We start from the raw sequence: 72,089 nt of genomic DNA on the forward strand, positions 1-72,089 counted from the left end.
AATATGTTACTTGTACAGTACTATACTATGTTACTGGTCAACACTCTGAGAAAACTAGTGACATGGTTGAACTATATCATGCCTCCTCCTGCATTAATCCAAGAAGCATGTGAATTAATGGGAGAAGGGACTCCATAGTCTATAACTAAACAACATGTGGAAGACTCTGAGAATCATGACCTGCTATTTTATCTACAACTATTTGATACAATCTCTTCTCCAGTTTGGCAAGAGACTGGGGAATCTAATAATGATAATGTGTATTGCTGGAGATAGATCATTATTAGTGTCAGTAGAATACTCTTTGGGACAGATTCTGATTTCATTTACACTGGTGTAAATCAAAAATAATTCCACCAAAATCAGTGAAATCTGGATTTACACCAATGTAAATGAGGTCATAGTCTGGCCATTTGTCTGAACTAATTGTGGTTAATTCTTTCAGTTCTCAGAGTTATTCAGCATAACATGATCTAATGTCTTACTGGAAAGCAGACATCATAATAGAGGAACCTTTTGTTTTGCTCTTCTGATCATATACTTTTTTCTTTTATTCTTATCTATGGTAGTTTATGGGGTTTTGTTTACTGCATGCTGTGGTAGTAGAACTGAATGCAGATAAGCCATTCTTGGTCCAACATTAGCAACAATTTTTTTGTGTAATTAATACATGGAATTGTAATATAAATTAACACCCCTGATATTCCTAACTAGAAGATAAAATGGCGAATCATAGTACTAATTTATTACCAAATTGTAAGAATAACAACAAAACTTCAAGGACTTTACAATTCCCTTATAAATTAATCTTAATTTTAATCCAGTAGAGGCAGTGATGATGGTTGGACCAGGAGTAATGGGAATTTAAATGGGAGGGGAGAAGGGGATCACGGCTTGTGAGGGGGATGGTAGCAAATATCAGCGAAAAAAGGTCACAGACTCCTGACTAGTTAAAGATAAAAAGTGAGCTTTTGAGGCTTTGTTGTTCTTTGACACTTTAGTCACTGGAGAGCAGTTGTCAGTTCTTCAGTGTGTCCTCTTTTCTTACAAATATCACCTCCAGGTTACCTAGATGTACCTTGGGTCAATTTTATTTCATCCAGGTTCCAGTTTCCTTCAGATTCTTGGACAGCAGAGCAGTATTATCTGCTCTGGATAAGATAAAGATGTAAATTTGGGTATAATCAGTATGCTGCGGAAGTGTCGGTCTCCCTTAGTGGTCTTACATGTTGAATAAGAAAGATGAGGGGATTGAGGCCTCAGAGATGAAAAACAACTGCCCATCATGATCTTCTGGGGTCTGTCAGAGAGTATTGAGTGAAGCCAATGTAATGCTTTTTTATTCATCCCGTATGGTCCCAGAGATAGACCAACAGCACTTCATGATCAGTGGTACCAAAGGTCATTGATAAGGGAAGCAATATTAATATCTGTGGTCAGTAATGGATGTGATACCTCTGATCATGGCCATATGGTTAACTGTAAGTGCAACCAAAACTGTCTCCTTTCCTCATCCAGTTCTAAAGCCTGACTGGAAAGGGTCTGCAATATGGGTAGAGAGAGATCAAATGCTCCAGGTTTGGGATCACCATCACCTGCAGGATGATCTTGAAAGGAGAAGTAAGAGACATGGTGGTAATTTTTGGTTATTAGCACCAAGTGACACCTTCTTTACCATTTGTTGGTCTTTTACATAGCTCACAGTAGCTGATACAATGTCCTCACTGATGTTGACAGACAAAGTGGACTGAAGTGTTCCTCACTAGAACACTTAGTCATGACATGTCATTAATCATAAAGGGCATAAATGATTAGATGAACTTTCCTTGGTGTTCTCAGAACCTCTGCTTGAGTTATTGGCAACTCTGAATTAGGGGAGTGTGTGGTTACTCTCAAGTTATTAAAATGGGAGTTGTTATGTAAATAAGATGATGTTAGGCTACTATGGGAGCAACAATGCTAAAGCCTATGTGTTAAACCTCTGGTTATGCCCAATGGAAAGTAGATATTTTTTCAGAGTATGAATAGAGTCAGATTGAGCTCAGTGCTTGTGTGGTGACTAAACAAATGGCCGTATCTACTGACAAATCTGACTGCTCATTAAAGATTACAAAAAGATGGTGTGATCACTGCTTTCAACTCTAATTTGCAAGAAAGACATCTAAAATTTAGTTAATTTTCTCACTGCAGACAGTAAATTAGTCTGTGACTGGACAAAGACAGATTAATTAGGCATCCTACTGATATTATCTGGAACACCTCACTGGTCAGTATTTAAGAAGGCATTACAGTGTAGGAGAAGGAGGTTCTCTTAGCCTCCTTCAAAACAGTGCTATAGGAATATATGTAATCAATTGGCTGTGGCATAAAGAATTCCAAGGGAGATTTCTGCCACTGGAACTATGGTCTGACTTCTGCCACTGCTATTGATGTGTTTCTTCAGTCTTTGAAGAGCCATGCTTACTGGGGAGGGCAGTGAAGTGGGGAGCAGAATCCAATGTGTCAGTAATTATAGACAGCTTTTGTTGTAATGCTTTATCAACCTGTCAACACACTCATCCTTGGAAACAGTAGCATTCTTTATCAGATTATCATGGCATCCCTAAGTCTCTAGCTTTTTGATTGTTTTTAAGTTATCTGAATGAAAAGTCTGTATCAGACACAATTTTGCAATTGTATAATAAAACATAACTTAATTTCCAGGAATGTTTTGAGTTAAGACATGTGAAACTTTAGTAATGAAATCCTAAATTCAGGACAGGTTTGTCATGGTTCCTGAAATTTTCAGCAAACTTGAGCTACATTTTGAGCAAACTTGGCAAAGGTCCATTAAATCTGGGCTGACTGGTCATTTTAGGTGGAAACCATGTGAAACAGTGAGGAGGGGTTGTGGGTATGAGGGTTTTTTTGGTAGGGGGGAGGGATTCATGGTTTCAACTACCGATGGATGGTTCTGAAACAAATCCTGGTTCTTCTTGGCCCTGGACCTAGGAGAAGTTGTGATGTGGATCCAGATGTACTTGCTTGAATGGGAAAGACATATTTGGCACCGCTGAGAATCAAGCTATTTATTTCAGTTCCTACACATGGTTTTGGGGTCTAACTATTGATATCTGCATTCGAAAGTAACTTGCCCAACTCCGTGCAAAGATTTAGTGACAGAACAACTAGTAAACAAACCTTTTCAATAGGACTAGTTCACAGGACCTTGTCCTGGTCCTTGTCAATGCAGGGGATTTGGCCAGATTATCAGAGAAATCTTTTTACTATAGACTATTCTGTAATTCAAAATTTACTATCTAGCTATCCTTTTCTGAGTTACAGGGTATGGAACACCCTGAGCTTGATATGGAGAAAAATCCTCAAAAATATATACAAGCATTTCTCCATGGCCTGTAAGATAAATTATTTGAAGCAAAAATGTAGGGACCTCAAAAGAAAGATGCCATAGTTGATCCAGAAGTTTAGAAAAAGAATATTCCAAAACACTTCTAATAAGTAGTGTCATAAAGTGTGTCTGAGTCATGGACTTTATTACATTGTGATAATTGATTTGACACATGTGTGTGAAGTACTGGAAATAAGATACTAATTTACCATGTGCACACAGGGCCTCATGCTCCATAAGCAAAGGTGACTATACTGATGGGGGACAGAAATGTGTGAAGGAGGCATAAAAGAGAGAATGGATCTGTGAGCTTCTAGCTTGGAGGATGACATATGCAGTTTGGATAATTTTTTTCTATTGCTCCTCATCTCATATAATAATTGTTTTGCTGTTTCAATTCTTTTACCTGGTTTTACTGACAAATGTAAGGCGTGGGGCCATATAATGGATAACAAAGATAAAAATATTGAACAGTGCCTTGTTGAACTAAGCACCCTCCATCTTCTGCACTAAATCATGTCCTATGGGGAAAATAGTATGTGATCATACAATTATCATACTGCATAAGTACAAAGGATCAGAGTGAAGCCTGTCTAGATTTCTAGGGTGAAATCATCACCCCAAGGAATGAATAGCAAAATTCCAAGTAACTTCAGTGAGGCCAGGATTTTTCAGCATTTTAATCTTTATCCTCTTTTCACAAAGAGACATATTTTTTGCTGATGTAAATGAGTGAAACTCCAGTGAGGATGATGGAATTGTGACCATTTATATCAGCAGAAAATTTCCTCCACAGTATTTTGTGTGAAATTATTATTGAAAATTCTTTTAATAAACGCTAAATTTTTCTTCTTTTATCTTGATGCTTATATTGTGTTGTTGATTAACTGAAGGTAGAATTATAATTTTGCATTGATGGACAGATCAGCAGGATTGCCTGGGGCAGAAAGTCAGTGCAGAATTTTGCTTAGTATATGTAGGTCATTTTTTGTAAACAGATGTTATTTATACAAAGTCCAGAAATATACCGTCCCAAGTCAGCTTATTTTGACTCTACATAATGTTCAAAACCCATAAAAAGAACAGAATATAAAAATTGCTTATTGGCCTTTAGTAGTACGTGCTTCTGGAAGAGTTTAAGTATGGTATTATTTCTAGACAAAAAAGCAATATTTTCTGGGTTTCTTTCCTCACTTTGTCTTGCTGCTTTAACACATTACATGCTATAATGTAATCTATGAGATAGAAACAATACCAAGAGTCCTAATTAAATTAAAAGTAATTACCCGTTCTATAGATAGGGCTTTCAATTGAACAGCTGCAACTTGATATTTTGTCATCCTCAGTTTATCTACATACATGTGCATGATTCTTTGTATCAGTTATTAATGATGTCTTCTCAGTGGTCAAGAAGAGTGGAGGGGAATGGGACAAGAGAAAAAGAAAGAAAGAGAGAAAGGTATTATTGGAGACACACGGTTACGGAGTGCATTTGCTACTGCAGCTCTTCACTAGAAAACAGGTACCTCATTCACCTATATGACAGAATGATCTGAAAGAAATATTAGGCCACTCCCATTTGATAGAACATGCTCATTTTTATTGACTGAAAGCAGAATTTTAAAACACAAAACAATAACCTCACAAGTTAAGCACAAAAGGCTTGATTTTCATTTTCACTAAGGCCCCTCTACACTGCTCTAGCAGTAGAAAGTGCCTTAAAGTGGATGTCAATATAATTTATTAGCTTAATGTTTCAATATAATTTAAGCCCACTTCGATGATCTTCTACACTGCCAGAGTGGTGTAAAGAGGCTGTCGGTAAATGGAATCAGATCTAAAAGGTATTTTTTGTAGTCTGACAGATTTTCAATGTTCAGAGAGAAAAGGTTGTGGCTTCTAAAAGGAATTTTATTTGAGAGCAAAGAGGGAGTTGCATTACATAAAGATGTTGCACTACAGTATTACTTAGGCTTACTTGATCTCTCTTGCAGCTTGGTGGTTCTTCTATAATGGTTGGATACAACACCATTCTCCAGTCAAAATATGTTATGCAGCTGTTTAAGAGCATTTACAGGGTGATGTCCCTCTGACAGACTGTTATCTTGCTGTTGTAAGTCTGCTACAAATATGAGCAATTATTCCTAAAGCAGTCAAATTAAATTTTCATAACTATGAAACTGCATTTTACCTTGGGCACTACCTGCTTCCCATTTCTTCATTCTCCTTTCCTTAATCCTCCATATTAAATCTAAACAAATCAATGTTTACTAACATTAATATTTTAGCATACTGTTCTTGTTCTGCCTTCTGACATCCTCTGCCTTTACTGGGAGCACAATGTAAATATTCCATCATCCAGGGAGTACATAGCTCACATGCTGTCTGTAAGACTCCTTCAGAAACCAAACCAAACCTTCAATCTGCGCTTTTGTTTTGCATTCTTGTTAACCAGTTTATTTTTTTCATTCACACACATAGATTTGTTGCATGTATTTTTCTGTACTTTAAGTTGCCAACTTTGCAGCTTGATTGATAAAAAAAAAATATGAGTTTCCGCCATTGTATATCAAGAATAAAAGATCAAAAATTCTGCTCAGCATTCTGGGTGAACCTGGTCAGCAAACCAGGTTCAACTACCTTTAAGAATATACTTAGCCATTCCTCTGTTCCTGTGTTCATCAGGATAAGAAAACTGTATGTCTCTGACGTGCCTGTCCCTGCACTTGGAAACTGATCATAGAATCGTAGAATATCAGGGTTGGAAGGGACCTCATGAGGTCATCTAGTCCAACCCACTGCTTAAAGCAGGACCACTCCCAACTAAATCATGGGCAAGACTTCATGAAATCACACAGATGGCACTATCTCCTTTCTTTCTGCTACACACAAACACATACACATAAGTTTTATAGACACCGCCAACCTTAAGCGTATTCTCACCAGCAACCACACACTGCACCATAGTAACTCTAACTCAGAAACCAATCCATGCAACAAATCTCGAAGCCAATTCTGCTCACATATCTACACCAGCAAAACCATCACAGGACCTAACCAGATCAGCCACAACATCACTGGTTCATTCGCCTGCACGTCCACCAATGTAATATACGCCATCATGTGCCAGCAATGCCCTTCTGCTATGTACATTGGCCAAACTGGTCAGTCCCTACGTAAAACGATAAATGGACACAAGTCAGACATTTGGAATGGCAATATACAAAATCCTGTAGGAGAACACTTCAACCTCCCTGGACACACAATAGCAGATTTAAAGGTAGCCATCCTGCAGCAAAAAAACTTCAGGACCAGACTTCAAAGAGAAACTGCTGAGCTTCAGTTCATTTACAAATTTGATACCATCAGGTCAGGATTAAACAAAGACTATGAATGGCTAGCCAACTACAAAAGCAGTTTCTCCTCCCTTGGTGTTCACACCTCAACTGCTAGAAGAAGGCCTCATCCTCCCTGATTGAACTAACCTCCTTATTTCTAGACTGATTCTTGCCTGCATATTTATACCTGCCTCTGGGAATTTCCACTACATTCATCTGATGCAGTGGGTATTCACCCACAAAAGCTTATGCTCCAATACATCTGTTAGTCTATAAAGTGCCACAGGACTCTCTGTCGCTTTTTACAGATCCAGACTAACATGGCTACCCCTCTGATAAGTGAATCTTATGATGCTTGTTCTCATCACAACAAACACCTGCTTCCCACCCCAGAGCTTCATCCTATTCTTATTAGAAATCTACTTAATATCCAATTATAGTATTTGGCTGACCACTCAGTATCTGAAATCGGTATTTGTTTGAAGCTAATACAAAGCTAATAATAGATAGGAACACAAATCAATTAAAAAAGTACTTGCCCTAAGATGGTGCTCTTTTGCCTTGTCTCTTTTCTTCATTCCCATTCTTTCCCCACATTTTGAGATTTTTCTGCCGATGTATCTAATCTCTCTTGGCATTATTTCTCTGTTCCCCCTGAAGTTTGCAACTCTTTTCAATTTAGTATCTGCAGATATAATTATAGTCTGGTTCCTTTCACTTCTATCTCTTTAATAAAGATGTTTAACAAGACTGGACCTAAAATACCTTCTTCGAATATCCACCACATACCTTCTCCAATTTCTACAATGTGGCCATGTTCCCTCTTATATGGACAACTTTTTTCTGGAAAATATCGATACCCTCTCTTTAATTAGGCAGTGGGAGCTGCTGGATAGTGATGCAAATTCTTCAAGGACTAAATATAATCTCTCCCACCACCTTGAGTTTTCAGCTCTTACCAGAGTGCAGAGTGAAAAAGCAAACTGAGGACTTATAACTCACATTCTGGCATAGTGCTGCTGCTAGATTGCTGGCTTTATTCCTCTTGTTAAAAATGCGAAGACATGGAGAAAGGATAGAAAGAGAATTACCCTTATTCTAAGGGTTTATAATACAAGCACAGTTTTGCCCCTACCTAGGACTATAAACTTGAAAGTAGAGTTCAGCAGGCTGTGTCCATCAGAAATGGTGAAAAAAGACAGATAATATGGAAGCTGATAATTACCAAACTAACATCAGCAACCACATTTCCTCTGCCTTTTTATTATTAGAAAAAGTTAAATCCTGATATCTAGTTTGTTCATTGTGTTTTCTGGCACACACTCTATGTTTGTGTGCCTGCTGGGCTGGAATCCTGATGCTGGAAAAAATAAAATAGAGCATGCTGCAATTTCTAGCGGTCTACTTGGCTCTTCTCTGCACCTAGCTTCAAAGATTTTTTAAAATATATTTTTTCTGCACCACGGCTCAGATTTGCTAAATCCAGAAATTGAAACATTCTAGGAACCAAATCATTTGGGGGCAAATCAAAGCTCTTGGAATGTTGCCCTAGGATTTTGAAGATAGTGGTTAATACTAAAAAATGTTCAATATTTTTAAGGAAATCCCAATTACTGCGGGCTGCACCATTTAAATCTTTGATACAGGAGAATGAATGCAGCATGTCTAGCAGAGGAGATGCCATGGGTATGCATGCATGCGTTGTAGAGACAGGCATCACAATGATGAATTAAAGGGAAATCCCTATGATACTTTACATCTATTGTACGTATATATTTGCATGATGGAGGCAGTGCTTGGTGTTAAGTTTGCATATAGTATATCACTTAAAGCAGGGTTCAAATCTCTTATTAGGTATAAAAACAAATACTTATCATAAAGCATTTTATTTAATTTACTCTTAGAGTAAGGTTTTCATTTTCTAAATTAAAAAACAGAGTTTAGGGCTTAAAGGGTTAAATTGACTCTTTTAAAAAACAAAAATAGTGTTCCTGTCTTAGTTTTACTAGATTCTTCTAATTTTTGAATGGCTTTGTAATGACGTTTTAAATTTTAGATTGACTAGGTGTGAGACCAGAAGGATAGGCAAAGATGATTTTAAGCCATCTTTATATTTTTCCATTCCTGGGGCCACCAGTTGTTGGGTGTCAGCCTGGTTCCTGGCATAAAATGTGTAGCCTGAAGGTTGCTCTCTTTTATGCTGGTTGCTGATGGTCCACAGAATCAGAACTGAGCAACTTTTGCTGCTAACAACTAATGGGAGATTGTCCTTCAGCTCAGGAAGTAGGTATAGTGAGAGTGTTTGTGCCAATCAAAACAAGAGCCATGATTTTCAACAGCAGGGTGCAACACATTCTTTTTCCACAGGCTTTGTTTCCCAGTCCATTGAAATTAGCTCAGCTCCTCTCCCGACGAGTAAAACCTTGAAAGTAAAACTCAATAGGGTAAGAAACAAAAATAAAGAAAACAATGGGTTACTTACCCACAAGTAGAGCTGGTCAAAAAATTTCTAACAAAACACTTTCCTGTCTGAAAATTGGATATAATCGAAACAGAAATTTTCCAGGAGAAAAGATTGATTTTGGGGGGACTTTCTATTGGGAAAATCAAAACAAAACATTTTGTTTTGGGCCAGCATTAATCTCTGAGTCTGCCTGAGCCACCGTAGTACTTCATGGGAGTTGTAGTAGGACTTGTCTTCTATGGGCCCTACTCCCCATCCAGACTGTGATGGAGTTGCTATGGTGCATCATGGGTGCCCAGCATTCTTTAAACATAGTTTTTTTGTTGTTTAATGTAATATCTATAAAATAACATAATGATGAATTTCTAAAACTATTGGATAGAATTTTCTTGCACTTGTTTCATACCAAGCTATATTTGTCACACGATACTATGATGGCGTATGCCCTTCATTTGTTTTTCTATAGCATTAGTCAGTACTGGTTTTGTTGATAATGATTCAAAGGAGGTGAGGAGGAGATTCCTCCATAAAATGAGATGGGCATATAAAATGGGGGATTTAAAAGCATTCAGTATTGGGCTAACTCTGCTGTCTTCAATAGGAGCAGAGTTAGGCCAATGCTGGAAGCTTTTGAAAATCCCACCCATAATGTACAGAGACACTAGTGCTCTATTACATATGTGTTCCACAGCAAGGGTATTATTAACTCATGTATGTGCCTCCTCACACCTCTGGTTGCCTCAGTGACATTGCTTATGGGTTTTAACATTACTGCTATTCTGCTATTGCCTCAGAGTATGTAGGATGTACTAATGATGTAAACCCACTCATATAGCTGCTTCTTCGTTGGTGATGTCATTGCAGTAAATTCTGTCCTCCTACTCTTGTCTTCCTATGACTTTGGAGTGGTCTGATGCTATCCAATGTTTTTACGATGTGTGCTCAAGGCTCTAATGAAGTCCTGAAGACTATATTTGCAAAAGTGACTAGTGATTTTGAACGCCTCAGTTTTGGATAACAAACTTGAGATATCTTAAATGGCCCTGATTTTTGGAATGTGTGGAGCACCTGCCCTCTGAAACTTAGATTCCTTTATGTTGTCTCATACTGGGTACCCAAAAACTGAGGGACTCCAAATTGCTAGTCACGTTTGAAGATGTAAGCTCGGATGAATTATTTGGCTTTTGTTCCTTCTAAACATTTTAGTTATATGAAGTGTTCCAGGCAGACTCTTTACTTCATTTCTAATTTCAGCCAAGCCATCAGGAATAGTTCCTTCTCTAGTACTCCAGCTTATACAGTATTCATTTGTGAATACATCCATCTTTGCACTTCCTGCACCACGATTCTAAAATCTAATTCATAAGGAGATTAGAAAGAGTCCTTTGGTATATTTGCCTCACAAATAAAAGAACACATGTTAATGAGGACTAAAACGTGCATGATTTTTATTCCCAGAATAATAAAATATGGAGATATACCTATCTTTTAGAACTGGAAGAAACCCTGAAAGGTCATCGAGTCTAGCCCCCTGCCTTCACTAGCAGGACCAAGTATTGATTTTGCCCCAGATCCCTAAGTAGCCCCCTCAAGGATTGAACTCACAACCCTGAGTTTAGCAGGCCAATGCAAATGATATGCAACTGTGCTCTACATCCCTGCCCAGATTGTTGATTGAATAGTTCACATAGACCTCAGCATTCTCTTTATCAAGTCTGTGACACTTTAAGAAGCAGGAGAAGAAGAGTTATTGGTAGAAAATGGAAAAAAATAACACTTCTATCTTAAATAGTTAATATTTTGACTGTAACCTTTTTAAAAAATTAAGGTTAAAATGTGAAAGTTATAAAACTTATATTAGAAATAAATATCATAGAAATAACAATAGATGACCACAAAATGAATACAAGCCTAAATTTACTTTTGAGGCTCAGTTAGGTTCACAAGCTGCCTGAGTTATCAATTACTGTATATGTTCTTGATGAGAGAAAAACTGAATAGATATTTAATGTAGGTACACTTTACCTGATTATCATCTGACATGAAGAGCTATAAGGTTCTGCAGAAATCCCCCAAAGATGTGCCTGGTGTTCTAAAATAAAATATATTTTTCCAGGCTTATATTATGTTTGTTTATATTCTCAAAACTTTCAAGTGTGGGTAATTGTTTCTAATGATTAAATCACAAATTGACAGTAAAATCAGATGTCAGTAGAATAAATATTTTAATTGCATGGGTCTATTGCTTTTTGTAATAGAATATTCAGACCATCTTCATTTTGAATAAAGATGGAGTTAAGACATGAGATGCCAATACCTTATGAGGCAAAAATAGTGTAACAGAGTTACTGTCCTGACTGAGTCTGAGTGTGGCACTGGCACATCCACATACAACCCCAGACAGGAAAGACCACTGACACAGGAAGTAACCCAAGAAGAATGTTGAGTGAAGGGGTGTTTCCTTCACCTGGGAAAAGGTGCAGAGTCAGCAGCACCAGCAGGAGGAGAGGAGCTGCCTCTGTATCCTCTTCCAGTAATAAACATATGTTCTGTTGTTGTGCACCTCATGCCTGGGTCATCATACCAGGGAGTCTGCAGCCCTGTGTTAATCCACAAGGACCACAAGGTCATGTAGCAATAATTAGTACAGTGGTCCTCAAACTTTTTAACTTGCACCCCCACTTACCCCTAATGTAATTTGCCTACGCTCCCCCTTAGGGTTCTCAACTTTCTAATCGCACAAAACCGAACACCTCTGCCTTGCCCCATCCCTTATCTGAGGCCCCACTCCTGCTCACTCCCTCCCCTTCCCTCCATTGCTTGCTCTCCCCCACCTTCACTCACTTTCATCAGGCTGGGGCAGGGGATTGGAGTGTGGGAGGGGAGTGCAGGGTGCGGGCTCGGGGAGGGAGTCCAGGTCAGAACTAAAACAGTGGCTGGGCCCAGGAGCCACAGCCAGGCCGGGGGGGCCGCAGCTGGGGGTGTGGCTGCTGCCGTGGGCTGGGAGCCAGAGGCAGGGCCAGAGCAGAGCTGGGAGCAGAATGTGGCACTTTCTCTCCACCCCCACGTGGGTGCTGCCGCTCTCCGCCGAATGTTCCTCCATGCCCCAGTAGGGGAGTGTGCCACACAGTTTGGGGGCCACTGAATGAATTAGTGGGAGAGAACCTCATGTCTTGCTCCTCAAATCTGGGAATGTGATGGCTACTGGAGACAAGGTGAAAGAAAGAGGAGACAGAGAAAAGACAATAAATGAGTGGTAAAAGAAAGAGAAGGCAGGTGAATACTGTAGGGAAGAAGGTAAGAGAAAATCTAGAAAAGCCTGGAAGATGACTGAAGAAAGTCAGAAGAGAGTGTGATAAAGAAATGGCAGAAGCAGCCCCTTACATAGGTGCATTTAATTTGGGACTGCTTGAGTCCCTACTGTCTCTAATTGAATTCTTGCCAGAACTTTTATCCAATATGCCTTGTAAGGAAAGTTCCTCTAAATTTGGCAAAGAGAAGCTGTCAGAGCTCCAGGGCTGGCTCCAGGCACCAGCTTCTCAAGCAGGTGCTTGGGGCGGCCGCTCCGGAGAGGGGCGGCACATCCAGGTATTTGGCGGACGGTCCCTCACTCCACCTGGGAGCAAAGGACCTCCTGCCGAACTGCCGCCGCAGATCGCGATCACGGCTTTTTTGTTGTTGTTGTTGTTTTGGCTACTTGGGGCGGCCAAAACCCTGGAGCAGGCCCTGCAGAGCTCTACAGCCATTTTCAAAATGGCTATTGCTTGCTGTATCTCATTCTCTTCCTACTGGTATGTATTGTTAATTTCTATTATTTCCATCTCTGATTCCTGAAGAGATGGCCTGTTTGTTGAGGAGAGAGATAGGAAGTGAAGAGAGAAAGGAACTTCCAGCATAAGCTTTTTTAATTATCTGATCCTCCAGTATTTAATAATGCAGGTTCAGGGCTCCAGGCTGTGCAGTGTAGACATAGCCTCAGACAACTAATTTTTCTTGTGTACTGTTCATTTTGGCCATATTTTGATGATCCTCTAATTCCCCTTGTTACCAGTGTCCACAAATCCATGAAACATTTCATGCAAGACTGTTACCTCTTTGCCCCCAAAATGTTGCTCTGCAGACTCCATGAGCAAGTATCACCTACATGATTTTAGTCAGAATCTTTGTTTGTTTCAATCTAATTACTGTTGAAATGATATGGCTGAGCTGACTGCAAACATTAGATCCTCCATTAATAATCAATATGTGGTTTGCCAGATTTGTGTTTCTTTGTGCTATTTTAATGGGATCTGAAAGTTTATCCAGCCTCGAGATTATTTTAGTAAAGACTTTTTGACTAACTCCACCTGTGTGAGCAACAACCACCTTCCTGTTGCCCAGAAAGCATTTGCAGGAGATTCCCTTCTGTACCTCAGAATGAGCAGTCCAGTCATATCTCTAAAGGTGCTTTCATGATGAGTGGGGAATCTGTCTGTACAATCTTTTCAATTCTGGTTGATGTTACAAAATTATTATGAGAATTGCTGAATCATGAGTGCCTCTCTGCACATGTATCTGACATATCCTACCAGCTGGAAAGCAGTTGGTCCACCAGACCAAAGACAATGAGGAATACTTAACATTAAAAACAATGCTTTGAATAGACAATTGAGATGCTGAAGGAGTTTGCTCAAGCTGGGAAAAGATACTTCGTCCCCTGCTCTGGAGGGAGGGGGAAGTTGAAGCGTGGAAAGTTACCAAAAGACTGAGCAAAGAAAGCCAGGTGACCAACCAGGAGTTAAATAAGAAAACACACAGGGACAGGAAGGGTTGGACAGGAGAGAAGGCAAGCTGGGAAAGGAGACTCCATGAGGGACAAGCAAATTCAATATGAAGGGGCCTGCATGAGGCAAGGGACCCTACCTGCCTTCCTGATCCTAAATGGGCCCCCAAGGACTCCCAAGGGAGGGGTGAAATAATAAGGGATATTGTAATTAGGGTATTGTAATCATTGTAACTAAATGATCTGTGCTCTCTTGTGCATTATATGATTAAGTATAAAATAAATTTGTGTTAGACTCTGAACAAAGAATCTCCAGGTGTTAAATGCTTCACAGCTGTGATATGCTTCCCGAGAGAATTGAACTGTAAGCCAGGACGCTCACTGCTTGGGCTGAAGTTCTGGGAGAGGGTGTGCTTAAGCAACAGGGAAGTCTGAAAGGTCAGCATGGAGCCCAGAGAGGCAAGTTAGCTAGAGAGTGGGTTCCAGCTCTAAGAATAAGGGGCTAGACAGCAGGTCTGTGCCCTGAGATTGTGCATAGGGACCCCACGATTGGGACAGTGGCTGGACACGCTAGGCCCCAGAGGCTTAAAACACCAAGGGACCCAGAGGCTTGGATTCTCTTTACAGCATCTGTTGGGCAGCCTACAAGTGGCACCCAACTGGATCTGTGACAGTTTATTATGAAGATTATAATTTCTGTGTAATCTCTAACATCTTTGATGGAGATAGGGATAATATAGGTGTGATCCAGAACACAGATATCCATGAATGCAACTAAACATCTCATGACTCTTGGTCAGCTGTGCTGATGTTGGAAAACAATCCAATGTCCCTTGAAAATAGTGTGAGATACGTGTTGATGGGCAGGCTTATCAGACTATGCAGACCAGGCATGGATGGGATTGAAGAAGCTGAGATTTCAGTTTCTGCAGATGGAGTAAACAATGGAGTATTGTAGATAAATGATGAGGCAGCATCACTGCAGGAGTAAATGAAAATGGGACATAACACAAGAAGATAATTCACATGCTGAAGCAGGAGCAGAAGTCAATAAGGACAGCTTACCTGGTCCTTTGGATGCTGATTCTGTAGTGTTTGTTGACAGGGCAGGCTTGTCAGACAATCTGTTTAAGACAAGCAATATTGAACTCCATAATCATTTGTTAGGGAGGTGATGGTTTTGCTGCAGGCAATGTGAACTGAAGAAATATAATTTTAAAAGCTATTAAACTTATCTAATTTTCCATTAAAAAGGTTTCCAAACAATGTCCCTTCTAGAACGAAAACTGCTGGAAAACAGGTCTCCTCTTTTAAAATAACTACAGAGATGGCTGGACTATAGGACCCTGTGTGGATATGGAAAGCTATTCATTCATTCATCTTCTCAGCCAGAGGGACCATTCTTAGAGCATAAAAAGGGTGAAGAATTTGTCCAGACAGCAGAGTTAACAGTAGGGTTCTCCCTAAAGGATCCTACTGCTAACTTGAACAGCTGAGAGAAGAATGCTAGCTCAGGCTGCGGTTTGTTGTTGTGATTTTGCTTTCAGATGAAAGGAAAACACTGAGAATGGGAAGAAATGAGAGAGGTCTGGACAATAACCAGCATTTATACTTAGTTCAGTGGGATGAGACTCCAGCTGCTTACAGACACAAACCCATTTTCAATTTTCTTTTAAAAAATGTTGTTGCCAAACAATATCTCTCTTTTTTATAATAAAAATTCAAGCTGGAAAACTACAAAAGTTTCTTTTTAGAAACCAACAGAGCCAAACTAACTTGGGGAAAGTGAAAGCAATTCCCTATAAGGAAAGGGAGGGTTTGTTTTTCCTTGGAACCTTTTCCAATTTTTCAGAATGAAAAAGAGGAGGAGGATTACAGTGTCCAAGCCCAGTAGAATCGGAGAAGGGATTAGCAAGGCAAGGCAAGGCTTGTGCCTTGTTACTTCTCGCCACACCCTCCCGCTCCTTTCTTCCTTCTGTTGGCTCTTGTCTCCATCTATCTCCCTTGGTCTGTTTTTCCTTCCTATCTTCTCTACCCCCACCTTAGCCCACCCCAAATCCTTTCCTCTTGTCTTTGTCCAATCCATTTTGTCCTTGCATGGAGTCCACTCCCCTCCTGCTATTTGAGATTTCTCCATGTAACCCTGTAACCTGATCTCCACTGCAGCTGACTTATCCCTGACTCCAGCAGAATGTTTCTTCTCCCCCAGGCACTTTAATCCCTTCTGGATCCTTCCCCAGTCCTGCTTTTTTCTAGCCCAAGGTTCTATCCACCATTATGTTAGGGGATCAATTTAATTCAACAAAAAGAGATGTCAAACCAATTGATTAATAAAGTTGATTAAGCCTAAGGTTATTTGTCAAAGATTAATACAGCATAATACAAAAAGGAAGGCCAATACATTACTAGTCATTCTGGGAGGCACCTGTTGAGCCGTCTCAAAATCTGAGCTTCACTTTACCTCTATCTATACTAGAGTTATTTACAATAGAAGAGGGTTTCACCATTTGTTTTCATTACATATAAATGATATGTTAGGTTTAAAGTATCTTCTTTCACATGTTTTAGAAAACTTTTTGCTAGATTGGCACAGACAGTGCAGTAAACAGGACAGAGATTGTAATTAGTTTATTATCTTGTTTTGACCATAGCATTCCAAAAATCAGCAAAACTTCAAAGACATCCCGCATCAGCTATAGCTTGGTAGAGAGAGCATGTTAGCTAAGCATCAAAAAAAAATATGCCTCAGAATGATGGCATCGCTGCTTGTCTCAAATATTTACAACATAAAGGACAATCCTCAGCTATCTACTCCAACCCATCACCAAACTCATCTATTTCATCCTCACCCATAACAATTTTACATTCAACAACAAAATCTTTGTCCAAATTTTGGGAACAGCTATGCACACCACGATGGCTCCCCAATATGCCATCATCTTCATGAGCCCCCTTAAAAAAGAATTTCTGGACAAGTGAACCATGAAATGAATGAAATACCTGAGATACATATATGATATTTTTATCCTCTGGACAGTTGACCTAAAGTCCCTCAAAGATTTCCACCACAACTTCAACAATCATCATCCAGCCATATCTCTCCTTAGAGAGCTCCCTGTAGCAGGCTGGTCACCCTAGTCCTGCCTGGAGGGTTAAAAAGAGCCCTGGAAGGGCTGTGTCTGGGGAAAGGCTGATTGGGGAAGCAGCCTCAGCTGGGGCCATACCCCAATCAGGCCGCAGCTGGCCCTATAAAGGGGCTGCTAGGCTAAAGTTAAGAGAGTCTCTCTCTAGCTGTTGAGAGGGATGGGCCTGGCTGCTGGGAGCTGAGCAGGGTACCTAGACTGGAGCAGGGCTGAGGGGAAGGCCAGAGGAGCTGGGGAGCTCCAGCCTAGAAAACCCCCAGGCTGCGGGCCTTGTTAAAGGCCAGAGAAGGTACTGGGGTTGCAGAGGGCAGCCTAAGGGTAGGCAGAGGTAGCAGGTCCAAACCCTCCTTGCCAATGATGAGTGGCAATTATACTGCAGTCCACCCCAGTGAGCGGGGGCTAGATGGTGACTAGCAGTAGCCAAAGACTGAGGTGAGGTGGGGAAAAGGGGTTCTCTGAGGAGGGGAGATCCTGTGAGACTGCGGGGTACTCTGGGGGCATTATAAACCTTACAGAGTGTCTTATCTGGCTCCATATGTATTTGGAAGACAGAAGATCTGCAGTAGCCAAGCATAGAATACCTAAAACCTGGTGTACTGATTGTCTAAGCAGGGTCTGAATGAGCTCTTCCCTGACATCTAGTGATCAGCCAGGGAAGAAGACTTCAGGAACTGACCTTGTTTGCATAGACATACCTACTCCGCCTACGTGCACAGTGTGATGGAGCTGCCTTGCCCAAATGATCACTTTTGGCTGGTGTTGGATTGCAAATCAGCTTGGTATTGGGTGCATGGGTAATAAAGTGTTGTTACCCTTGTTGTATGAGTAAAGGGCAGCAGAACTGTGTTTGGCATGCCTTGATTGATTGCACTCATCATCAACTGAACTGCACTCGCTAAGCATGGGTAGGGGTGCCAAAGGCTAGTGGAGATGAGAGGGGGTGTGGTCTCTGTCCAAAGAGTCTAGACACCCTTTGACTCTTCCCATCCCTAATGGCAGAGCTGATTAGACTTAATGGGGTGTCTTTGTTTTGTTACTGATCACAAAAGCTGAAATTACTGATAACCAGGTCTAAGTACTAAACCTTAGGCCTCCTGTGGGTGTAATGTCTCCAGTGAAAGAGACTGACTAGCTTGCCCTGGTAGTGAGGCTCTCCCACTAACTACTGAATTCACTGAGAGCTGTGTTTGAGTGGTGGGACCTCAAGACATCGCCATGGTTGTAGTGGAACGACACAGCAGCTGATGGTGCAGTGGCAGAGTGGATGACAGGATGGTGGTGGCAACAGGCAGTAACACAGAGTGAATGGTGCAACAATCGCTGAGGCATTGCTCGATGCCTCTCCCACTGTAGTGGGGCGGTCACCTATCTCCGGTTAGGAAGGGGTTAAAAGCAGCCAAGAGCATAGGCACTGACTTCTGCTCCTGCTGGTGGGTGCTCGACCCCCCTCTCCTCCCAGCCCTGCCCCCACTCTACCCCTGTCCCAAGGCCCTGCCACCTCCCTGCCCCTATTCTAACTCCTTCCCCAAATCCCTGCCCCAGCCCACCTCCTCCCTGCCTTCTCCCCTGAGCACACCACATTCCCGTTCCTCCCCCTCCCTCCTAGCACACCGCCAAACAGCTGTTTGGCAGCAGCTGGGCAGAAAGCGCTGGGAGGTAGGTGAAGGAGTGGGGACGCGGCACGCTCAGAGGGGGGAGGAGGGACGGGGTGGGGAAAGCTTGGCTGCCAGTGGGTGCAGAGCACCCACTATTTTTTTCTTCCGACTGGGCGGTTACAAGTCTGGTTGGTGGCGCGCCAGGGCTAAGGCAGGCTCCCTGCCTGCCCTAGCTCCACGCAGCTCCCGGAAGCAGCCACCAGGTCCCTGCAGCCCCTAGATGCCTGGCAGCCAAGGAGGCGCCTCACGCTGCCCCTGCACCGAGGGCCGGCTCCGCAGCTTCCATTGGCCAGGAACTGCAACCAATGGGAGCTGCAGGGGTGGCACCTGTGGGCATGAGGGCAGTGTGTGGAGCCTCCCTGGCTGCCCATGCATCTAGGATCTGCAGGGATGTGGTGGCTGCTTCCTGGGAGCCATGGTAAGCACCAGTGGAACCCTGCACCGTGAGTCCCCAACCCCAGCCTGGAGTCCCCTCTTGGAGCCTGCACCTCCCCCAACACCCTGCCCCAGCCCGTAGACCCCTCCTTCATGCCAAATCCCTCATCACCAGCCCCACCCCAGAGCCCACATTTCCTTCCACACGCCTGGAGCCTTTTCCTGCACCCCAAACCCTTCATCCCAGCCCCACCCCAGAGTCTGCACCCCCAACCCAGAGCCCATATCCTTCCAGCCTCCTGCCCCAGCCTGGTGAAAGTGAGGGTGGGGGGGATGGAGCGAGTGGGGATGGGACCTCAGAGAAGGGGTGGGGCTGGAGCAGGGCCTCAGGGAGGGGCGCGACAGGGGTGTTCGGTTTTGTGAGATTAGAAAGTTGCCAACCCTAAATTACAATTGTATTTCTCAAGCCTTGTTATATTGTCCTGTGATAGACATATAAAGAGTCATGAAAAGGTTCCAGTACTTATCCATACTACAGTTTTAGAGATATACAAATCAGCATGAATTTAAAGCATTCTAAATATAATGTGCTATACTTATTTCCTATTAACTACTTTTTTATTCTGGTTGCATAACATCTTGTTTTTAATCACACTTATAGCTACAACATACAAATCCCATGATTTGATTAATACATTCAGCTTGTGAGCTGAATGCAATCTATTTTCTGGAGTTAGCAATTAAACAATTTACCTTCCTGGTTAGTAATTCTGTTTGTGAGAGCTGCTTTTCTGTTATATTCTGTTTATAAGCATCAGCTTCACAAACCTTGATAAAGTCCATACTTTATCTGATAACTGTCCCAACAACAGTTAGCTAAAATTTAGTGTTTTTTTCCATATTGTCTTTGGCCTGGCCTTGATTTACTTCGGTCAACAATCACTTGGGGTTAAAAAAAATAAATAAAGAGTTGGACTGAGAAAGAAGAGGAACCAAATAGCAGATTTCAGAAAGATTTTTTTTTTAAATACCAACAAAAAAGGGTTTTGGTGGAAGGTAACCCCCAGTATAACATAAATATAACATAAATCCAGTCCCAGGCTTGGCTGTACCAAACTTCCTTTCTACATACTGTTCAGCCTAAATCATGCAGCTCCCAGAGCCACCCTCTATACCCAAGGTGAAGTTAATTAGCCTCAACTGTGGTAATGAGTCAGCAGAAATCTATTAATTCCACACAGGGTTTCAACACCTGCTCACAGAGTGAGCTAATAGAAGGACTGAGCCCCACCCTGTAATAGCAGTGAAACTAATTTTATTGTAATAATAGGAAAACACATGCACTTACAATTTTTGTAGAAAATAAATATAGAACTGGCACTTAAACATTGAGTGATTAATGTTTTAAGGTGCGTTAAGCCTTTGTGAAAACCTGTTTTGATGAACATTTTGTATATTTACTCTTGCTTCAGGAAAAATGTGATTTAGTTTCTTCTTTTGAGATATTCTCTGATTTTTATGATCATCCTAATTACAGTATGTACAAAAGAATTTCACATATGTTTACAAAACAAACACAGTACTTCTGTAATTACAAAGTCTGCCATTAAATTAGTGTTTCATGTGTTTGTGTTTTAATTATTAACTGTGGCAGAATGTAACCAAACCAGAAAACATGTAATTTCTGTGATAATAACACGATTAGCAGCATATCTTTCTATAAACAAAATGTGCTTTTCATTTGCATTCTCCCCTTGTCTTAGCTGCATTTGGTCCAATGCATAGCATTCTGGTGTGCTTCCTTTTTTCTAGTCTAGAAGAATCTGTGGCATTTTATTGTATGGATTTTTTTATCTTAAAATTGATTATTGGCAAGGTGACTTTTTGTATGATATCATGATTTACACACACACACATACACACGCACAAATCACTTCCCTCACATACTCTCCCTTAACTACTATAACCTCAGTTTTTCTTCTTTCCTGTATGATCTGCCCAGAATGCTGCTGCCAAAGCTCATCTTTCTTTGCCACTACTTAAATAATGACTTTCCCCACTTGTCAAATCTCTGCACTAGTTTCCCCACTTCGGCCTACAATTTTGGCATCTCCTCATAACTTCATAGTACACTTTAGTCTTGATCCTTCATGCTATACAATTGTTTTTATTTTCTCCCCTCCCATGGCCTTTCCAAGCTTCTCTCACTTTTTTTTAATCTCAGAATTTACCATCTCTTTTCATGCTTACCCTGAACAACCTCCTCCTTAATATGCCCAATGTTCTAAACATCCTCCAGATCAAAGGCACAATCCTGCAAATCTTTATTCATTTGGGTAGTTCTGATATAACAGTCCCATTTATTTCAATTTAGGGACCTGGTGACCCTATTTTATTCATACATTATCACTTTAATTGGGCTATTTGTGTGAGTAAGGATTTGCAGAATCAGACCTTTAATTTACTAAAAGTTGCATCGGAAAGGGGAAGGATAGTTCTGGGGTTAAGGTGCAGACTCTTGGCTCTGTTAGAGATCTATCATGTAACCTAGGAAAATCATGTAACCTCTGTGCTTCAGCTTCTCCACCTGTGAAATGGGGATAATATTTCACGTCTTATGCTGCACAGCATTCTGAGGTACACATTTGTCAAATGCTTTGAAATCTTCAAATGGGAGGGTTATAGAAGTGCAAATGGTTGTTTAATAGATAGCATTTGAATGCTGCAGATGGCAAAGTCTTTGGATTTCACGTAGGATGCTCACTGGCAAGTCTGAAAGTGCTGACCTACTAGGTCTGTCTAGGTGCTTATGCCATGCTCATTGCTGTGAGATCTGAGCTGCTCACATAGTCCTGATTCTGAAATGAGCCCTGTAAAGGCAGACCCTTACACCAGTGGAGAGCTCACTGGAGTCTATGGGGTTCTATAAAAGAGTGGTCAGCCTATGCAGAGCTTATTGAAGGATGAGGGCCATAAAAATACAGAAGTCTAACACATAGTCTTAACCATGTTGGTTTGTTCCCCCTGCTCCTACAGGTTATGTTGAGGAGGGAATGGCTGTTTGTATTTTGTGAAAAGCAAAGGTGAAGAAATGAGTTTAATATTTTATCTTGAGGTTTGTGGGTTTTTTTTTTTTTTTTTTTGGAAGTGAGTTCCTCCAATGTAAAATCTAATTTGTAGCAGAATTTATTTTGTAAATCCACCTACAAAAGTTAGGAATTCTACAGTCCTCTTTGCATCCGAAGAAGTGGGCTGTAGTCCACGAAAGCTTATGCTCTAATAAATTTGTTAGTCTCTAAGGTGCCACAAGTACTCCTGTTCTTTTTAGTCCTCTTTGAGTGATTCTCCATGTGGATTACACTTCTGGTGAGCATGTGCCTCATGTGCAAGATCAGATTATTTTGTCCAGCAGTGACCACTGGGGCTGCATCCTAGATGCCCTGGTGCATAAAAGAGCGGACTCAGCCATCCCTCACTTCCTTCTTACTGCCCAAGGCTGCGAGATGAAGCCCTTGCCATGTCCAATTACTCTACACAGATTTACTGTGCAACTTAAATCTCTTTTGTATATATACCTAATTAGTATATTCATGCAGATAATACAGTTGTTAATTACTGTATTTTTTCTGATTTTTTTATTCCCATTGTCTGTTTAAAATCAAACAAATAAAACCTTGTTACCACGATTTCACCTCTATGGTTGAACAGACATAGCCAGGCTTTATCTTCTATGGGTGAAGCAAAGTCCCCAGACTTCAAACCTTCCCCCTTTTGTGATGCAGCTATTCCATGGAATGATGGGCATTCTAGGTGCTTTTTTTGCCTTGAGAAAGGTCAGATTTCTGGTAGGTGCTCAATTTGTCATTCCATTTTAAAGGGAGCGCAAAAGGTGAGAGAGCCCACTTAATCATGATTTTTTTTTCTCCTGAAATGCTTGACGGGAGCCTCCTCAGATCTGGCAGGGGGAAAAAAAGCCCAACAGGCTTCTTCTTTGTAGCAGCCTGCATTGAACTTGGAGGAAGTAGCACGGGTTGCAGGAGGGAAGAGTTTGCTGGAGACCCCAGGAAGTCAGTGTGTGTTCAGCTGCCTAGAATACTAGCAGCAGTTGCTGCATCTCTGTAAATAGTTCTCTTAATAAAGGGAGGGGGCTCTGGGCTGGAGCAGGGGGTTGGAGTGCAGTGAGGGTGAGGGCTCCATCTGGGAGTACAGACTGTGGTGTGGGGATGAGGGGTTTGGAGTGTAGGAGGGTGCTCCGGGCTGGGACAGAGGGGTTCGGAGGGTGGGAGTGGGATCAGGGCTGGGGCAGGGGCAAGGGGTTGGGGCACAGGAGGGGGTCAGGAGTGCAGGCTCCGGGCGGCACTTACTTTAAAAACCTTGGGAAGCATAGGATAAAATTCAGTCCCAACGTAATAGGCATAATCCCCCAATGGGAACCTCATCCATTTATTCCATGGCTGAATTTGGCCCAAAGAGCTTATCACTATTCTCCTTAAATATTCATTTTACAAAGAAAGGGTTTATATAACCTGTCGACTTACATTATAGCTAATGTAAAAAGTTTGTGACTGCAACCCTAAATGTTTTATCACCTGTCAGATATTTAAATGATAATAAAAAGTAACATCCTTTAAATTAATTAGACATGATTAGGACTTCAAGCCCACAGGCCACTTCATTATGCAAAAATTATAAGTTAGCTATTTAAATTACCATTAAATTGATTCTTATGTTAATTGATACTACACTTATAACCCTTGCTTTTAATTTCTATAGGATCTTAGGAGATATTATTAAGCTTTAATACATGTAGCTGAAAAGTATTAAGCAACTGGCTTTAGTGGAGCTTGGATTTCACCCCTGGTTCCTGCCCAAGGAGCATAGGGATAAATTTTCAAATGCATTTAGGCATCTGTTATGGAATGCACCCCTGTATTCACACCCTACACACTATTGTAATAATCTTTGTCCAAGGTATGCCTTGTGAGGTATCATTTGAAAATTCATAACTTGCTGATCAGTAATATCATGATAAAATGCATGTAGCAACATTATGTGTAAAGTTATGAACATAAGGTGAAATCATGACTGAGGTGTGACTGGGGGAGTGGCTAAAACAGTTTCTCAAAGACAAAGGGGAAACTGATGCCCCAGCCAGGTGTCAACAAAGCTGATGGCCATCACCTATCAAGTTGCCATCCTTTGGCAAGAAAGGGGGGCAGGGACAAAGAGGTCTGCATCTTAGAAAAGAAACAGCATGAAGTCTCCTTCATCCACCAGACACCCTGACTCTTGGTTCTCAGCTGGAAATGCTTTTAAAAGAAGGACTGAAACTATAAAAAGGAGGGGCAAACACCCCAAGACACCCAACATAAGAATGTCCATACTGGATTAGACCAAAGGTCCATCTAGCCCAGTATCCAGTCTTCCAACAGTGGCCAATGCCACTGTCCTCTCTCTCCCTGTCCATCTCACTCTTTGCACCTGAGTGAACAAAAGAAACAGCTGTTGGACTCTGGGAGAGGGTCCTGACCTGAAGTTTTTGGTCAATAATGCTGTTGGAAGCATGTGGTGAGAAACGTTGCTTGAATCTAATATAGTTTGTTAAACTATTTTCTAATGCTAAACTTAGCTTTATTTTTCTTGTAACCATTTCTGACCTATGCTTATTCTCACTTAAAATTTCTCTCTTTGTAATTAAGTTTTTATTGTTTTATCTAATCCAGTGTGTTTAAATTAGTGTCTGGGTAACTCAATGTAAGGTAATAAATTGGTGTATTATTCCTTTAAAGGAATAAGAGACTTAATCTATTTCTACTGTCCAGGAGAGGGCTGGGCAATACATGACATATATTTCTGGGGGGAAATTCGGGACTGGGAGTGTGTTGGTGTCACCCTGGAAAATAACCAAGGCTGGTGAGAGCCAGGGTGTGACTGGCAGTCTGCAGTTACACACACATCTGGGAGTGAGCTGCATGCTAGCAAGCTCTTTGTAAATGGTCCAGGCTAGTAGCTACAACAGTAAGGCATTATCAGGTTGAAGAGCAGGGGTGACACTGTCCCTCAATGGTCTGGATTGCACCCCAGTATGTCATAGCACCTAAAGATGAAGGTAGGTGACTCCTGGGATTTTCAAAATTGACTAACCTACTTAGCTGCTTTTGAAAATCCCACTATCTTCATCTTCAAGCACTTAAGTACCTTTAAAAATCTGGCCTTACAGCCTAAATAATTATCCCAAATTAGTCAAACGAAGATGCTGGATTTTATGAGATGAGCACCTGACAAAATTTAGATTATCAATGCTATGTATAGATCACATAGGCTTCTGAACACACCTGAGTAAACAAAGATTCTGGACAAAGCCACTTTATAAGACTTGAATGTTTGACTTACAAGTGAGAAGGCTAATATCAGTTCTCTGAGGCATTCAGTTCCCCTTTGTGTAAAAGTCTGCAGAACCCCACAAATAATCTTCTGAGGCACCACAGGATCACACAGTCCATTCTGCAGAGAGGAAACATTTTTCAGCGGACAGCAGGACATCTGGAATATTTACAGGAAATTTAGCAAAGAGTCCTGTGGCACCTTATAGACTAACAGACGTATTGGAGCATGAGCTTTCGTGGGTGAATACCCACTTCGTCGGATGCATCTTTTATTAACTTGGCCACCACTCAACATTGCTATATTGAAATAGAAACGAAAGAATATTTTCATTTAAAAAATCCCAAACAAACACTGATCTTCTGTTCAGAAGGTATCAAGAGTAATCTATTTAACAGTTTAGCAACAGCATTCAGATTGCCCCGTGGACATACTCTATTCCATTACTGACAGAGAACTTTAATAGAGAAAAAAGGCTTCTTAAGTTAGCCTTAACAAAGTATCTTTTTTAACTAGATTGCTTTAGACCATGTCATACTGAAGTGTTATGTCTTAAGGATTTCTCCAAATGAATAAAGTATGACTAAATGAATTAATGTACAATAAATAACTGGTTATTGAAAGAACTCATCTATGAAGGATACACAAAGTAATGGCTCGATACATCTCTGAAATGAGAATCAGGATCTATTATTGCACGGGAATACTCCATGTAAATGTATACAGTGAATAAGGATGTGCTGCTGCAATGATACTGTTCAGTATTTGCCTTTATGTCTCTTACAGTTCTTTTTGTATCTACAGGCTGAAAATTCATTGTAAATTATAGCGGCACCCAGTGGCACCACAATAATTAGGTTGTATAATCACTTGCATTATGAACCTTTATTTCTGAGTTTTAAAGCTCAGCTGTAAAATGTGTTATAGTTTGAAACTTGGCATTCAGAGCTTCAAGGGTTTAGCTTGGGAGTGATGTTGGGGGTTTTTTAAAACAAATTTTCAAAGATAGTGGTTCAGTTGCTATTTTTTAGTTGAAGATATTTTTTGTACTTGCATAACTTAAAAATTGCTTCAGAGTGAGCAAGGAAATTTGGCAAGCAATTAGTTCATAATACAGTTTAACTACTTTTGGCATTTACTTATATATATATATATATAATTTATTTATTTATTTATTTTTTCCAATAGCCAAGATATTTAAATTTGAAAAAAGGGTACTTAACACAGGTGTAGTAAATACTTTTCAAGTGGATTCTTTCTTACCATAATCTGGTATAAAACTGTTGTTGTTAATAAACAATGTGCTTTTAAAGACAGATTGCTCAAATGTGCTTATACCTCCCCAAATATGTTCATTATTTTCACAGGTGGTTGTCAGAGCTCTTACATCTCTCATCCAGATATTAAAACTCTCCAATACAAAGTTAAGTCTAGTCTATACTGGGGATTTGCCATTAGTGGTCAGCCACTGATACAGCTGCATTGGCATAACTCCCACCCCCAGTCTAGATAAACAAATCTGGTATTTGCAATGATGGAGCACAATACTGTTGCTAAGCTCCATCAATGCAAATAGTGGCTTTGCCCGTCTACGCTAAGATTTGCAACAGTGCATCTACACTGATGGCTGTAATCGGGGCATATCCCCAGTCTAACAAGGCCTTTGAAAAATCACTCCATTGATGTTAGTGGAGTTACACCAGGGATGAATTTCGTTTATTACATCTAATTGCTCAGAAAGAATTATTAAGGTTTAGGGCAGATTGTGTCTTCAAGGCACAGGTTCATGCTGGATGCACAATGTGAGCGCACACATTTCTGCTTCATCTTTTAGGACAGTACAACATGCTCTCCCTGTATGTCCAGCTAGTTTGAGGGTGGTTGGTGTTGCAGGCTCCTTGTTCACTTTCCACTTTGTGAAGTCTTGCCCTGACTGAGCACATCTACAGTACAAAATATTACTGTATTCGAACAAGGATTTAAGCATGACTAGCTAACATGATACTGAACGTGATTTGCCTTGCTCTGTGCTGACCAGGCAGTTGTGGTCAGCATCATATTAGCTGACTCTACTTCTCAGAATAGCATTTAACACAATACAGTTTTGTAATGTAGATGAGCCATTATGTCAATGGTTATATGCGTCTCTGACGCTTTTAAAACTACTATTAAAATTAAATGGTAGAAAGGTGATAAAGAATGGTAAATAGAAATTAACTCCTACAATACCCGTCTTTGTTTTGTGTCTGATTGTGACTGGGGAAGATCCTCAGCTGGCATAAATTGTCGTAGTTCCATTGAATTTGGGGGAGTTATGACAGTTTACACCAGTTGAGGACATGACCCTCAGAGTGTTACAAGAAAGGGAAGCTACGGGTAAAGCTGATATGATGGGGCACATTTTCAAATATAGCTACTTTAAGTTGTTTCACGGCAAGTGCTGGGAGGGAGGGGGGAGGAGCGGGAACGTGGCGTGCTCAAGGGAGGAGCTGGGGAAGAGGCAGGGCTCGGGCAGGGATTTGGGGAAGGGGTCCAATAGGGGAAAGGGGAGGGTGGAGTTGAAATGTGGGTGGGAAAGGGGTGGAGTCGGGGCAGGGCTGGGGGGGTGGGACTCGAGCACCCACCGGCGCCGGGAAAATTTGGCGCCTATGCCACCTGCCTCCAGGCAGACAACAAGCACAAATTGCGCAATTGGCTGCTGAGAACTAGCTGTAATGGGAGCAAGAGCAGATGTGCACCGAGAACACAACACTTCAGGCACGACTCATGGTGTCTGCCCTGGAGCAGGGTCCCTCAATACCCTTGTCGGAACAATTGTCAGCAGTTCTAGGGGTTTATGAATCAGTGCCGCCTCCAGTTCTTACTCTGTCCCCAGGCCTATGCTTCTGACCAGGTCAATGTAGGCCTGGTAATTGGTCTATTGTCTGGGGAAGCTTTGGAGTGGGCTTCCACTTTGCTGGAAGGCAATAGCCTGGTATTGTCAAACTGTAACACTTTTCTTCAATCGATATTGTTAATTTATATTATGACTCTCATTGTGCCCACTTAGCAGAAGTGACTTTAAGGAAGCTTCAGCAGAGGCAGGGCACCATCACCTTTTATGCAGCAAACTTCCACTGGCCTATCACAGATGCTGAATGGAATGAGGCAGCACAATTATACCCATTCTGATGTAGCCTGCAGGAGGAAATTAAGAATGAGCTGGCCTGGGTAGAGAATACTGCAAGTCCTGGACGCTCATCAACTTTGATATCTGAATTAATGACCAATTGTGAGAATGCAGAGGCAAAAAGGGGATCCTTCCAGCCACCTTTTCCCATGCAGTCCATCAAAGCACGCCCTGCTTACTGAACCAATGCAAGTAGACCTAGCCTTTAGACAGCTTGCCCCCAAAGAGAAGGAATGGTGTATAAAATGCCACTTATGTTTTTATTAGGACAAATCCAGCCATAGGCTGACATACCTGCCTTCCACCACTCTCTCATAGCTGTAAGGTCTGCCTTTGTCACACCACTTGTCCCATACAAACCCAGAAGAACTCAGGAAACAAGCTGGCCCAGGTGCAGTTTTTTTTCTCTTAATTAATTGGCCTCTCAGAGTTGGTAAGACAACTCCCACCTGTTTATGCTCTCTGTATGTGTGTATATATATCTCCTCAATATTTATTCCACTCTATATGCATCCGAAGAAGTGGGCTGTGGTCCACGAAAGCTTATGCTCTAATAAATTTGATAGTGTCTAAGGTGCCACAAGTACTCCCGTTCTTCCTGTAAATACCAAGAGTTTGCTGATGTGTTTGAAAATAAAAATGCAAATATCCTCCCCCCCCCACCACAGGGAGTATATCATTGCCCAATACATTTGCAACCAGGACCGAAGGTTCCATTTGAGTGGATCGACACTATGTCAAAGCCCAAATTGTCAGCATTATGAGATTATCTCCCAAGAAAATCTAGCTAAAGAGTTACTTTGTAAATCAACATCATCAGCTGGAGAACTGGTCCTCTTCTATAAGAAGAAAGATGGCAGCTTCCAATTCTGTGTAAATTACCAAGCCTTGAATCAAATCACAATCAGGAATCAATACTCTCCACCCCTAATGCTTCAGATGTTGGATCATGTGGGGATTACTTGAATATTTACTAAAGGTAGACCTTCAGAGAGTTTACAATCTCATGCATATTAGAGTGGATGATGAATGGAAAACAGTGTTTAACACCTGTTATGGCCATATAGAGAATTTAGTCATGCCGTTCAGCCTAACGAATGCCCCAGCCACTTTCCAACATTTCCTCAATGGTACGTTCTGGATATATTAGACAAATATGTTGTAGTCTATCTTGATGATAACCTCATTTTTTCCAACAACCCAGAAGAGCAAACAGTTGCCACGTCAGGACAGACCTAGAGAAACTATGATAACATGGCCTTTATGCTAAATTAGAAAAAATGTGCCTTTGATTAAACCACTATGGAGTTCCTGGGTTTTATCCTGTCTCCCGAGGGAATTAAGATGGATCTGCACAAGATCCAGGCTGTTCACAATTGGGCCACGTCCCAAAATACCTGTGACCTGAAATGCTTTCTTAGCTTTTCCAACTTTTATTATCCGTTCATCCCAAATTTCCATTGGCCTGCTGAGGCCCAAACTGCTTTTGAACAATTAAAGCTAGCCTTTATGCTGTTCCTGGTTCCTGCTTTCATGACCTGCTCCTGGTTCTTGCCCCGATCTCTGGCTCTGACCCTGTTTCTGACGCTTGGCTCAACTCCTGATGCTGACTCCAGCTCCATCCACTAGATCCATCCCCCTACGTCTTGTCCCCAACAGTGGAGAAGTAGAAGTGTTCTCTTTTTATGTATTTATTGAGTTCCTAAGTGTCCTTACACAACTGTAATTCCCCTTTTTTTTGTCTCTGCAATTACTAAGGAGTGAACTCAATCTGTTGGTTGTTCTGTTCTCCAAATGATACCATTTGCTGTCATGTTTTGCAGCTCTTCTTCTAGCCTTTTTCTTAAATGGTTGTGGAACTTTTTATGTGGCACGTACCACAGTTTCTGCATCTTTTCTTAACCATGTCTTGTATGTTACTGGGAAAAGCCCATTTCCTGTGCTTACATCTTCGTTTTATGCTATTAATACTTTCGTATCTGGTTTTATGTTGTCTTCTGTCTCTCTATGGCATACATCCTCTTAACAATACCTACCACCTCACACATGCGTAGGTCCAAGACTGGTTGCTTGCCTCTCTATAGTAGCACAAACTACTGTTTTATCATTTCCCTTTTGTATTTCCATTGTGCATTCTCCCAGCACTGGAACGGAGCCTCCATTTTAAAGTTTCACTAACATTTTTGACTTTTGCTTTTATGTGCTCCTTCCTTACATTTCTCTATTTCAGTTTCTGTTATTACATTTACTTGTGCCCTGGTGTCGAGCTTGTATGTCACATAACTGCCATTGTGCACATTCAAATTAGCCAGACTTTTCAGTTTTCAGCCTCCACCATTATTGTGCTTAAAACAGCGCTTCCTCTTCACTTGAGGAATCCATTCTTAATATATGCACTCTCCTGCTTTTTTTGCACATTTTAGCATAATGGTTGGGTATATTACCATTTTTACATATTTTCCTGAATGCTGGGTATGTCCTATACTCAGGCTGGTTGCCACATCACTGGCATTGTTTCCTGCTTTCCATTTTTCTGTCCCTGACCAATTTAATGTCTGTGAACTTTTTCCCTTGCTGGTTTAGCTACAGTACTCAGTCATATGCTTTGGGCTTTTCTCTAGACTTTTTAATTTGTGTTTCTGTTTGTCCTGCTGCTTGGCATATACATATTGCACTTTCTATTGGCAGATCCATCACCCTTAGTAACCAGTCATGGACTTTTTTATTGTTACATCCCAGGACAATCTGGTGTTTAATGAGACAGTCTTTTAATGTTCCATATTCACAAGACTGACTTTTTTTAGTATTCACCTTGTGACAAACTCCTCTACTATTTTCCCCTTCATTCTGTGTTCTCCTCCTGAACATCTGTCTTTCAAAAGAAACATTTTTTCCTAGGAACACAATGATGATCAAACATTTTCATTATTTCTGCAGTTTTCCTCTTTATGTAATACACTGTAAATATCTAGGGATTCTGTGCCTGCCACTATGAGGAGCAGAGCAATCATTGCTCCTTATCCAGTTTATTTGCCCCTGTGGCTTTCATATATAGTACAAATTTCAGTTTGAACTTTTTTCAGAATCAACAATTCCCCTGATTCTCAGGGCTGGTGTGGGAGTTACTAGCAGTTACACAGGCTCTATAGCAGCCATTTCAGTGTTGCCTCTCTTACTGGGTCTTCCAGCTCTGGTACTAGGTATTATCTTTAGGAAGAGCAGACTGGTATAGATAACCCCTTTTTTATGGACAAAACTATGGACAGAATAAGGTAACAAACTTTGCACTACTCTGTATAGCTTCAGCTTGCTACTGCCCTGTCCTGGGTTTCTTTGTTTCTGGCTCCAGCAGCAAGTGTGTCACAGGAAACTCCAATACTATATAAGAGCCCAGGGAGTGTGGCATCTCTACAGTTCCTAGAGGACTTACTCTATAGCATATTAGAGAGATAAGGTGGGCAAGGTAACATCTTTTATTTAACCAATTTCCGTTGGTGAAAAAGACAAGCTTTTGAGCTTACACAGAACTCTTCTTCAGGTTTGGGAAAGGTACTCAGTGTCAAGGCTAAATACAAGGTGGAACAAATTGTTAAGCATAAGGAGTTAACACATTGCAAGAAACCATTCAAAATTAAGCAGGCAATTAACACTTCTACAGGCATAGGACAAAGAAGAGTTAGCAGTTACAGATTGTTGTAATGAGACATAAAACCGGTGTCTCTATTTAGTCCATGATTTTTGGTGTCTAGCGGAGTTATGAATTTATGCTCCCAGGCTCATCTTTTGATGGTTTTGTGCAAGTTGCCTTGGAGAATGAGGACTGAGAGGTCAGATATTGAGTGATCATTGTGTAAAAAGTGTTCAACCCATGGATGATACAGTATTTTTGTCTTTTATAATGTTTCTGTGTGAGTTCATTCAAGAGTGTAGTGATTATCTTGTTTGAATATCATTAGGGTATTTGATGCACTGGATGAGGAATGCCACATATTGTGATAGGCCTGTATTGGACCCAGGGATCTTGGAAGGTGTAATGTTTGTGTGTGGGGGCGGTACTGATAATCTTTCAAAATCTGTGGGTCCTACACAGGCCTAACACAGCATGTGGTGTACCTCATCCATTCACTAAAAGCTCCAGTAACAATTTATTTTTTATCAAAAACATTTTTTTTGAAAATTAATTGAAAAGCATAATTTTTGGCATGATTTTTTTTTGGTGTGAAAAAACAATAGCTATGTTTTTCTTCAAAAATAAGGCATTTTTGTTATGAGGTCTGCAGGACAGACTCAGATACAATGAGTCAGGCTCCTGGGGTGAGAGAGGGGTGGGTAGGGTAAGAGATTGTACCATGTGAACTTTGATTGTATTCGATATGCTCTACTTTTTCAAGAAAATCCTCTGGCCTGTGTTATGCAGGAGTTCAGACTAGAGGATCACAATGGTTCCTTCTGGCCTTATAATGAATATATAAAATCTACCATCCATTTCCTGTTCATTTATATACTCTTAAATGCTTTGTGGTTTTTTGTAACTGTCACCTTTCTTGGTATATCATACGCAGTAGCTATTTTAATGTAACATTAACGTCTTTTGTCTGATGTATAATTTCTATTATATCTTTTGAAAATCAGAAAATAGATCATAGGTAAAATGATGAAATCTTAATTCAGCTTTACACTTAGAAAAACTCTCTAAATTGCCTTTCCTTTAATTAAAAAGGTTTTTTTTCCAGGCCACGAGCTTTGGTTTTTTTAAAAATACTTTAACTGAGTCTAGCAGAGGATCTTGAACTTTTACTTAGGGTCAGACTAAAAGGGGTTTGATTTAAATAACAGAAGTTTCAATGCATCTGTCAGGGAGATCTATATTTCTGGCAGTTATAGGCCACCTTTATTCTGTGTAATGATGAAGATTTGACTTTGTTTGATTTTTCTTTTTCAGCAAAATGAATGGTGCATCTTTTTTTAATTGTGATCCTCATCAACCATTTGGCTCAGTAATAGTATGCAAATTGAACTCTTTAAAAATTAATGCTAACATTTATTAAATAATGCATCATACAATAAGTTAATTTGAAATTCTAAATTGAACTCCCTGTCTGCTCATGAGAGGTTCTCTTCCCCATCTTCATAAAATATCTTTATAGTCTTTCAAAATACCTTGAATGTGTTTCCAGGTTTTAGCAAATTGATCTCTGTTGAGCCTGTTGATAAGAAGAGTTTTCTATGTTGTGCAGTTTTTAGTTGTGAGCTTCTGTTTATGAATAACTTGTTTACATTTTTTTTAATCTGAAAACTGAAAATATCAGAGGAAGTGTTAAATGAAACTCTGCCACTTAGTGGTATTAATTTAATCTGTTGAGAAACACACATCACATACAGTGACATCTTGTGTACTATGAACCAGATCCTGGACCACTACAATTAATGGGAGGTTTGCCATTAGTTTTAGTGAACATAAGATCAACCCACTTGAGCTCAGGCCTCATCTCTGCATGTAGAGAGATGAATAGTTGGAAGACTTAGGTGCAGAGGTGCAGAGCTGGGTGAATTTTTTTGGACTACTAGAGTTTATTCCCCGAAAAATGCAATTTCAGTTGACCCAAAACTAGTCATGAATTTGACACAAATTCACCTAATAGTTACCGCCAGGAAAAAAATTATAGGGCTAGATTCACAAAATGGAAGAGTGGGGGTGGTACATGATTTGAACATGGGTCTCTCACATCCTAGGTGAGTGGCTAAAAGCTACATGGTGGACACCTTCTCCTCTTGTCTGTTTTGTGCATCTAGCCCTTTAACGATGCCTGGAAACAAAACGTTTTAGGTTAAACAACAGATTTTGTTTGACCAAAAATGGACTTTTTTGATTTGCTGAAATGTTTTGACATTTTTGAATTCAGTTTAAGCTACTCAGATTTTTTTCTGATCTTTTTTCAGAATTGCCAATAAACCAAAAAATCATTTACTGTGACAAAGTTCCTCCTCTATCTTGGTGGGTCCTGCGCTTATTGGCGGATTTTCTTGTCTCAGAGATTCACCATGTGGGTTGGGGAACCGCCCAGAGACCTTCCCCGCTGGAAGAACCCACAGTCCAGGTCAATTGGGAGGTTTGGGGGGAACCCAGGCCCGCCCTCTACTCCGGGTTCTAGCCCAGGGCCCTGTGGACTGCAGCTGTCCATAGTGCCTCCTGTAACAGCTGCATGACAGCTACAACTCCCTGGGCTACTTCCCCATGGCCTCCTCCAAACACCTTCCTTATTCTCACCACAGGACTTTCCTCCTGGTGTCTGATAACGCTTGTGCTCCTCAGTCCTCCAGCAGCTCTCACTCTCAGCTCCTTGCGCCTCTTGCTCCCAGCTCCTCACACTCACACCACAAACTGAAGTGAGCTCCTTTTTAAAACCCAGGTGCCCTGATTAGCCTGCCTTAATTGATTCTAGCAGCTTCTTCTTAATTGGCTCCAGGTGTCCTAATTAGCCTGCCTGACTTAACTGGTTCTAGCAGGTTCCTGATTACTCTAGTGCAGCCCCTGCTCTGGTCACTCAGGGAACAGAAAACTACTCATCCAGTGACCAGTATATTTGCCCTCTACCAGACTCCTGTACCCCACTGGTCTGGGTCTGTCACGTTACCTAGATACTTAGGTATGTCTGTGAAAGCCTGAGTCATCTCAAAGCAGTGTACCGCCAATGGAGTTAATTGTTCTTTAAACTAGTGTGAGATCAGTATCAGGCTATAAAAGTAGACTACAATTTACACTGTTTATGGCACTGTTCATTTTGACAGAGCTGAGTTGTGGATGGAGTTTTCATAACTGTACATATACAAACGTAGTAGTAAATGTTAAACTTATGAATATACCTGTCTGACTTTCTACTTATGTGTTTTTTTTATTTAGTATGTGCCTCACTCTGGTTGTCTTTTCTAGAAGGCACTGTCTATTCATTTATTTGATGAACATACCATAGACTAGTATAGTAATGTAAGCTGGTAAGGTGACTGAGGAGAAATAAACACAGCAATAGACAGTAAGGTTTATTTAGCAGGAGGGAATTTTTACAAACACAAATCAAGCAAAATAACAAAATCTTCCCTAGGCCAGGGATCAGCAAAGCCCCAAGCATTCTCCTCTGTTCTGTCTTTCCAATAGTCCTCTTCATAGCCCTTCCCTTGAACAGTTGTGCAACAGTAAAATGTGTGCCAGGGACTATGTTGTGATTCTGCACCTTGTCACAAGTAAGCAGTATTATCAAGTGTGTGTGTGTGTGTGTGTGTGTGTGTGTGTGTATAGAAGTACATAGATATGTGTCATTTTATATACTATTGCCACTATTCCTTTTTTGGCATGCTTGATGGAGTCCATTGAATTCTGAATATCATCTTTTGCTTCATGTGTTGTAAGAGTGTCCTCGTGTTTGCATTTATGTAGAAGATGATACATAGACTCAAAGTGATTTAAGACAATAATTTTCCTGTTGAGTCTAAAATTTCCAAGTGATGTGACTTTGGCAATTTAGTATCAAGCAGTATTATTCATTATTAGTATCATTATTATCCTATGAGCCCTAATTGTAGACCAGGACTTCATTGTGCTAGGTAGTGTACAAACTGCCCTGAAGAGTTTACAGTCTAAGAAATTCTCAGCATTGTTTTTTTCTTTACTGAGGTCAATGTATAAGCCAAAAGGCCAATACGTAAGGATGGAAAAATTCAAGCTATCCGAGGGTATGTCTACACTACCCGCCGGATCGGCGGTCAGCGATCGATCCAGTGGGGATCGATTTATCGCATCTAGTCTAGACGCGATAAATTGACCCCTGAGCCCTCACCAGTCGACTCCTGTAGTCCAGTGCCGTGAGAGGCGCAAGCAGAGTCGACGGGGGAGCAGCAGCAGTCAACTCACTGCAGTGAAGACACCACGGTAAGTCGATCTAAATATGTCGACTTCAGCTTCATTATTCATGTAGCTGAAGTTGCGTAACTTAGATCGATTTCCCCCCTCCCGGGCAGTGTAGACTAGGGCTATGTATGATAGACTGCTTTCTTAGCTTAAGTAATTTGGCAGATTTTGAAAAGAGAACATGACTGAATTACTGCTTAGCTCTTTTTTGGATAAACCAAATAAACTGAGCTTTTTAAGTGTTTCACTATAAGGCAGGTTTCCAGACATTGAATCATTCTTGTAGCTTATTCCTGAAGGTTTCTCAATTTATCAACATCCTTTTTGAAGCATGGACACTAGAATACACATTAGTCTCCATACTGCTGTGTGCAGTGGTACTTCCCTACCTCTCTTGATATTCATGTGTAAAGACTGGTGAAGAGGTGGTGTTTTGAATGATATCCATTTTAACTTTAGGCAAGGGTTTGATATTTTTGAGGCAAAATGAGGGGTAATGTTCACTTTCAGATTGGTATTAAGGATTCAAAATCTTTTGAGACTTTGGTTGACAAAAGTCACATCAGCTCAGCTCATCTCAAAATATTTCTGTTCACTTTGTTTCTAATTTCTGTTGCAGAATACCTTCCCAAAAAAGAATGAAGGGCACTAACAGTGCCTGAAGCAAAGGTGGCCGATAATGGAAATAACTAGAATGTATTCCTCAGAAAAAGGCAACATTTTGCAGGGGTAATAGCTGGAAGCAAGGCAGGGCACCTAGTGATGGGAGGGGATTCAGCAAAGGAGAGTCCTGGGTTATACTGCAGGTGAAAATTATACAAAACTTGGTATTTTTTTAGAGATTTATTTTGAGTTGAATTCTGACCCATAATTCAAGGTGTAAAGAGGTGAAAATTCAAATGAACTATGATGGGACTCCACTCATCACGCTGGTGCCTCCTGTTGGCCGTGTTCGGGATTAGCTCCACCAGTCAGTACTGCCTCTCCCGATGGCATCTCGCCTGCCATTACATCTGCTCTCTGACTGCATCACTGCAGGGACCATGACATCCTCTTCATGATATGGCCCTACGGTCGTGTCGCCATGTGTGCTCCCCCCTTCCGGGGGTTTAGTACAGACATCCAACTGTCCAGTTATTTCCCCAGAGGTGCATGGGGGAACCTGGGCCCACCCACTACTCCAGATCCCAACCCAGGGACCCTCTGAACCACAGTTACTTACTGCATTCCTATACTTCAACTACCGCAGCATTTCCCTGGGTCACTTTCCCAGGGCCATAGCATCCTACTCAGTCCCAGCAGCCCATCTGGAGCTCCTTCTCTACTTCCCAGGTACCTGCCTGTACTGCTCTGTCCAAGGTGCTACCGGGTTGCAGCCTACTACGGACACACCATTTTCTCCTCAAGCTCCTGGCAGCCACTGACTCTGCTCCACCCTGCAGCTCTTCTTATATGCTGGGCCTGGATGGGCTGCACCTCACAGCCTTTCTCCTACTGGCCGCTTCCCACGCAGCCTCCCTATGGCTCTATTAACCCCTTATAAGAAAATAAGAACATAAGAAAGGTCCATCTAGCCCAGTATCCTGTCTACCGACAGTGGCCAATGCCAGGTGCCCCAGAGGGAGTGTACCTAACAGGCAATGATCAAGTGATCTCTCTCCTGCCATCCATCTCCACCCTCTGACAGACAGAGGCTAGGGACACCATTCCTTACCCGTCCTGGCTAATAGCCATTAATGGACTTAACCACCATGAATTTATCCAGTTCTCTTTTAAACTCTGTTATAGTCTTAGCCTTCACAACCTCCTCAGGTAAGGAGTTCCACAAGTTGACTGTGCGCTGTGTGAAGAAGAACTTCCTTTTATTTGTTTTAAACCTGCTGCCTATTAATTTCATATGATGACCCCTAGTTCTTGTGTTATGGGAATAAGTAAATAACTTCTCCTTATCCACTTTCTCCACATCACTCATGATTTTTTATACCTCTATCATATCCCCCCTTAGTCTCCTCTTTTCCAAGCTGAAGAGTCCTAGCCTCTTTAATCTCTCATCATATGGGACCTGTTCCAAACCCTTAATCATTTTAGTTGCCCTTTTCTGAACCTTTTCTAGTGCCAGTATATCTTTTTTGAGATGAGGAGACCACATCTGTACACAGTATTCAAGATGAGGGTGTACCATCGATTTATATAAGGGCAATAATATATTCTCAGTCTTATTCTCTATCCCCTTTTTAATGATTCCTAACATCCTGTTTGCTTTTTTGACCGCCTCTGCACACTGCGTGGACATTTTCAGAGAACTATCCACGATGACTCCAAGATCTTTTTCCTGACTTGTTGTAGCTAAATTAACCCCAATTATACATACAATATGATGGGGGCTATTTTTTCCAATGTGCATTACTTTACATTTATCCACATTAAATTTCATTTGCTATTTTGTTGCCCAATCACTTAGGTTTGTGAGATCTTTTTGAAGTTCTTCACAGTCTGCTTTGGCCTTAACTATCTTTAGCAGTTTAGTATCATCTGCAAACTTTGCCACCTCACTGTTTACCCCTTTCTCCAGATCATTTATGAATAAGTTGAATAGGATCGGTCCGAGGACTGACCCTTGGGGAACACCACTAATTACCCCTCTCCATTCTGAGAATTTACCATTTATTCCTACCCTTTGTTCCCTGTCTTTTAACCAGTTCTCAATCCATGAAAGGACCTTCCCTTTTATCCCATGACTGCTTAATTTACATAAGAGCCTTTGGTGAGGGACCTTGTCAACGGCTTTCTGGAAATTTAAGTACACTATGTCCACTAGATCCCCCTTGTCCACGTTTGTTGACCCCTTCAAAGAATTCTAATAGATTAGTAAGACACGATTTCCCTTTACAGAAACCATGTTGACTATTGCTCAGCAGTTTGTTTTTCTATGTGTCGGACAATTTTATTCTTAACTATTGTTTCGACTAATTTGCCTGGTACGGACGTTAGACTTACCGGTCTCTAATTGCCGGGATCACCTCTACAGCCCTTTTTAAATATTGGCATTACATTAGCTAACTTCCAGTCATTGGGTATAGAAGCTGATCTAAAGGACAGGTTACAAACCTTAGTTAATAGTTCCACAACTTCACATTTGAGTTCTTTCAGAACTCTTGGGTGAATGCCATCTGGTCCCGGTGACTTGTTAATGTTAAGTTTATCAATTAATTCCAAAACTTCCTCGTGACACTTCAATCCGTGATAGTTCCTCAGATTTGTCACCTACAAAAGCCAGCTCAGCTTTGGGAATCTCCCTAACATCCTCAGCCATGAAGACTGAAGCAAAGAATCCATTTAGTTTCTCCGCAATGACTTTATCGTCTTTAAGCGCTCCTTTTGTATCTCGATCATCAAGGGGCCCCACTGCTTTTTTAGCAGGCTTCCTGCTTCTGATGTACTTAAAAAACATTTTGTTATTACCTTTGGAGTTTTTGGCTAGCCGTTCTTCAAACTCCTCTTTGGCTTTTCTTATTACATTCTTGCCCTTAATTTGGCAGCGTTTATGCTCCTTTCTATTTGCCTCACTAGGATTTGACTTCCACTTTTTAAAGGAAGTCTTTTTATCGCTCACTGCTTCTTTTACATGATTGTTAAGCCACGGTGGCTCTTTTTTAGTTCTTTTACTGTGTTTCTTAATTTGGGGTATACATTGAAGTTGGGCCTCTATTATGGTGTCTTTAAAAAGCACCCATGCAGCTTGCAGGGATTTCACTTTAGTCACTGTACCTTTTAACTTCTGTTTAACTAACCCCCTCATTTTTGCATAGTTCCCCCTTTTGAAATTAAATGCCACAGTGTTGGGCTGTTGAGCTGTTCTTCCCACCACAGGGATGTTGAATGCTATTGTATTATGGTCACTATTTCCAAGCGGTCCTGCTATAGTTACCTCTTGGACCAGCTCCTGCGCTCCACTCAGGACTAAATCTAGAGTTGCCTCTCCCCTTGTGGGTTCCCGTACCAGCTGCTTCATGAAGCAGTTACTTAAAGTATCGAGAAATTTTATCTCTGCATTTCGTCCTGAAGTGAAATGTTCCCAGTCAATATGGGGATAATTGAAATCCCCCACTATTATTGAGTTCTTAATTTTGATAGCCTCTCTAATTTCCCTTAGCATTTCCCTTGCATACCAGTGTGGGGGGATGCCCCATCACATGAACCAAAACAAACTTTTCCGTGAAACTATGTGAACTGAAGCTGCCGTGTCTTGCACTATGTTACAAAGATCGGAACACGTGCCTCCAAATGACTAGTGTGTAATGTTAAAACCTTTCACTCTTGTTCAAGCCACTTCATTCTGGGGATCTTTAAGAAGAAGCATGTTTTGCAGTGTGTCTGCCCTAGTACAGTGGAAGACAGATGTATCAAAGAGCTGTTGCAATTGTAAGTGGAGAATAGCAGCATGTTAGGTATTCAGGGTCAAATTCTGTATTGATTTACACCCTGTGCAAGTCCATTAAAGCTACTGGACTTGCACAAGGTGTAAACAGTCCAAAATTTGACCCACAGTATATTGTTCTACATGTTCACGTTGTGTAGGTATGAAATAAGTATTAAACCCTTAATAGCAGACATATAGAGACAAATTCTACCCTCAAATTCACATGTACATCTTCTGTTGAGTTGACTGGGTCCATATGTTGTATAATGTCTAGGTGAATTTGTTCACAAAATTATATGCCGAAATCGAAAGGACACTTCATAGTGAGACATTGACATTGTACAATAAACTGAACATATTACATACAGAAATCCATTTGTTGCACAGTAAATGCACAGGTGTTTTACTGCTGCATACTGTATTACAGACAGTAATGTTTACCTTTTACAGAACTGTTTCCTCAGTAAGATTACACAAAATGTTCTTCTTCTCACCTTTATAACATGGATAGAAGGAAATGGACTGTGTTGCTGGTATGTGGTTTGTTTTATTCATAAGTGTTCATTCGTTCTTTCTGTCATTCCTCTTATTATTTTAAATGGAGATTTCAGAATTCAGACTGTAAACGGGCGCAGACTCACCCGGCGGCACCTCCTGCTGGTTGTCACGGGGAATTAGCTTCCAGCTTCCGGAGTGCCCTCTGTCGGCCGGTGTCTTGCTTTGCCGCTGGCCCCCTGTGTCCCTCTTGGACCCCTGATGACCCTTTCAGTGGGTGCTGTCCCCACTGTTTCTCCGGGTCTCCCCACTCAGGGGAACCCCCACCCACTACCCGCACCTCGCCTCAGTCGTAGGCTACTGCCAGTCACCAACTCACCCCGCGCCCTGGGGCAGACTGCAGTGTCAGCCACTCATCAGAGGCAAGGTTGGGTCTGGACCTGCTGCCTCTACCTATTGCTGGGCTGCCCCTTTGCAACCCCAGTACTTGTCTTAGGCCCTCAGCTAGGCCCACAGCCTGGGGGTTTTCCAGGCTGCAGCTCCCCAGCTCCTCTAGCCTTCCCCAAGCCCTGCTCCACTCCCAGTACACTGCTCAGCTCCCTAGTAGCCAGTCCCTTCTCGCTCTACAAACAGAGAGAGATTGTTTAGGCTTCTGGCTCGCAGCCTCTTATAGGGACCAGCTGGGCCTGATTGGGGCGTGGACCCAGCTGTTACTGCCTTCCCCAATCAGCCCAGGATCTGTTTCACAGCCTCAGCCCTCTCCCAGGGCTGGAGCAGGTGACCACCCTGCTACACAGACCAATAATTTAAGTGTTTTTACATCAGGAGGTATTTCTGCTGTTCCCCACTACATGTTTTGTTCACGCAACTCTTAAATCATCCTTTATTCCTATGATTTTTTTTCACACATTTTTAAATGCTTGGCTATAAGGATTACAAATATAGAAAGTGTATCTGTGGTTTCTGAAGTCAACTTCAAAATGAACTATCTTTCCAGTACTTGAATACAGCTATCAGTTCATTGTATTTTTGCATTAAGCCTTATGCTAATTTTTATGCATATATGAGGTAGTGTATGTTTGCATTGTTTGTCTTGTATCACATCCTTATATGTTCCTTTCAGTCCAATGAGTAAGACTACAGATTGGGAATAGAATACATGTTTTTTATTTATAAAGATAGGACATGTACTGTGTTATCTTTGACCATAAAGCAGAAGTAAATTCTTCCTGTCAAACACAGATATATGAATATTTTATGTATGCTCCTTATTTTAAAAAGTTTCAATAAAATGTAATTAAAAAACTTGCCTCTTAGCCCACACTGTATATAGTACATATTGCCTATTTCTTTACAATACACTGTATCATGAATAATGCGATTGCACTAGCTATAATATGTGACTTCTCAGTATGAATATGAATTATGTCCAGGCAATGGTTTTCTATAGCTGTCTTTTATTAAGTTGCACAATTTGCTTTATTTTCCTCAGGGCACAGTTTGAGCTCAGTTACCACCTCTGATTTTTGTATGGATAATGAAATATTTATAGTGGCAAAGTCTTCAAAATTAGGTGCTCAGGCAGTGATTAGTTTGGTATGAAGGATAGGGATATGCAATTTTGCACGTGCATTAGCACCATGTAACTTATACACACAAATACCCAGGTATGTACATGACCATGATTCCAATTGAGCATTTACTTTTTTCCTACATGTGGTGTGTGTCTGTAGTTTCACTTGGATATTGTATTCTTCGCTTTGCAGCAACTCCTCCCTTCCTTCCTCCACAGCACTTCTGCTGCTTAGGATGAAATCAGAATTTGGTAGGCTGTTTAGGGAGTTCACACCCTTCTCCGTGTCCAAATTCAAATCACAGAACAATCACCCTCATCTTTACCCAGGTAAATACTATTCTGCATAGACATTAAGATCCTATGATCCTTTTTTGTAATTCAAGTTGTTTTGCCTAGGTTTCTCAGATGAAATGGTTTCTTCCTCCACTGTGTGCTCTGTACTGGTCTGCTACCTGACTGCCATCCTTAACTCCAGAGCATTCCAGTGTTGCTGTATGTGTGGATATACAGTTTATGAAGCTTCAGGATGAAAAGTACCATATAAATTTAAAGTGTTATCATTACTGCCTTTTTAAAGCCATTTCACCTCTGCCATAATGACCTCAAATGTGTAACTGTGCTTTCCAATGTTTGCTTTCTTTTTGGGGGTATCAAATTCAACTACTGCCACGTTGCATTACTTTATTCGCAGATATCTGAGTCATTCTCCCTAGATCCCCCCAAAATTTGACACATCCTGATTTCTAAGGTGAAATTCTTGTTTAGTAAGATACCTAACTATTTATGTCTTCTAAGCTAGAACTAGATCAGAAGACCTGTGAACCATGAATCTAAGCAGTATATGTTTACATGGTTATATGATAATCTTCAAGCACATAACACTATTTTTGTCAACATTTTTGTACAACAAATTGATCTTTGAAATCCAGGGGAAATTTGGGCCTAAATATTGATGGCATAATATGAGCCCAAGGGAATGGTATGGGTAGATGTGTCCTAAAATGGTAAATGGTACCAACTTAGTGTATCCCTGCTGGTGCTGTGTCTGGTTCTTCTGTTCTGTTACTATAATCCATTTCTATAGGGGGTAAAAGCATTGTTTCATCCCTCCCCAGGAGTAATGTCAAAATTGCTGTGGCATACACATTGCCAAATAGCTATCAGCTATTGATCTGAAGCCAGGTTTCTTTTCCAACCAAAGTTTAAATGATCTGGAATGGCAAAGCAGCATTGATCACACAGTGTATTTTACTGTTCAATATCCAAATTAATATTAGCTAAACGTGAACAACAATTCAAGAGTTTAGGGTCACTTTATTAACAGAAAACATCAATCCTTTGTATAATTCAATTAAAAAACATCAATAAACATCTAATTTCAAAAGTCATGAGTATACCAATATACCATATCCGACAGACAGAAATGCTCAGCAACCACTGAATCATTGCCTGTTTTAATAAGTATTCAGAAATTATACTGAGACTTCAAAAGAAATTGTAAGGAATTGTTAGCAGGTTTATTAATGTTTTATGTTTTATTAAAAGTTTGGGTGTACATTTCACAATGAGCAACATCAAAAATCAGAGTTTCTGCCTGTAATTTTGCTTCCTCCTGTCTTTCTGCCTTTGGGATTCGCTCTTTTCCTTTCATCAGCTGCCATTTTCAGCAGCATGCAGTAATTTCATGGCTCATTGCAAGCGCTGAAAACCTTTGAAACCACAAATGCTAACCTACCTGGCCTGCAGCCATTTAGGAAGAGATTAATTTAGCAAACAGAAGCAAAACACTTTCTACTTCTAGCCTGTGCATAATTTCACTTCTATCTATATTTATTTTACAGTGAGCAGCGTAATGACAATTTCAGTAATTGCAACTCTGTAAAAATTTGCCTACCTAGCTTATCGCACTATCACAAGACTGTGAGTCAGTCAGATTAGAAAAAGTGCAGCATGTGAAACTGCATTGGTTGCCTTCCAAAAAATATGTGCCTTATATAAAACTTAAATAATGCTTTGCACTTATTTGTACACTTATCTACAGGACAATGGATTCTCCATGATATTTGGATGCGATGTGTGTGCCTTTTTAATGCACTGTGATTTATGGGTGCTGTTCCCATACAAAAAGATCAGCAGGCTAGTAGACTGCAAGTGCCAGCCCATTTCTGCAGACTGAGATACAAATGGCTGTTATGGTGCTGCAATTTGAACAGAACTGAAAATCCATCTGGGGCAAATTTAAGCTATCACGCTTGGCCTGAATTCAAAGTCTAAATTAGCCCACAAACTGTTAGCTTAAAAAAAAATTCAAATTGTTGTATTGTTTGTAATCTAACCAAATAGTCAAAATATGTGAATTAACCCACACACTTTTCTCCTAATCAATTTTTTGTTACTGGTGGTCAAAAATTTCAACCCTGGTAGTCTAAAGTTAGGATCCTAAATCTGTTTTTAGGCACTGAAATAAAAATGCCTGATTTTCCCCCCTACAGTGCTACACTCCTACTGACTTGAGTGACAGTTAGCGACTCTCAGCACCTTTAACAAATCAAATGCTAGAAACATATAGAAATATTTTAACCTTAAGCTTTTGTTGTCATGTTTTTGTATCTATTAAAAAAAAGCAGCAGCAAGCTATGAGGGTTTATTGAACATCTCTGATTATGGAGCATTTTCATATACACACAAATGAAAGGGTCTGTTTATCTCTCTCTCATCTGCCCTGGTAGCCAGTATGGTGGTACCATATGCTAAGAGGAACCACTGTGATATCTTCAGCTTATGACTTCTGTAGTGCAATCCTGGCACTGATGGTTGAGTTGAGAAATGTAGAGGCTGTTTTCCAGCAATCAGTGCACCAGGCTTAGGTTGGGAAGAAGTAGATAGTCATTTTTCCAAAAAATGGCATTTGGGTGACCTTGAATGACCTTGCATTATGAAATTGTTACTCCATATCACTGGAGAACGGCTTGGACTATAGGAATGTAAAGTGGTGCTTCCTGCCATTAGGGGTTGCAAGAAGATTGTTGCCAATGAACTGAATCAAAAAAAGAGAGAGAAAATGGTGCTTAGCTATGAACATAAAATGTTTCTAATTATACATCTTTTCAACTTTTTTACATCACTAGTTATGAAACAAAGAGCAACTGAGCATCATTCTTATTCATTGCTTGCTTTACACCAATTCAGATACTTTAATATCAGGGAAAGGAATGTGTACAACATTAAACTTGTTTATGCAGTGTTTTTATAATAGCTAATTCATTTAAGCATACAGATCCACAGACGGCAGTGGGATGACTGGCCAACCCACACAGATGTACACCTCCAATCTGGCATCCCATAACATTAATAAAATATGTCAACACAGCCTGGATTCCTTCCATGGTTTATGTTAAACTATTGGTGCTCATACTGTACAAGCAAAATATTTCATATTGTTAAAATTTGTGTCCCTAGTAAATAAATATAAAAACTTAATGCATTCCCTCTAAATGCTCAAGCCATGAACAGCAATATTCAAGCAATATGCACTGTTTGCACTACTAGTAACAGAGGAGAAATGAACAAGAAAAAAATTATTTGTAGAGCTGCTTATCCTACATACTGTTTTTCCTTTAAGCAAGTGACAGTATTTGGGATGCTGTGTTTTAATAACATTTTCCTTTAAATTGTGATGCACCGTATATGTACTAAAAATTCAATCTTAATTTAGATCTAGAATATTGCTGATATTGTGATGGTGGGAATGATCAGAGTTGGGGTCCTGAGTGCATAGATAGGTCCCAGGTACTGCTGTTAATACTGCTAGCCACACTGAAAGGTGGAGGATAGTCCTCCCTCCCCTTTGCACCAGTCCATGCAGCTGGCCGGGTGCAGAGAGAACATACTGCACTCCCTTTTGGGTTGGCACAGATTTTATGCAGTAGAAATGTGCCCAAACAAAAACCCTGGATCTGAACATCCCTTCAGTCTGGGGTGTTGGCATCTAGATGTACCTTTTTACAGCTTGCATCCAACTCTGATATTTAGTAATTGCATCATCAAGTGTTTAAGAAATATAGGTTTGTAAAGTACCCTGTTTCCCCGAAAATAAGACATCCTCCGAAAATAAGGCCTACTTACAGTTTTGCCTCTCGTTGTAATATAAGGCATCCCCCCGATAATAAGACCTCCCCGATAATAAGGCATCCACCGATAATAAGGCATTTTTCATTTCTGAAAAATAAGACATCCCCTGAAAATAAGACTTAGCGCATCTTTGGGAGCAAAAATTAATATAAGACACTGTCTTATTTTCGGGGAAACAGGGTATGTCACTAATATGTCAGTAATCTAGCTGTTATGTAGTAAAATGTACTTGCTGCCTTCTCCTTTAATGAGCGTAATATTCCCCATTAATACATGTCTGAGCATTTCAGTAATACCAAAACATGACACAGACCAAGCAAGGAAATGCACTATGAAAACCATACTGTCTTGATCCTTCAGTGCAACTTGGTGTTACGTATGTCTGTAACTCTCATTGAAGTCAATGAGTTTTGTGTGCAGAAGCACTGCAGAATCAAGCTAGATTTTTAAAGTCCTCTTTTCCCTTTGATTCCCAGAAAATGCACATTGAGATAACGGAAATGTGTGGATGGACTGAGAGCAATATATGACCGTTAATACACAAACCTGTACCTACTCTAGCTATTGTAGCACATGCAATATGTATGTAAAATCACACATTGCTTGGACAGCACTGACTTATCTTAAGGCTGCTACCATGTAATTAAATATTATAAACTTTTAGGGACCCAGTTCTGGAGAGCATCCATGTTCGGGAGAGCACTTATGAACGTGTTTAACTTCAGAACTGGGACTCAGAGCAGATATTATTATATGATATATGTAGTCAGAAAGTTAACAGATGGGCAAAATAACTTTTTTACTCTTTTTTTTTTAAATAACCCAAACTTTAAGATAGATTACACTTTGTTATAGGCCAATCAGTTGCCCAGTTTCATTAAAGTTGTTTTTCTGCTACATGGTGCAAAACATTGTCATAAACAGGTAAATCACTATTTTTCATTAATTACCGAGTCATTTAACAATAGCCCAAACAATTATTTTAAAAAATGAAAGGAAAACTCTTCATTGCTGAAACCTTGCCTGTCGAGTTCCAGCCAGGAGAAAATTTATTAAAATGAAATTATAATCTTATAAAAAACAGGATTTATAATGAAAACACTGATACAACCTTAACTATAAGCATGTGAACGGTGCTGCTATTATTTACTATGGTAACATTATAAAAGACTACACTGTTTGGGCCATTATCCCTACAGTTCTCTTTTCAGCACAAATCATTATATTTATTATCTGTCTTCTTGTATGGAGGGTCATGAGAAAGGCCAACCAAAAGCTGAAGAAGCCTGCTTTTCAGAAGGAAATTGGACCTATTTCTAATTCTTTTTCTTTATCAAATACAAGGGAGCACAGACTTTTTGTGAAAAATTGTTTCATGTAAGATAAAAGTACAGATTATTGGTGAGAAAATGACATACTCTTCCCGACATCTTGCAGATTCTTGGGAGATACTGCCAGTTTTTCAAAGAGATTTTTACCTTTCTTACCCAGAAAATTTATTTCCTTACAGACTTTGAGCAGCAGGTGCTAGAGCTTTGAGTATTTATTTGGAAATATAGTGTATAATTTAGATATCAATGATTCAGATGTATGTCTTAGACTTTGTTTTAGAATGAATATCATACATAGTATCAGACAAAATGGATGTTTTTGGAAATATTGATCACTGTTCCTTTGTTTCTTTCTTTCCGCACTTCCCTCCCCCCTTTCCCTGTGAGGCTGAAACACATTATCAACCTCTCCATCATTCCTTTCTCATTGCACCTGGTTGTATATATAAATCTTTATTTCAACAAGATTATTCAGAGAGTTTTGTGAGTGTGGTCTAGCAGTTAGAACACCTGTGGATGTGGACTGGGAGCTGAGACTCCTTGGTTATATTCCCCACTTTACAACTGTGATTTGCTGTGTGGCCTTGTGCCAATTATTTGCCCTCTTTCTGTGACTCAGTTTCTAGCTATAAAATGGGTATAACAATAGCTACCTTGTAGATGTTGGGTGAGACTTGATTAATGTTTGGAAAGCTCAAAAAGCATTAAACCAATTATTAGCATGATTGCTAGTAGTGCTGAACCCCACAAATCCCAGCTGAAGTCGTTGGGAGTGCAGTTACTCAGTGTCTCTGCAAATGAGGCCATGAATACTTATGTCTAGACAAGGGAGAAGCCTCCATCCATTTCCCCCTCTGTCCCTAAGAAAGTGACCACATTGTAATAGGTTGCTTGATTGTTGTGCAGCCCTAAGCCATCCAATGTAGCTATTTAAAGAAAAGAAAAAAAATCACAGACTAGGCACAGCATGTGGCATAGGAATGTAAAACTTTTCTGTGGCCAGTGTTGTGCCTTCTACTCTAGCTGAATACTGCAGTCATGTGAGGTCATGCCAGTAGTCAGCATCCCACAGTTCAATTTTGTACTAAAAGTCCAGTGTGTGTGGTGTAAGTCTCCCCTTTTTTCCAAAGCAGCTACTATACATAAGCTTCTGTTTGATGTAGCACAACAGGATTATTCTGTATTTGAAGCAACTTTGCAGTTTGTTCTGTTTTCCTAAGGTGAGATGTAATTTATTAAAAGCATGTTTTGGAACTATAAGTCAATATTAATACCAATGGTACAATAGTATTATCAGCTTGACAACTTTGCTTAATTCAGTCAATATTTTTGGCATTGTAAACATTGCCCAGTGTAGCTGCTATTAATACAAAGTAGGCAAACTGATTGACAAATATGTTTAGCGATACAGGGCTCTGGGAGCCTATAGATCAGTAGCTTCCTGATAACTGGCAGAAGGCTCTGACTTGATTGCTAACAGTTAGGTAAATTAAAAAATAATCCTATGACAGGTTTGATGAAACAGTGTTTCTGGGGTTTTTAGGCTGCACTGCCAATTTACAAGCGCCAATTCTACGTCAGAAAACTATGTCCAAATTTGGAAAGGATAGTGCTGCTTTAACAGAGTGATGCATCAAAAGTCATGCGGCCTAATGATTTTCACAAGATTTTATGATTACACATGACAGTTAAAAATTGCTTTATTTATTAAGAAGGAAGACCTTGAACACAAGGGTTAACCCAAATGGGTTTTATTTTAGACTACCTATTGTTATCTCAAAGTATGTCAATAATATGTGCTTCAAAAGAATGGATAGGAAATGTTTATCAGTAGACAATGAAGCCAAATAGATTGTTTATGACAGTATGGGGAATACATTTCTTGGCAAGATTTTGAAGTGTAGTCATGAGGGTCATTTTTGTGTCTGCTTTTGCTGACATTCATCATAACTGAACATCTAGGTTGTAAAATATGTAGTGTTTTTCACCAAGTGATTCTCTAGGTAGAGCATATTGTATTTGTATTGGACTTTGATGGCATAGTCATAAAAGATAGCATGGCCAAATACAGCATGTGCTGCTGCTGTTCCTATTTTAATAATCCATAATTTTCCTGAATTACTCATTGCAATTTATAATTTATTACTAAAGTTTCATTTGCTTCTTTGTTAGGAAAATTTTCCTAAGTAATATACTTAGATATTTTTATTTTGCTATATTCATGATATTTACTTATTTATTTCCAAAATCACGATGCTAAAGATTGGAGTTAATTCACTGATTCTTTAACAAATATCAAAAGCATCGTTTTGTCATTTTTAAATCACATGTAAGTATTATCATTGCATTTGAATTTGGCCTTATCTGCATCTTCTTCGGCACATCTGCTAAGTTGTTGTCTTAATTTATTTATTTCACAAAGTCACAAATATAAAAATCAAACAAGGCAAACCATGTAGCAGATATGATCAAGGAGTATTACTGCTTTGAGACGTACAAGTATTTAGTGCTATATCTAGCTTCATAAAAATAATGTATTTCATATCAGTTTGTTGTGCATATTAATATGCTGTTAGTAGGATAAGGAACACCATTTCCAGAAATTCCACTTTCTACAAGGTCTAAAAAGATTGCTGAGCAAAGATGGAGAAGCAAAGCTTCAGCTGCATCCAGCACTCTATACATTGTTATTGCAACCAAGCACTCGGGGCCTTACAACCAGTGACCAAAAATAATTTATGCATATTCACAATGACTTTAGGCATTGCAGATGGAGGAGAATATTTTGTTAATTGTTGAAGGTATTGATGGCATCGCATTTCTAGGACTCACAAAGGACTCTCCCCCGTCTCCTTGATTTACTAGCTTAAAAGGCTGTGCCACTTAACCCTTTGCACTTCCTAGTAACCATTTAATGGAATGCTGCTGTTTGTCTTTTGACTAGTCACACCCTCTCTGCTTCAGGATCCCCTGGTGTTGCTCCATTTCAAGGGGCCTCTGCAGCATTGAGCTCTGATGCACAGGAGTTGCATAGCCCTTGTGAAGCCTCTTGCACAATAGATATATTCTGGTTCCACTGCTAAGGGAGCATTTGTAGACGCATGGGCAGGATTTCCTCCTATATGAGTAAATATATTGTATTGCATCTGATTCTCTGTTTCCCTGTATCTTGTGTAATTATTTACATCAGTGCAAAGCAGGTGTAAAATCTATAATTCTGATCTGGTGGCATTCACACTTATTTTGCACTCAATGGTGGAAATGACTATACGTGGAGCAGGATAACAGAGAATCAGGCCTGTTAAGTATTTTTTTAATTATTTGAAATTTTGTCAGTATGCCACATTCTGTATATTTGAATGACATGCACTCTCAGGTCAGATTTTGAAAAGAGCCCACCTCCCACACCTGGGGAAAATCTGGCCATTTCCGTAGGTGGTGTAATAGGAGCTGTTGAGAGTTGACCTCTGAAAAATTTGGTCCATATAGCTCAGTTACAGGCTGAGTAGCACTGATGAGGTGGGGTACCACCCCAGTTATTATTACAGCTGTGTAATGTGTAGCCAGTGGCCCCTTTCCCCAGGGGAGTCTTCCTGATGAGAGGGTTATGTGGGGTGCCCTCCCTACTGACATCCCTTCTGGCGCTGGTTTTCCTTACACTCTGTGTGCTCCTTGTGTGGGTAAACTAGAATGCCTAACAATGACAACTTTAATCTTTTTTTCTTATCTCCAGATTTATCATTTTACCATCTAGCACCAGTAACGTGCACTACAGATGGATAACTCAAACAATTATTATTAATAATTAAAACTTGGGACTTGCAATAGCATCTTTCATGTGAGACTCTCTAGGTGCTTTACAAACTTGAATTAATTAATTAAGCCTCAACACCACAAATAGGCAGCTGGTATTATACCCATGTCAAAGATGGGTAAATCTGAGGCAAAACTATACAGCAGGGCAGTGATAGAGCTGAAACTAGAACCCTAGAACTTTGATTTCCAGGGTAAAATGCAAGTGAGTCATAAGCTGGTGTAACTTAGACTCCCATATACTGACCAATATTTAAGTGAGTTTAAGGGAGTCTAAGGTGGTGTTGCTTACAGAGTAAAGAGCAAGAAGAGGGTGTAAAGAGATGTATGTTAAAGTAAGGAATGGCAATTTTAACACTTATATTCTCACATCTGCCTTTTAGTTGCTTTCCTTGCCACATTCCCCTTTCCTGGCCTCTTGATATATATGTCATATCAGTTTAGGGCTAGATCAGGGGTCGGCAACCTTTCAGAAGTGGTGTGCCGAGTCTTCATTTATTCACTCTAATTTAAGGTTTCGCGTGCCGGTAATACATTTTAACGTTTTCAGAAGGTCTCTTTCTATAAGTCTATAATATATAACTAAACTATTGTTGTATGTAAAGTAAATAAGGTTTATAAAATTTTTAAGAAGCTTCATTTAAAATTAAATTAAAATGCAGAGGTCCCCGGACCAGTGGCCAGGACCCAGGCAGTGTGAATGCCACTGAAAATCAGCTCGCGTGCCACCTTTGGCACACATGCCATAGGTTGCCTACCCCTGGGCTAGATGGAGTCACAATTCCTTCTCTGCTTAACTCATTCATTTATAGGATGCACAATACTTTCTCTCCCTGCACCCAGTACTGAATCTGTACTGCTGGCCTATGCACTGGGGGCTAGAATCCTAGCTCTCCCCACTCTCCAGCCCTTCCCCATGCATTATCCAGAGTACAGGGAATGTGGCCCACACCAGACCCAGCCCTAAGATGCAGGTAGGATTTACACAGCAATACAGCGGGTGAAAGGCCCTTTCTCCCCATAGCGGCCATACAGTCTAACCCTTAGATTCCTTGCTCAGAAGGACATACCTTGATAATGTTGATTAGATTAGAGAAACCCTAAGTTAATACAGTACAGACATGGGGAAAGCTGTAAATTACAACAACATAGACCCTCTCTATGCTTACTTTAACTTCACATATCAGTTTGGCTGCATGTCTCCTGGCCCTCACTCCCTGTCAACATGCATTTGCAGTATTGCCATTTTAAACATATTCAGGGGAAAGGAGACTCTATAAGAAAGCAAAGATTTATGTGTAAATGAAAGAAACTGGAATCCAATCACAATACTTATCATTAAATGATATAATTTAGAGTTGATGGTAAAGAAATACAATGAATTGAATCAGGATTTTAAATTCATTTGGATTTCCTAACTAATATTGGTTCTAATACAATGCAGGAGAAACAAATATATCTTTGAATGAGTCTCTAAATAAATAAATCCTCAATTCTATTGGTTAAACTGGAAAAAAAAGGCTTTAAGGACATTTACCGATCCATGTATATTTAAAAAAAATCAGCAGTTCTCAACTTTGAAATTCATTATATTAGCTAGAAATTTGGTAATACTAAAATATCTAAAATATCTGCAGATTAAAAATATTTTGAGATATTTAAATCATCAGCTTTCACTGATATGTACTTCAATTGAAATCAAGGAACATTTAGATCAGATACCTATTAGCCAATCTGAAATAAATGCTATTGAAATTGCTCCTGTTCTCCTTTGTAACTTTGCCAGTGCCTCACATGGTATTGTGCATCAAGATGGATTATAGCATGATGTTGCGCAAACAGCGGAATTATATCATAACTTATCAGTAATATATGAAAATTCATTTGGATCTGCCACCAGCTATCAATTTTGATGAAATGTATATCTGATTCCTTTTAATTAGAGTGGATGAAAGCAGAGCAAACTGGTCAGTTCCCTCAGTGTTTGCAAACCAATGAAAACCACAGTCTGTGGCAGCCTGCTAAAGTATTCAGGGATAACTTAGCACATGTCTAGTCACAAGGTTTCTCTATGAAATTTGACAGGACACTCCAGTGCCTCTTCAGTGGAATAAGCAATAACTGATATAATCTCAGTATCACATGTAACACTAAACATATGGTTTGCAGGTGTGTGGAGACTGAAAGGCATTTAGTTCTCCAGCTTTTATTTTCTAAACAAGGTGCAGGGATTTATTCATCTCTTGCTTAACCCATTCTTACAGAGATGCAACTAAACTTAAGCGGAGCAGATCCGGATTTACAGCCGTGCATGTGAGAGGAGAATCAAACTTATAGGGACAGATTTTCAGCAGGTGAAAATTGGTATAGCTCTGACATAAAAAGAACTATATGAATTGCACCAATTGATGATCTGGCCCATAGTGTTCACATACATATTACAATTTCTTGAGCAGAGCTATAACCTTAATTGTACAAGTTAGCAAGAAATATTCTTTGGTTATCACTGGAAAATATTCTGTTCCCATTTTTCTCTCTCCTTGGTTTGTTAAGAGGCCATTTATTTTCTTCCATCATTTTACTTTATTTCAAATTTGCATTTCGGGTGCATGTTACATTTATCACAATTTTCCATTAGAGTTAGGAAAGACTTTTAAAAAAAGTCCCTTACAGTTTCTAATACCCTGATCTTCACATTTTCTTCCAGCCTTTCCCTGCTGCAAGGCAATAATTTTTGTTGCATTCTGCAAAATAATTATATTATTCTGCCAGTACAGCCAGATACTTTGTGTCCTATTCTTTTACTGGCCTAAAGGTGACTTTCATTTTCATCTTGACTTTACTTTGGACCTGTTTGGAGGCTCAGTCAGTGAAATAAAATTGCTTTGCAATTATTTCTACTTAGAGATATATGACAGCTAGAATTTTTATGTTAATTAATCTTTGTTTTCTTTTAATATTGTGTGACTGCCTATCATAAATTGCCTTGCAATCCTGCTTTAATACATTCTATAAATTATTGCGGTTTCTCTCAACACCTAACATGACTTGCAAATAGTTAAGTTTGCAAGGATTTCTATTGTTTGCCCAAATACCTTTTGTGTATGCATTTCAGTAGGAATGGTTTGAGTCTCTAGCAATAATTGTCATCAAAAATAATAAACCACAACTCCCTCAGTACTTTGTCATATTATAGTCTTGTTATAAATTTGATTCTATAAAACTAAATTAGCACAAATTTACCAATAATACCAGATGGACTGAGGCTGAAAAGAACAAACAAGGCGTTACATTTCTTCTTGTTTTGCTGTCTCATAGTGAAAGTAGGAAGCACTGTTTCCTCACCTGCATATCCAGTTAAAGGCCATCTGTTTCCTGTTTAAATGTGATATCTTACATGGTTTTTCCAAAAACCCGACACATTAATCAGCACAGTCCCAGTAAACATTAAGGGCCAAATCCTGCTGGCCTTATGCAAGTAGAAGATTGCTCTAACATGTGAGTAACCTGAGCAGGGTTTAGTCCTAAATATGAATTAAGAACTATAATTTCACTAAAATTTCAGTTCTTGTACTGTACAATGTTTAGTTTTCTAATCTTATGCTAGGCTGATTACTACGAACCCATTGCAACAGCCTGAAGTCCTTTGCATTACAATAGGTAACAGCACTAGGTGATGATTTGATCAATGATACTTAATTATATTAGTGAGGTTCTGATGCTCGGCACTGTATCTGAGCACCCCTATGAATGTTATAAATTTTACGTAGATTTAGAGATTGGGGGTCAAATCTAAGCCTGATATAATACCACTGATTTGATGGAGGTGACCAGTGATGAATTTTGTCCCTACTTTCATATTTGCTTGATGCTGTTATGGTTGGGGCTTCAAGGTGATCTTTGGTGTTCTGGTACTCCCAGCAAGGAGGGCCAATGAGGGACTACTCAGTGCCATAAATTCTAGTATCATGGGTGCCATAATCCTGGATACATCTCCCTGAATGACAAGACTCAGTTTGTGAGGAAGTTTTGTTGCTTAAATAACATAACCAGAGTTATCAGGATAATGTGTTTCTATTTTAAATAAGAAATGTTAATTAATTAACTTAACAACTAAGAAATAAAAGTAAAATTAAGTGAGAACTGCCCACCCTGTGCACTGAATGAGTCAGAGGTTCTAAGTTAAAAATAGTACGCGATCATGAAGACTGCATCGTAATGCATGCACACAAGGGGGCCAAATTAAGGTTGCACAAGCAATCTTGACCTTACTCCCAGTCCAGTATCTCCTCCTCCTCACTCCCAGTGCCTCTCCCTGGCCCAGATCCCTGTCTGAACTGTCTTTCCTGTCCCCCTACTGGTTCCCAGTCCTATTTTCCCATCCCTATTCCTCAATCTGCCCCAAATTATTTCCTCAATCTCACTGGACCCACAACTCTTTGCCTTCCTTCCAGGGCCGGCTCTAGATTTTTTACCGTCCCAAGCAAAAAAAATTTTCGTTGCCCCCCTTCCCCCCCACCAGTTCCTTCTCCCATCACCCCAGCCCTGGGATCTCCCCCCCCCACTCCACCCGCCCCCCCTGCTGTCCCAGGCCTGGGCTCCCCCCCACCAGTACTGACTCCACCCGCTGCCCCCTCGCCTCCAGCCAGTCTGGCGCTGGCAGGGTCGGCATAAGCAGCGAGGCTCCCGGGCCGCACCTCAGCCCAGGGTCCCTCCAGCCAGGGCTCTCGCCTCCAGGACCGGCCGGGCAGAGCTGGGGGGACTGTCCCAGCAGGGGGCTGAGGAGCCGGGGCAGGGTAGCCCCAGAGGGAGCGGCGTCCTGGAGAGCAGGACACGGGCCCGGCATGGCAGCACCCTGCCCTCTATGGCCCCGCTGCTGCTGCTTCTGGCCGCCCTGCCGCAGTCCCTGGGCGGCTCAGGCCACTTCACCCAGCCCCAGCTGCAGCATTGGGGGGCGGCCGCCCTGCGGCACCTGCAGGCGGCTCCGTGCGCCCCCAGCCCGAGTGTCCCCCGCTTGGAGCCTGCCCGGCCCAGCCACAAGGTATGGGCACTGCTCCCCGAGCGCGAATTGCAGCGGCCCCAGGGTGCCCCCCTGCGCATGGCGCGCTGCTGCTGCCAGGGCCAGCTCTAGGCTTTTGCCGCCCAAAGATAAAAAAGATGGCCAGAATGCCGCCCCTGAAAATGTGCCGCCCCAAGCACGTGCTTGGTTTGCTGGTGCCTAGAGCCGGCCCTGCTTCCTTCAGTCCCCAGTTCTCTCTGTCCTCCCTCTGAGGCCAGTTGTTCTTGTTCACCTCTAATTTCTGCCTATCCTGTATGTACTCTCCTCTGTCCTTGCCCAGCACACTTCCCTCTCAAACCTGTCTTCTCTCTTTTTTCCCCGCTACATTTTTCACCCTTGTTCTCTCTTCCCCCAGCTTCTAATTGTCCCAGAACCAGGTTTCATTTTCTCCCTCTAGGGCTTCCACAGGGTCAGCACCCTCTGATCCCCCCTTTTGGATTTAGAGGCCATTGTCCAGTCACTGACCCAAATAGAACAGGAAGGAGAGAGAGAGAGAGAGAGTCCTGCTAGCTGTGGGTATGGATTGCTGGAAGGAGACACAGTGCAGACACAGCTCCTGAATGCTGCCTACTGGCTAATCTGGCTATCGGGGGAGTGGGGCAAGAACACTGGCTAGGGGGGAGAAGAAGCAGGGGAATAGTATCAGTACTATAGTACGCTTCTTTTTGTCCTTTCATGCTGTAAATATTGTTTTAGCTGTCAAAGCAGCTTGACTGAACCCTCTATACTTATTGTTAGAAAGTTCTAAAAGTTGTCTTATCCAGAGCACAGTTTGAGATTCAGAGGTTATATAGGAACTGAGAGCAAAATTAATTCTCTCCATAACCCTTTCCCAGAATAAAGTTATTATTATAATTTGCTGTGCGTGTCTATCATGGCTGCACGGTTGTTTTTTTTCTGGAGCAAGTCCAGAAGGTACTTTTTGAGAAACCATTTTAAGATTCTGGAATCTTTAAAATGTGGTTACACCAAATCCTTTTCATGACATTACAGTGTTATCTGTAGACACAGGGACTATGTGGAAAGTCAGGCCCATGTTTAACTTTTTTATTTAAAAGAATTCAGAGTGGGGTTTTTCATTCTTCAAGTTTTGCTTTCATAGTGTAAAATGAAGTTCTGGCACTCCAGGGTGTATGTTAGCTTAGGGATAATGTTTGTGGCAGAGAAGTATAGAAGGCAAAGAAATAGCTTTTGTGGGTGATTAAATGCTGAAGTGAAGCTGAGGTGTTTGATAACCACAGAAGCCATTTATTGTGTGTATACTCCAGTGCCATGAACATTATTCCTATTATACAACAAAACAAAGGAAGATTCAACAAACCATAACGAGAAAAGAATGAGGGTTTTTTTGTTGTTGTGTTTTGCTTGATGGAAGATTGAAAGTTCTGTGCTGCTGCATTCTCATATTTTTCCATTCATGTCCCTTTTGGGTGAAGAGTAACGCCATGCTAGGGCATGGCCTACACAGGAAAGTACTGTGTTTGGCAAATAAATTATCAATAAATATTTCAGTGTCTTTTCTGAACGGGTAACATCAGATTTTTCTAGGCTATGGCTGGGGAAAATCATTCTCTTGCTTTGTAACACCTCATAATTACATATATTGATAGTGGAAGACACAGGGCCATAACATTTAGAGTTACTGTATCCTGTTATCGAACAACAGTGCTCATTGTTTCACACTTTATTGCTCAGGAAGATCACATTAGTCTTGTTCATAATAGGTATTTTATTCTATTTTGTTAAGTTATGGGAAATATGTTCCAGAATAAAAATGTCAATTTAAAAAAAATATTTAGCACATCTATAGTAATGTGCATCTTCAACATACTCTGTAAATGTTCATTAGTCCTCACAGACACAGCTAGTGTTGATCAAATATTGCAAAAACCATGTTCATAAACGTTAGTTAAAATTGCGAGTGGCTGTTTGGTTCTACTTGATGCATGCTCCTTTTTTTGCCTCAATTGACGAGAACAGGTTTTTGCTTATTTGGGGTGAAATTCACTGCTGTTCAGGGGAGGGGAGGGAACTCAAGGCCTATGCCTCACTTCAAAATCCCATTTTAACTCTAGTTTGAGTGGGATTAAGATATGGTATACGGCTTGTGCTGGCCTTTTGTGCATCGATGAATTTCACACTACATGAACACCCATATGAATGTGAACAAGGGGTTTAATGCAAAAAAAAAAAAAAAAAAAAAAAAGCATATCTGCGATTAGCTTTCACTATTTAGAATCTATTATTTATCTGTTTAAAACTTTTCATTTGTTGATTAAGTGAGCAGAAACAATGCTATGTGACTTAGGTGACCAATCACTCACTCCAAACAATGAATAATCAAAGTAAATCATTTGCAAGCAACGCAGTGGCTGATAATGTGTGTGTACATTGTTCATTAAACAATTATGAGCAAGGAATAAATTGGTAAAATTCAGTCTCTGTGCAAATTATTTGTCAATTGATAAAAAAGCGCTTCATTTGTCAAATGATGTAGACACAACAAATAATTCAACCAGCTTTAGTCACCACAACTCCGTTAGGTGTATAAATATTGTTATCCCCATTTTACAGCTGGAGAACTGAGGCACGGAGAGGTTAAGTTCTTGTATCAATGGCAGAACTTGATTTGAATTCATAGTGGGTTAAAAGAAAAAAACAACAATTATTGCACTGTGACTTTATTGCAGTGTCTGTAGAATTCCCTAATAGGAGATTCTGCAAATTCTATGATACATTTAATACTGCAGGTAAAAATTACAAATGTTGAATGGCAACTACTTCTTAACCTTCTGCATGCTCATTCTTTCAGGCCATGCAGCCTCTAAAAATTAAAAATAAGTCACTGAAACATTATATTATTCTTGCCCTCCCATTTTTGTGTGTATACAGGTGAGAATTATGTGCTTATGAAGGGTGCTAGATTGACAACCCTAGACCCTCCATAGAACAGATAGAGCCTGTTCCTGTTATCCACAAATCAGCAGCAGTGTAAGCATCACCATGCTGTCTCACCAAAGTGTCTCAATGCTGACCTCACTTTAGGGGTGACCAGTTAGTTCAGGTTTCATGTCCACTTCAAATTTAGCTTCTCTGCTGAGACGACTACATTTTTTTTTTTTGGTGCTGTGGATGTAACACATCGGCAGCGGGCAGGATTGAACCCGGGGCCTCTGGAGCTTAGTGCCTGAGCCTCTACCATATGAGGTAAAAGCCAACTGGCTGTTAGCTAAGGCTGTAGAGCAGACTCAATTTTTCTCTCTCTTTCTCTATATTTAAGTGATCTCAGTGCCACTAGTTGGGACAGAACACCGCATCCAGGAGGTGTGTGGGTTACATGGACACTTTCTCACTGGCAACTGGACTGAGGCCACTAGACTCATTTCAGCCAGATGATTCTCAGCTGATTAAAAATGTTCACTGGCTATCAACCTGTGAGCTGTCACCATCTGATTGTACTATATTTTACACACCGCCACATGTGGCTTTACAGCTTGGTGCCTTCTTCTGTGACACTCTAAACCAGGGATCAGCAACCTTTGGCACGCGGCCCATCAGGGAAAGCTGCTGGCGGGCTGGGACGGTTTGTTTACCTGCAGCATCTGCAGGTTTGGCCGATCTCAGCTCCCATTGGCCCATTCAGCTCCCATTAGTTGCTGTTCCAGGCCAATGGGGGCTGCAAGAGGCGGCATGGGCCGAGGGATCTGCTAGCCGCCGCTTCCTGCAGCCCCCATTGGCCTGGAGCGGCGAGCCGCGATCGGCCGGACCTGCCAAACCGTCCCTGCCTCCCAGCGGCCTGATGGGCCGTGTGCCAAAGGTTGCCAATCCCTGCTCTAAACTAACACCCTAACACACACATTTTTTCATTCTGATGATTGATTACTCTAAGTAGCCTGGAAATACCTAACAGTTGTTCAAAATGAAGGCACTCTCTCATTGCTATTCTTGACCATATTTCATATTATTTACAGTATCTAAACATTTTATACATTCATTTTAAATGATAGCTGCTATTGGGTTGTTTATGGAAAGTAAAAATGAACTAATGGAAAGTTTATTTTCATATATAATACAAGCCTGGACAAAAAGGGTTTTGGACTGTCTGATTTGCAGTTGTTTTTCAGTTATAAATTTCCATATGAATTATAGGACAATATTTCTGCTCTTGAGTGGAATGTGGATACAGCTTTCCTTGTGGCATACTGCACTAATGTTGTGCATATTGAAATGACAAATAAAGTTCTACTCATTCTAAATTATCTTGAATGACTGTAGTATAAGGAAAAGGACTGTTCTACTCAGATGTATCCATTTAGAGCTGTTGTGACCTAATTTTTTAAAAAACGAAACTGGGAGTTGTGCTCTCCTTTTGTTTTACGCAGCAGAAGTTAATGCCATTATCTACTTAATTTGAAAGCTGCAGTGATTTCCACTCTGTTTCTTCCTTTGAGTGTCATTGCTGTATAAAAAATGTTGTGAAGTGTAGCATAGGTCATTCCAAGTTACAGCCAAAATGCTGGCCTGACCTTAGAAATAATAATCTTGTCCTTAAGCCTATATGAACGTGGCTGGCTGTAGCACCAGAATGCAGTTAAGAAATGTGCAGAATAACAGAACAAAAGTGTGGTTATTATCAGAAAAATAGCATTGTGAAAATACCCTTGAGGGCCAAATTTTGCCCAGACTTAAATCCTTTTCATGTAAGTTGCATTGCATTGGGGTGTAAATCAGGACAGAATTTGGCCCTTATAGTTTAATATTTATTCTCTGTTAATTATTTCAATAAAAAACCTGTAAACTGAGCAAGGTAACGTTAAAATAAATTATGCCTGTCAGCACTGCAAGCTCAGAATGATACTTATAAACTGAGATGTATTCTTTCTGGTTCATACATCACCAACAATAATAAAGATTCTGGAATCAGAACTTAGCTGGCAATTTTGTGGATGATGCATGAGATGGGGTAGAACACAGCTCTTCCCACAGCAACACTGACTGCAATTCTGACTCTCTTTAAAGTAATGTTGTCACTAAACATTTGTCACCTGAAAGATGGCATATGGCTCATCAGCATCCACTATTAACAAATATCTCCGAAGGCCGGAGATGGCACACTAAAGGGGGAGGTCTCTGAGTTACTACATATAATTCTTTTCCAGGTGTCTGACTGGTGGGTCTTGCCCAAATGCTCTGCGTCTAACGGATCACCATATTTGGGGACGGGAAGGAATTTTCCCCCAGGTCAGATGGCAGAGGTCCTGGGGGTTTTCACCTCCCTCTGCAGCAGGTGACACGGGTCACTTGCTGGTTTGATCTAGAGTAAATGGTAGATTCTCTGTAACTTCAAGTCTTGAAATCAAGATTTAAGAACTTCAGTAAGTCAGGGAGTGAGTATGGGTGTATTGCAGGAGTGGGTAGGTGAGGTTCTGTGACCTGCAATCTGCAGGAGGTCAGACTAGACCAGCAGTTCTCAAACTGTGGGTTGGGACCTCAAAGTGAGTCTCAACCCCATTTTAATGGGGTCATCAGGACTGGCTTAAACTGAGCCAAAGCCCGAGACTCACTGCCCAAGGATGAAGCTGAAGCCCAAGGGCTTCAGCCCGGGCCATCAGGGCTCAGGTTACAGGCCCCCTGCCCGGGGCTGAACCCCTTGGGCTTTGGGTCCCTTCCCCATGCCCAGGACTGTGGGGCTCAGGCTTTGGCCCACCCCACCCTCGGGCTTGGGTCCCCCCCTCCTGGGGTCATGTAGTAATTTTGTTGTCAGAAGGGGGTTGCAGTGCAATGAAGTTTGAGAACTCCTGGATTAGGTGATCATGATAGTCCCTTCTGGCCTTCAAGTCTATGAGACAAGGGGAACAGATACAAGCTCTAAAAAGGGCCTTTTTACTGGCACTGTTCTGACTACTATCCTTTCTAACCCTGAGAAATCTGTACTGGCTTTATTGTAACACTCATCATTTTAACCTCATAAATCCCACTCATAATCCTAGTTTCTAAATCCTTTCCCCAGAAATGTCTCTGCTCCAAAATGTACTTGTGCTTTATAAGTCAGTTTGGCAGTTTGTTCCCTATTTTAGCTACCCTTCATGTGATGCCTGTATTCATGCTAAACAGAGTTGGGCCTGGTTAGTATTTGGGTTACAGACCTACAAGAAAAACACAAGGTACTGCCTAAAATGCTACTGGTAATTCAGTAGGTGGCATTCTTTCCTCTGAGTCGCTACAGCTTCCATCAGTGCCTCAATATAGTAATTGAAGCCTGGGTCTGTACTGCAAAAGATCTCAGGACTATGATTTTTAATGCAAGGGAAATTTATTATAATGAATATTGGTAGGAAGTTGAGTAATCCAGGGCAAAAATTACTTCTTTATGTGAACAGGAAGAAATGTATTACCAGAAACTATGTAGTTGATGCCTTTCTGACTTTCTAAGGGAAAATCTTTTGATCTAGAGATAGAGAATGTTAGGAATTGGGCCAATGTTTGTGGTGTTAAAACAGATTCTGAGGAAGTTATATTTTGCATATTATTATTAACAATGTGAGAATGAGAGAGCGAGTCAAATTCGATCTGGCTAAGAAAAAGTTGACAAATCTTGAGCATAAACAGATATCAGGTAAGAAGCAATGAGCAGCAATCCTAGACAAAGAAGATGCTATGATTGCAACCAATTCAACTGAAGCAAATGTTGGAGCAGCAGGAGTCAAACGAGAAACCCCAGTTGCTTATATTAATTTTAATTATTTTTTTTTTACATATTAGTGATGTATATCCTATAAGTGTGAGGGAATTTCAGAGAACATGGAATAGCGTGAGTTAAAAGATGCCATTACTTATGAAGAAAATGGAATCTGGATGCACTAAGTAGAAAAATAAACTTAAAAAGAGATTTAAATCGACTTCAGAGGACCTACACTGCTTTGCACCAGTTCATCTAATTTTAGCCACACCAGTTTAAACTGAGAATATCTGCACTGAAGTCAACAATGTTACTCCAGATCGATACTGGTGTAACTGAGAGCAAAATTTCACCCCTAGAATCTTCATTCCTCATTGAAATCTATTGTATTTCTTCATAATGAAAAGAGTTCAAAAAGAGGAGTTCTGCAAACTTTGACCTGTAGATAGGGTGACCAGATGTACTGTCCCTATATTTAACCCTTTGTTCCGCGTCCCGATCAATGTACAGTCGGGATGCCATTTGTCCTGATATTCAGGTAAGGAGACGAGCGGGAGGGAGGCACCGACTCCGTGGGTGCTCCAGGATTGGAGCATCCACGGGGAAAAATTGCTGCCAAGCTCCCCCCTCCCCTCCTCACCTCCTTCTCAGCATGCTGTGTCCCCACTCCTCCCTCCCTCCCAGCGCTTCCTGCCGCCTAACAGCTGTTTGGTGGCACTTAGCGCTTTCCAGGAGGGAGGCGGGAGGAACAGTGACATGGCACGCTCAGGGAAGGAGGTGAAGAAGAGGCAGGGCAGTGGTGGGGACTTGGGGGAAGGGCGTAGAATGGGGGCGGAGCAAGGGTGGATGCTTGGGCGGGAAGAGGCAGGGAGTGGGTGAGCACCCACCCAGCAGAGGGGAAGTCAGCGCTGTAGGGGCGAGTGGCGGGCAGGGAGAGTGAAGAGGCAAGCGAGCGGCAGGTGGGTGGGGGACTGAGGAGGGACGCAGCAAGCCAGCAGCGGGCTGGGGGGATGAGGAAGGGCGTGGGGGGGCGGGACCTGGGGCAGAGTGATGGCACCCCAGTGGGCTGATGGCACCCCAATGTGTCCCGATATTTTAGTGTTGTGATCTGGTCACCCTACCTGTAGGTCAAAACAAACAAATCTAGGGTGAGATATTCCAGTGAAGTTGTGACGCTGTACCCCTTAAGTCTTCATGGGAATATGCTTATGAATATATATATGATATACGGTAACTAGAATATATTTTATGCTACATATGCCATGTAACATATCTATGTAAAGGTTATGATCTACTGAATACATTCCTCCTATTTGTATGCATGTATCATTTTTGTACTTGAAGTTAGGAATATTGGCTGTATACTTGCTTGATTTCTATTGAGAAAGGAATGTGCGAATTAAATGCCCAATCAAGAACCACTTAAACCAACAATGAACTCGAAGACGCCAATCCACATCGGAGCTTTCCCAGGAATGTGGCTTGGCTGGTAAGAAACTCAGTCATGCATGGAAATGTGACTTGCCCATGTGACTCCAAAACTCCATCTTGGAGCTGGACTTTGCATAGGAGCGAGGAGGGGGTCTCCCCCCTACAAGAGAGAGTCTATTTAAGCCTGTGGAAGACCCCTCCATTTTGTCTTCAGCTAGCTAAAGAGGGAGCCTCTCCACCCCCAAAGATACCTGAAAGAAACTGGAACAAAGGACAGTAACTACAGGGGGTGTGAGTGATTGCTGGACCTAGACTAGAAGGAGACTAGTCTGTAAAAGGAAGCTCACTGGAATTCCTCTAAAGGTGAGGTTTTATCTGTATTTAGTTTTCTTAGACATAGACTTCCGTGTTTTATTTTATTTTACTTGGTAATTCACTTTGTTCTGTCTGTTACTACTTGGAACCACTTAAGTCCTACTTTCTGTATTTAATAAAATCACTTTTTACTTATTAATTAACCCAGAGTATGTATTAATACCTGGGGGGGGGGCAAACAGCTGTGCATATCTCTCTATCAGTGTATAGAGGGCAAGCAATTTATGAGTTTACCCTGTGTAAGCTTTATATAGGGTAAAACAGATTTATTTGGGGTTTGGACCCCATTGGGAGTTGGGCATCTGAGTGTTAAAGACAGGAACACGTCTGTAAGTTGCTTTCAGTTAAGTCTGCAGCTTTGGGGCACATGGTTCAGACCCTGGGTCTGTGTTGGAGCAGACTGGTGTGTCTGGCTCAACAGGACAGGGTGCTGGAGTGGTAAGCTGCGAGGGCAGGAAAGCAGGAGCAGAAGTAGTCTTGGCACATCAGTTGTTAATTCCCAAGGTGGTTTCTGTGATCCAACCCGTCACAGTATCTTATAATATTGTTTTTACAGAGAAAGTTTGCTAAGGTATCATCTTGATAAAGAAAAAAATAGTAATACTACTGTACGCACCCTTTATTAGAGGGGCCTCTGAACTCCATTGGGAGTGTTCGAGGGGAAGATTTTGTGTACTGCAATCTAGCCTTAGAGACTACAACTCCCAAAATGCCTTGGGGAAAGAGTGAGAGACTTTCTCGGCCAGGCAGTGCAGGGAAAGCAGTGGTGAACTCCATTTTGGGAAAAGGAGTGAGATTGCTGCTGAGAGCTTGCACGGACTTTGATCAAGCAGTGGGCCTCAGAGGCTGTTGGTGGCTTCACTGGAGCCGGGGCAGAGACTATTGCTGTGCCTAGAGCTGACGGAGGTGGGCCTTCAGTGAAGGAACTGTGAGTAACCCTCACTCTTGTTTCGGAAAGTACTTGCAAGGGAAGGGGCACAACAGAGAGACTGAGTCTGAGGAGAGGCACAGTGAACTTCCCACCAAACCAGGAGGACCCAGAGCTGCTGGCATTTGGTGGGGTCAGCTCCAATTGTCAGAGCGGTTGTGCAGCTTGTTGCCTTGGCTGGACTGATACACAGAACCAACAGCGTTCTGTCTCCAGCTGCAGATCTTCAAGCGCGCCCACACAAGCAAGTGTCTAGGACTCTGAAATCCAGAGGAGTGTACATTTTTGGGGTTGGGTAAATGGTGGCAATGTAAATGCTAATTACATACGTTTCATTTATTACTGTATATTATATTTGTTAATTGATTTTATTTGACTGCCCCTGTGGATTTAAATTAGTAGTGACATTTAATCTTAGTCTGCTATATCCTGTTTCTTTAAGTTGTTAAGTAAAGGAGTGTTAGCTCTAATTTAAGTATATTGGATGTATATTATTTATAATTGGTATTTGAGTTAGACCCATGCCAGAGGTTATTATTAGGATTATTATTATTTGAAGGTGTTTATTCCTAGAGGTTCCCAAGGGTACCATTGAGCGTGTACAGGGGTCAGCCAGGTGGAGGCACCGCCAACTTTAAATTCCTTTAGGAGTAAAGGGACTGCAGCAGAGGGGTGGATAGAGGATTCCCACTTATCCAACATCACCACTGGGGTACTCAGGATCTCCTTGAATGTCAACAACATCAGGCACCCAGGCACACAGGTGAGTGTTGCCTGCTCCCAAGTAACGCAGGGAGGAAAGGGAGTGTGTTGCACTACTAATAATAACTTTTAATCTATAGCCTTCCCAAAAGCTCTGCATGTTTTAATAAATGAAAACTAAAACATAGTTTTACAAAATGAGGCATCATGTCAAACACATTGCAGCATGGGAGCCAATATAATGCAGTTTGCAACACCACTATAATAGTGCTTGCAACACCAACAACAATTGAAAAAAATACATAATTGTCTTGAACCTCAGCTTCAAAGATGTCACAGATGCATTTTGCCCAAGTGATGGAGAGAGAAAATTATGAGTTATGAGCCCAAAGTTATTGGCTTGTGATAGATAAGGCCTTTCTTCCTGCCGAGAAGTTGGAGTAATTGATGTAACTGATGGGGAAGGAAGAAAATGTAAGTTACGTGCACTTACACTGGGTTGGGAGCTGGGAGCCAAGACCCATAAGGAGCTTCTGGGTTGCTGTTCCTGTTTCTTAGTATTCCTAATGTCCTCTAGAAGTCCCTGCTCCCTGCCCCCTCCCCCCCCCCGTGCACATCAAAACATTTCAAAAATGCAAAAAAGGGAATCTACTTCCAAATTTACAATTTTTTGTTGTACGTGAGTTAAGGTTTAGAATACATAGAAGTTAATTAAAGGGAAAAAAATTACAAGAACATTGTAGTTGTAAGCAAAACCGTCATTAGAAACTCTGGATATTCAGAGTTAAGGCTGCATTTAAAAAAATCCCAAACATTTGAAAGTATGGCAAAGCACAGTTGAGGCACCCGAACAACCTTCACTCTGTTCCTGTAATGATGCCCTGAAAAAAACCAGAAGATCTGAGTTAAACTTTTCCATCAACAGGAAGAAGTTGAATATCTTTAGTGAACACAAAAACTAGAATAACTGTACAGCTATAATCCTGAATCCAGGCTTCTTGGTGACTGTACAGAGTCCACAGACAAAGATATATTTTGTAAATTCCTGATTAGACTGAACTCTTCTCTGAAACTCCATGTTTATGTTGCTCATATGGTCAGCAAATAATGAGCCAGTGTATCTATATATGCAATCCATCTAGGCTCAGTTTATACCAGTTTATGCCTTTATGCCAGTTACATGTAAGTAGCAAAGATTAATACGGTGATGAAGTATTGAAGATAAGTGTAAAACCCACGTTCTTTTGTGCACATTCACATTTTCAAACTGTAAGTACAGAATTTTCATAGTAAATAGAGCTGCAGCCATAGACTGCAGACTTCCTAAGTGTTATGGAAAGAAATGAAGAGAAGATGGGGAAATGCCATGGGTACTGTCACTGTATTAGGACACTGACTTTACCAAATTTAAGACTGGATGTTTTAAAGTCACAAAAAAGACCTCGATCCAAAAACAAACCATCTTAAAAAGTAAGCATAGAAGACACAAAGAAGGGAAAGTGGGAGGATGACTTTTTCATGAGAGGAGTTAATCTTGTTTTGATGGAGAAGCTAAAGAAATATTTAAACAAAGCTTCTATTTTGTTTAAAATGAGCCAGTTAACTGTTTATGCTTTACATAAAATTTTACAATATGGTGCTTTTTCTTTCAAGACCATGCAGAACAACAGATGCTCAAGTCAATGAGATAAATAGTGAAGTCACATCGCTGGTCTGTTTGTGATGAGTTAGTATTAATGATGTAATTATTTAAGGAGAAAAAAATAATGAGGAAAGAAATGCTATGTCATTTATTTATATCATGCATTTGCATGTAGAATTATGTATAGGAAGAGCTCCTTACTGGCCCGTTTTAATACACAACTTGTTGATATAGTTAGAAAAATTTTAGCATGCCAAATATATTTATCAATATTGCATTAAGGGCCATTACCTCCACAGCAAGTACCAGGTAGAACTTGGCAAATAGATGCATCTTACTTTGAAGACAAACCTGAAGAACAGTTCTGTGTAGCTCGAAAGCTTGTCTTTCATCAAGAGAAGTTGGTCCAATAAAAGATATTACCTCACCCACCTTGTCTCTTGAAGACAAAGAATATTTAGTATTAATTGACTTTTATTCAAGATATTTTGAGCTGAGGCTTCTACAACATACATTGCATGAAATAGTTACTATAAAGAATCACTATCTCCACAAGACATATTTGAATCAAGTGTTTTCAGGTAGTGGTTCACAACATACTAGTAGAAAATTCAAAGCTTTTGGGGAGCTTTTGGAGTTTGAGCAGGTATATAGAGTTTAAGTGCCAAAGTCAAATTGGGGTTGTAGAATGAATTGCTCATATTGCTTAAAAATATAATTAAGGGGTGGGGAAAGGATAACCAGAATGTTATGCATGTAAGACTATATTATATATAAGATATATTGTTACCCCTTTTGATCCAAACATTTAGCCAGTATTTGGGGTCTTGCAGGTTGTTTTCCAGTAGGAGAAATTGATGATATCAGATCCTATTTATTTACAAAGAATGTACACAAAGTCCTTGTCAAGGCTGGATCCCCACTTTGAACTTTAGGGTACAAATGTAGGGGCCTGCATGAAAACTTCTAAGCTTAACTACCAGCTTAGCTCTGGTTCTGCTGCCACCATTTCAATGGATTCCATTCCTGGGAAACCTTGAAAAACCTTCACCAAATCCCTGGTGAATACAGATCCAAACCCCTTGGATCTTAAAACAAGGAGAAATTAACCATTCCCCTCCTTCCTCCCACCAACTCCTGGTGAATACAGATCCAACCCCCTTGGATCTAAAACAAGGAGAAATTAACCATTCCCCTCCTTCCTCCCACCAACTCCTGGTGAATCAAGATCCAAACCCCTTGGATCTTGAACAAGGAAAAATCAATCAGGTTCTTAAAAAGAAGGTTTTTAATTAAAGAAAAAGGTAAAAATCATCTCTGTAAAATCAGTATGGAAATTAACCTTACAGGGTAATCAAACTTAAAGAGCTCAGAGGACTCCCCTCTAGTCTCAGGTTCAAAGTACAGCAAACAAAGATAAACACTCTAGTAAAAGGTACATTTACAAGTTGAGAAAAACAAAGAAAAACTAACACGCCTTGCCTGGCTATTTACTTACAAGTTTGAAATAGGAGAGACTTGTTTAGAAAGATGTGGAGAACCTGGATTGATGTCTGGTCCCTCTCAGTCCCGAGAACGAACACACTCCCAAACAAAGAACACAAACAACAGCCTCCCCCCCCCAAGATTTGAACGTATCTTGTCCCCTTATTGGTCCTTTAGGTCAGATGCCAGCCGGGTTACCTGAGCTTCTTAACCCTTTACAGGGAAAAGGATTTTGAAGTCTCTGGCCAGGAGGGATTTTATAGTACTGTACACAGGACAGCTGTTACCCTTCCCTTTATAGTTATGACAGTCCTATTTCCCTGAACACAGTAGGAATCAAACAACAGGAGACAGTTTCTTTATGCACAGGTCGAAGCCTCTTTGCGACCAGCATTCTGCCCATTCTCTTGGCTTTCTCTCAGGGTAATGCTGCAAGAGCTTCTCTTGTCTACTTGTCATTTTTGCTCCTTTCCCTACCTGGGCTCTGACTACTTCTGGGTGCTTCTGGTAGAAGACATACACACACTCAGACAGCTTCACCAAACAATATACAGCCCTCTGCGTCTGACCATCCTTGTATATGGCCTTTATTTTGGGTGGTGGCTGCTATTGTTTCAGTTGTCTGACTCCAAAAAAGAGCTTAACTGCTTTTTACATTTATCCTGAATGAAGAGCATATGTCACACCCACCAGCTTCAACAAAATTTTACCCAACCTTCATCATAACAATATGTTTCTTAGAGTTATACTATGATAATTCATAGTTAAATGGCAATGCCCTTTTTGCAATTGATTATTTATTTTAGAATTATTAGAGTTATCTTCAAAGGTGAGGTATAAAGAATAAAGCAATTAGTATGTACTGTTTGTATTCTGGCAGTATCCACAATGTGATAGGTGCTTTCTACAGAAAGACATAATCTCTGCCCCAAGAAGTATACCATGATTATGTGGTCAATTTGTTGTGACTCAGTAGAACTGTAACTTGAAAGGCAATGTTTTATTATCATTATTATTTATACTATAAGTGCTTTGTGTAGTAGTAACAATGTTACTTTGCTTGTTGTGTAACACAAATGCTGCATCATAAAGAAGAAACCATCATGGGTGCCGCTATCAAAGTGCAGCAGTATCAAGAGAAGCAAGACAAGTCATCCCCTTTCCCAGTGAAACATTCTGGACTGACCGTGACCCAAGCACCTTTGAAGTGTACCATATCCTTACACTTGAGACTAACCCTCACTATTTGTCAGTTTATATGGAAAATGTAGACTTCCTTTCTATTTCTGGTGTACCAGATTCTTCCCTCTCCTTTCTAAACGTAAACCAGCAAAAAAGAATGTATACATAAAGCATATCTTTTTTTATGCATTAGCCCTTCTGAGGGCAACATTGTGACATGATTTAAGGTTACACTGTAGTTTCCTTTCATTCCAACTTT

The sequence above is a fragment of the Trachemys scripta genome, chromosome 2, assembly GCF_013100865.1.
Source record: "Trachemys scripta elegans isolate TJP31775 chromosome 2, CAS_Tse_1.0, whole genome shotgun sequence".
Taxonomy (NCBI): Eukaryota; Metazoa; Chordata; order Testudines; family Emydidae; genus Trachemys; species Trachemys scripta.